The following is a 72,089-nucleotide window of genomic DNA, read 5'->3' as shown; positions in this document are numbered from 1 at the left end:
ACCTGGTAAACCTTTGCTGCAATCCCTTGAGGGCAAGAACATCCGTCTTCAGGAAAAGAGACTAAAACTGCACACATTCTAGGTGTGACCTCACCAAGGCCCTGTATAATTGCAACAACTCATCCCTGCTCCTGTATTCAAAACCACTTGCAATGAAGGCCAACATACCATTTGCCTTCTTTACCACCTGCATCTTACCTTCAATGATTAGTGCACAAGGACACCCAAGTCCTGCTGCACATGCCCCTCTACCAATTTACGGCCATTCAGCTAGTAATCTGCCTTCCTCTTTTTGCTTCCAAGATAAATAACCTCACATTTATCCAAATTATACTGCATTTACCACTGATTTGCCCACTTACCCAACCTATCTAGATCATTCAGAAGGATCTTTGCATCCTCGTCACAGTTCACCGTCCCACCCCCTTGGTATCATTTGTAAGCTTTGAGATGTACATTTTGTTCCCTCATCCAAATTATTAATATATATGGTGAATAGCTGGGGTCCCAGCACCCCACTAGTTACTGCCTGCCAATTGGGAAAAGCACCCATTAATTTCTACTTTGTTTCCTCTCTGCCAACCAGCTTTCTATCCATCTCAATACACTTACCCCAATCCCATGCACTTCAATCTTGCATGATTATCTCCTGACTTTGTCAAACGCTTTCTGAAAGTCCAAATATACCACATCTATTGGTTTCCCCTTGTCAACTCTACTAGTTACATCTTCAAAGAATTCCAACAGATTTGCCAAACGTGATTTCCCCTTCATAAATCCATGCTGACTCTGTCTGATCCTGCCACTGCTTCCTAAATGCTCTGCTTTAAAATCCTTGATAATGGATTTGAGAATTTTCCCCACTACCAATGTTAAACTTACTGGTCAATAATTCCCTGTTTTCTCTCTACTTCCCTTTTTGAATATTGGAGTGACATTAGCTACCCTCCGACCTGCAGGGACTGTACCAGAGTCTATAGCATCCTGGAAAATGACCACCAATGCATCCACTATTTCTAGAGTCACTGCATGAAATACTCTGGAATATAGATTATCAAGCATTGGGGATTAATCCGCCTACAATCCCATCAATTTTCCTAGCACCATTTCTCTATTAACATTGATCTCCCTCAGTTCTTCCCTCTCACTAAATCTTGCATTCTCCAACATTTCTGGCAGCTGATTTGTGTCCTCTTTTGTGAAGACAGAACCAAGTATATATTCAGTTGCTCGGCCATTTCTTTGTCCACTATTATACATTCCTCCATTTTTGTCTGTAGGGGACCTACATTTGTCTTCACCAACATCTTTCTCTTCACGTATCTATAGAAACTCTTTGGGAGCGATTTTACCATTTTGATTCGAAGTACTGAATACTGAATCTGGAAGCAATTCAGATCTGACTTGGAAACCTATTCTCAGGCTCACACTCACATAACCTGAAAAAAAATCGCAAGCCGGAATCGCACTGTAGGCGGGGCTTATTGCATCTGAAATGCTGCTGCTCCAATTGTAGTCTTCAACTGCACATGCGCAGTGAAAAAAATTAAAAACCACCCACAGACCGCAAAACACGGATTAAGCGTCTCAGGAGCGAAAAGCAGGAGCGATGGCCCCCACAGACATCGCCCCATTCCCACAGCATAACTGCTCCCTCTTAGCCATCTACCTCCCCCACTACCCAGACCGATCGCAACTTCCTGCCCCACTTCCCCCCAACTGATCACCCGCAGAGCGGCAGCGGTCCCCCCTGCCCCCAGCCCCCTCACCAGAGATCTATCTAGCCTCCCTCCTCCCCACCAGAGAATGATCGTGCTTCCCTCTTCGCCCCTTCCCCCCCACCACCACCAGAGATACATCTGACCCGCCTCTTCCTCCCCTCTCTTCCCCACCAGAGAATGATCTGGCCCGCTTCCCCCCCCTCCTCCCCCACTGCCGATCTGAGTCAGAAAGCCACTGGAAGCTCTGAACTTACCTCTTCAGAAGCTGGAGCGCCTGAAACAGAACTTTGTCGAGCACGTCTGTTTCGCACTGAATCTGGACGCGTGAACATCATGGTAAATGGGGAAATGCAAGTAAGGTTGGATCCATCTCATTAAGTCAATTTAAATGCATGCAACTGCATTTAAATTGATGTCACGCCCATTTCGGGTGCGGTTCGGATCGTGGCCATTTTCGGGCCTTGATAAAGTGGGCATCTGTGTGGATGCAGGTGCAGATCACGCTAATTGCCTCATGCCCGACTTTACCACGTTTTTCGGGCGCAATACAATGGTAAAATTGGGCCCTTAGTGTCAGTCTTCATGTTCTCTGCAAGCTTACTTTTGTCCTGTATTTTTGCCTTCTTAATCAATCCCTTGGTCCTTCTTTGCTGAATTCTAAACTGCTCCCAATCCTGAAACCCATTATTTTTCTTGGCCAATCTGTATGCTTCTTCCTTAGACTGGATACTCTCTCTAATTTCCTTAGTAAGCCATGGATTGGCCCTCTTACCCATTTTGCTTTTGTGCCAGACAGGAATAAACAGTTGCTGCAGTTCCCCCATGCATTCCTTGAGTGTTTGCCATTGCCTGTCCACTGTCATCCCTTTAAGTAACTCTCCCCAGTCTACCAAAGCCAACTTACGCCTCATATCTTCATAGTTTCCTTTATTAAGATTCAGCACCCTAGTCTCCAAATCAACTACTTCAGCCTCCATCTTGATAAAGAATTCGACCATGTTACAGTTGCTCATCCCCAAGGGGTCTCGTACAGCTAGATTGGCAATGATTCCATTCTCATTACACAGTACCCAGTCTAACATGGCCTACTGTCTAGCTGGTTCCTCCACGTATTGGCCAAGAAAACCTACCTGTATACATTCCAGGAATTCCTCCTCTGAGGTATTGTAGCTAACTTGATTTGCCCAATCTATGTAGGGGCGGCACGGTAGCACGGGGTGGCACGGTAGCACAGTGGTTAGCACTGCTGCTTCACAGCTCCAGGGACCTGGGTTCAATTCCCGGCTCGGGTCACTGTCTGTGTGGAGTTTGCACATTCTCCTTGTATCTGCGTGGGTTTCCTCTGGGTGCTCCAGTTTCCTCCCACTGTCCAAAGATGTGCGGATTAGGTTGATTGGCCATGATGAATTGCCCCTTAGTGTCCTGAGATGTGTAGATTTGAGGGATTAGCGGGTAATAAATATGTACGGATATGGAGGTAGGGCCTGGGTGGGATTGTGGTCGGTGCAGACTCGATGGGCCGAAGGGTCTTTATGTGCACTGTAGGGTTCTATGATTCTAGGTGCAGATTAAAATCAGCTATGATCGCCAATATTTCATTATCACACGCATTTCTAATTTTGTGTTTAATGCCATTCCCAACATCACCACTGCAGTTTGAGGGTCTGTATGTGATACCCACTAATGTTTTTTTGCCCCTTGGTATTTCTGAACTCTCCCCATACAGACTCCACATTGTCAGAGCTAATATCCTTTCTCACTATTGTGTAAATTTCCTCTTTAACCAGGAATGACCTCTCCAGGGGTCACTCTGGTGCCACTCCACCACCTTTTCCCTTATGCCTGTCCATCCTAAATATTGAATATCCTGGGACATTCAGTTTCCACCCCTGGTCACCCTGCAACCATGTCTCCAGAATCCCAATTATATCATACCCATTTATATCTATCTGTGCGATTAGTTCACCCACTTTGTTGCAAATGCTCCTCGCATTAAGGCACAGAGCCTTTAATTTTGTCTTTTTAACATTGGTTGTCTTACTCCCAATATTTTGCTCTATAGTTTGAATTTTGTTCTTGGTTTCTCCATCACTTTTCTTATTCCCTTTTGTTTTTGTCTTTTCCCTCTCCTTCTCTGACTCTTTAAATAGGTTCCCATCCCCCTGGCATATTAGTTTAAACTTTCCCCAGCCACTCCATCAGTCCCAGTCCTGCCCAGGTGTAACACATCCGATTTGTACAGGTTCTACCTCTCTCAGAATCGATCCCAATGCACCAGAAAGCTGAAACCTCCCCCGACACCATCACTTCAGCCATGTATTCATCCAATGTATCCTATCATTACTACTCTGACTAGCACATGGCACCAGTAGTAATCCTGAGATCACTACCTTTGAGATCCGATTTCTTAACTTCATTCCTAGCTCCCTGTATTCTGCTTTTAGGACCTCATCCCTTTTTTTAACCTATGTTGTTTGTACCGATGTGTACTATGACCACTGGCTGTTCACCCTCCTCCTCCAGAATGCCCTGTACCTGGAACATCCTTGACCCTAGCACCAGGGAGGCAACATACCATGCTGGAGTCTCATTTGCAGCCACAGAAATGCCCATCTATTACATTTGAATCCCCTATAACTATTGCACTGGCACACTTTTTACCCCTTCCCTCTGCAGCAGAACCAACAGTGGTGCAACAAGCTTGACCGCTGCTGCTTTCCCTAGAGAGGTCATTCCCCTCAACAGTATCCAAAGTGGTATATCTGTTTCACAGGGGAAGGCCACAGGAGATTCCTGCACTACCTGCCTATCTCGCTTGCTGTGTCTGGTTGTCCCCCATTCCCTTCCTGTCTGCGGAGCCTGAGCTTGCGGTGTGACCACCTCCCTATGCGTGCTATCCACAATACTCTCTGACTCGCGGATGCTCCATATTGTCTCCATCCGCTGCTCCAGCTCTGAAACTTGAGCTTCCAGGAGCTTACTGGAGACACTTCCTGAACACATGCTGATCCAGGGGACTGGAACTTCCTGCCACATGGAGCAAGAGGAGTAAATCACAGCTTGGAGCTCTCCTATCATGTCTTACCCCTTTAAATTAAGCTTTCGAAAGGTGTTTGTTTCAGATTATATCCAATTTTCTAGGGCCCTTCTTTCCTGCTCCTCGTCACTATCGAGTATAACCTTTACAAACTATAAAGTACAGAAATCACAGAAACACTGTTGTAGTGTACAACAACAACAACTACCACAATGCCAAGAGCAAAACGAAAAGGGAAAACTACTTGCCAGTCACCAGCCAATCACTTACCTGCAGCACTGTTTGATTTCCTTCTATCTCTCACTTGCCCTCAAGTCTCCCTCGCGGATCCGCTATTCCCGAAGATGAGCAACTCTTTCCCCTCAAAATTCCCATTCAGCTCCACATTCCCGATGCCCTCACTCTGGCTGAAATCTCACTCCCACTGCGGTCTCTCTCCCACTGGCGTGCGCAGGCTCACATTCCCACACCATCTTCTCGCTTTGGCAAGGACAAGCAGAACTAAGTAGGAAATGGTAAACACCAAATTGCCCTGGGCCATCAGTGCTCTGGAGGCTTTCTAACATGCTCTCCAAAAGGCAGAATCTCTGTATACCCCAATAAAGCAGAGGGTGAGTGGGGCAATTGGCATGAGGTGAGTGAGTGAGAGTCAAGTACAACCTTAAAATCATAGAATCCCTACACTGCAGAAGGAGGCCATTTGGCCCATCAAGTCTGCACCAACTCTGTGATAGACCATCACACCCAGAGCCAACTCCCAGCTCGTCCCTGCAACTTCACACATTTACCCATTAATCCCCCTGACTTATACATCTTGGGACACTAAGAGTCCATTTAGCATGGCCAATCCACCTAACCCGCACACCTTTAGACTGTGGGAGGAAACTGGAACATCCGGAGACTACCCATGCAGACATGGGGAGAACATGCAGATCCATACAGACACCCAATACCGGAATCAAACCCAGGTCGCTGGCATTATGAGACAGCGGTGCTAACCACTGTACCGCCATGTCACCCCACCCCTTTTCTAATCTCCTCTCGCACACTGTTATTCATGCAACAATTCTGTACTGCCCAGGAATTCTGGACTTGGGAATCCAAGTGAATCACTGCAACAAATAATTTGCAGCCTTCAGTTAATGCTTCAGCTAAAAGATAATGCCATTAGCAACTGGCAATCCTCTAGTATTGCACAACAGTACAAACTGTACGCTACTGTCGTCAACTAGGTTTCAATCCCACACCTTCCGACTTAAAGACGAGCTCCTCTGTTACTGCCATCCTTCCTGCTCCAATGTGACATACCTTAAGAGATTAGCAGAAGAGCAAAAAGGAAAATGGCATTCACTTGCTCCTTAGGTTATGCACGAGTTGTCAAATTAGAGATTCTACTCCACTTATTTGTTGAACAGATGTTTTGCTATTTTCCATAAACTAATATCCAGGGATAGATAATGGCTCTGTGTCGATAGTGTCAAATACTCCCTGGGGCAAATGTGGCTTTACGCACATTTTAGATGTCCATGCAAATTCAGTATCTACCGCCCGCAGAATTCCTTCGGAAAAGCACTGTTCAATCCCGACAGCTGCCTTTCATAGGCAATATTTCTGACTTCAAACAAGCGCAGGAGGCAGCAGATTCCCTGGATTATTTTCCCCCTACTAACCTTGATTTATTAGCATGAATGTCATTGAATAATGGACTGAGATTCATACTGAGACAGGAACTAGGAGCTCTGCAAAGCTATTTCCTTCCTGTCTGATCTTTCTATCAGTGTACTGGCATGGACTATCAGAAATGTGAACATGTGATGATGTAGTTCTTGTATTCTGTCAACCGTTACAAGTGCGAGGTTTTATGAATTGGTTATCTTTTAAACTGTCTCTTGGATGGGAAAGGTAGGATTAGGGATCCGTGGATTACTAGAGATATAGAAGACCTGGTTAGGAAGAAACGAGAGGCGTATGTCAGGTCTAAGCAGCTGGGAACAGAGAGAGCGTTGGAGGAATACAGAGAGAGTAGGAGGGATCTCAAACGGGGAGTTAGGAGAGCAAAGAGGGGGCATGAGATGGCTTTGGCAGGTAGGGTTAAGGAGAATCCAAAGGCGTTTTACTCCTATCTTAAGAACAAAAGGGTGGTTAGGGGTAAAATCGGTCCTCTCAGGGACAGATGTGGGGAATTGTGCTTAGAGGCAGAGGGAATGGGGGAGATCCTGAATGAATACTTTGCGTCGGTATTCATGAAGGAGAGGGGCTTGATGTCTAGTACGGTCATTGAGGGAGCGGTAGACCAATTGAAAGATCTATTGATTACGAGGGAAGAGGTGTTAGGGCTTTTAGAGGGCATTAAGACCGATAAATCTCCGGGGCCTGATTGCATTTATCCTAGGCTGCTTAGAGAGGCGAGGGATGAGATTGATGGGCCTCTGACGCAAATCTTTGTCTCTTCTTTGGACACAGGTGAGGTCCCAGAGGACTGGAGGGTAGCGAATGTGGTACCGTTGTTTAAAAAGGGTAGGAGGGATAGCCCGGGTAACTATAGGCTGGTGAGCTTAACGTCAGTGGTAGGTAAGTTGATGGAGAGGATTCTTAGGGATAGGATGTATGCGCACTTGGAGCGTTGCGATCTGATTAAGGATACGCAGCATGGCTTTGTCAAGGGGAAGTCCTGCCTTACGAATCTGATAGAATTCTTTGAGGAGGTGACAAAAACGGTCGACGAAGGACGAGCAGTTGATTTCAGTAAGGCGTTTGACAAAGTCCCTCATGGTAGGTTGGTACAGAAGATTAAAGCTCATGGGATGTGTGGTCAGGTATCTAGATGGGTAGAGAACTGGCTTGCAAAGAGGAGTCAGAGAGTAGTAGTGGAGGGGTCCTTTTCTTGCTGGAGGTCTGTCACTAGTGGTGTGCTGCAGGGCTCAGTACTGGGACCTCTTCTCTTTGTAGTGTATATAAATGATTTGGAAGAGGGAGTAGGTGGTGTGATCAGCAAATTTGCTGGTGACACCAAGATGGCTGGATTGGCGGGCAGTGAGGAGCAGTGTCTGGCAACACAGCGGGATATTGATAGGCTGGTTGATTGGGCAGATAGGTGGCAAATGGAGTTTAATCCAGATAAATGTGAGGTGATGCATTTTGGCCGGAATAATGTAGGGGGGAGTTATATGATAAAGGGTAAGCCCATAAGGAGTATAGAATCGCAGCGAGACCTGGGGGTGCAAGTGCACAAGTCTTTGAAAGTGGCAGTGCAAGTGGAGAGTGTGGTGAAGAAAGCCTATGGTATGTTAGCCTTTATAGGAAGGGGTATAGAATATAAGAGCTGGAGTCTAATGTTGCAGTTGTACAGAACGTTGGTTAGGCCGCATTTGGAGTACTGCATCCAGTTCTGGTCGCCTCACTACCGGAAGGACGTGGAGACTCTGGAGAGAGTGCAGAGGAGGTTTACCAGGATGTTGCCTGGTTTGGAAGGACTGGGGTATGAGGAAAGATTGAAGAAATTGGGGCTCTTTTCCCTTGAAAGACGCCGACTGAGGGGGGATCTAATAGAAGTATATAAGATTATGAAGGGTATAGATAGAGTAAACAGAGGTAAGCTATTTCCTATAATAGAGTCACGTAGGACAAGGGGCCATGGACTTAAGGTGAGGGGGGAGCGGTACAACACAGATATTAGAGGGAGGTTTTTCACACAGAGGGTAGTGAGGGTATGGAATGCTCTGCCAAGTAAGGTGGTGGAGGCAAACACGCTAGAGTCCTTTAAGAGTAACTTAGACAGGCACATGACTGGGTTGGAGATGGGTGGATATAGGAGAACCTTTAAATAAGGGTCATTAGCATTGGGGTGTCCCTAGAAATGTAAATGGGTATAGTATGATAATAATGTTTTTCTCTTTTCATTCACAGGTTTTAAGTCGGTCCACCTCGTGTTCAACGAGGGGCATACACGCGATGGGTCGCACTGGGGCTGCTTTTGGTTGTTCGAGATTGGCCTAGTGCTTCATGTCGTTAGTGTGTGCCTAAACTGGACAAGATACTGGGCAAGACGACAGCTCAGTGACTATCACTGATTGCTGTGCAGACACATGGATTTGGGCCGGTGTCTGTGGGAGTTTGCGCATTCTCCCCGTGCTTGCGTGGGTTTTCTCCGGGTGCTCCGGTTTCCTCCCACACCCCAAAGATGTGCTGTTAGGCTGATTGGCAGGAATAAATTGTCCCTAAATCAGTTTCCCTCAATCTGGATGGCCATAAAACATTAGATAGGGGTCGTGGGTAGAGAAGTGGTGTTGAGATGGCGGCGCGGGCTCGTTGGGCCGAAGGGCCTGTTTCCCAGGCTGATTTTGTTCTTTGTTCTTTGTTCTTTTAATTCAAGGCAAAATGGATCACATGACCTGCTAAGTATTCTGCCTGTAATAAACTGATGTGACCTCTAGAAGGCGGGGGGTTGGGGGGGAGGGGGGGAGGGGGGGGTGGTGTGGTGTCGGGGGTGAGTGCGGTGGGAGGGTGAGGAGGAGTGCAATAGGGGAAATTGGAAGAGGGGAAGGTAGATGCATGTCAGCTCCTGTAGAAACCCAAGTGCCAACTTCCACACCTGAACATAAAAGAAAGCAACTGGATTTATTGTGGGCAGATATTTAGGACAAGATTTTCCGATTGTGTTTTGTGCAACACAACTTGGCATAGTGTGCTCCCCACCCCCCCGCCTCACCCCACCCGCCCACTATGATTCCCATGACAGGTGGGACGGGAACATTCCCCCTTAGACTCTCAGATTCACTCACACAGCGAGCCTGGATAAAATGAGAGAGAGCACGAGAATCCCAGACAGAGGGGGAGGGAAAGGTCAGCTGTTGCAAACAGGAGAGGGAAAGACTGCTCTCTGTTAGCCACCAGGCAGAGCAGCAGTGGGAGTATTTTCTCTGGATGAAGGGATGGGATGTTGAATGATTTGTCCTCATATGGCTGGGAGAAGAAATTGCTGGAATGGGTCGTGTTGCTGGAAGTCAGTTCAGGGATTCTCTGAACACTGAACACAAGAACACAGAAAAAGAGGACGGGAGTAGATCACACAGCCCGTCGAGGCTGCTCCACCATTCAATATGATCATGGGTGAATTTGGGCTTCAACACCATTTTCCCACCTATTCTCCCTTAAATTCCAAAAATGTGTCCAAAAATCTGTCCATCCCAGCCTTAACTACATACAATGATGAATCAACCACATCCCTCAGGCACAGAGAATTCCAAAGATTCACAACCCTTTGCTTCTCCTGAGACTGTGTCTCACCTGTGTTTTAGATGGCCTCTCATCACAGAACATCCCGTTTATCCCAGGAACCACCCTAGTGAACCTTTGCCATACCATCTCCAGTGCAAGTGTGTCCCTTCTTAAATGTGGAGACAAGAACAGCGTGCAGTGTTCCAGATGTCTCCCCAAAACCTTGTAGAATTGCAGCAACACTTCTTTATTCTTGTCGCTCGTCCTCATGTAACAAAGGGGGCTGAAGGAAATGACTTTTGATGGATACTGGATATTACAACTCAGCAAATCGAGGCATAGTGAACCTGCTAGAAATGGCAATAATTTTGCATTGGTTACTGTAAAGACTACAATTCTGTGGAGAGTGGGATGCTACATATTAAAGTGATGTGAAGGTTGTCAGTTGTGTTAGGAAGTTAAGGGCGCTATCTTTTCTGTAATTTAGTGCATTGTTTGCCTACTAAGTAATGTTTAGTCAAAGTTACTTTTAGTGTGATTGTTACAGTAAAAATCTTAAAATGTGTAAACTTATGGGTGTTCCTTTGAATCAGTCATTGAGAATTCAAATTTCGTTTAAAATATTGGTCCCTGTGGAGTTCTCAAACTGTGAATATTGACTAATGGTGCCAGGCCAAATTCATGGTCTGAGATTTCTTGCTCCTGTTTGCATCGGGTATTAAGGCGGGCAGGAATAGAGAAAACTGTGAGAGCATGAAAATGGGTTTATGACATTGTTAAATCAGTTTGAGATTGGGCCACCAAGCCTCCAATGGAGGGGACAACACAATGATCAGGAATGTCTTCTGCCTAACTTTAAATTCACACAGATTTATTAAAGGGGATTCGATAGAATCATCCTCACACACTGGATCAATAGGACACATCAGCGTGCAGTTAGGCTGACATGTTTCACAAATCTATATGAGCAACATGCATCTGCCCACTGGCACTTTACTCGAGACTTCAAGGTTCAGGCACCTGCCTTGCGTCGCACAGCACTTGTGACATCTTAGGTTCAGCGCAAGGACTCACTGCTAACACCACATTGCTTCCAGGAGGAGATTTCTAGGGCTTCACTTCACATTGTTCATCTTGCTAAGGCTCTCCTTATATAACTATGAATTTGTGGCCAAATTCCCTTCCAACTTGATTTTCAAGTTTGCTGATGACACCAAACAATGATTGGACAGAATACAGGGAAGAAATAGAGAATCTGGTGAACTGGTGCTATGACAATAATCTCTCCCTCAATGTCAACAAAATGAAGGAGATCATCATCGACTCTAGGAAGTGTAGTGGAGGGCATGCCCCTGTCTACATCAACGGGGACAAAGTGGAAATGGTGGAGAGCTTCAGGTTTTTATGTGTCCAGGTCACAACAACCAATCCTGATCCCTCCATGCTAACATTATAGTTAAGGAAGCCCATGAACACCTCTATTTTCTCACGAGGCTAAGGAAATTTAGCATGTCCGCTACAACTCTCACTAACTTCTTCAAATGCACCATAGAAAGCATTCTTTCTGATTGTATCACAGCTTGGTATTGTTGCTGCTCCAAAACCACAAGAAAGCACAAAAGGTTGTGAATGTAGCTCAGTCCATCACTCAATCCAGCCTCCCATCCATTGACTCTGTCTACACCTCCTGCTGCCTCAGAAAAGCAGCCAACAGCCAGCATCATCAATGACCCCATAGACCCATAACATTCTCTCTTCCGCCTTCTTCCATCGGGAAAAAGATACAAAAGCCTGAAGTCACGTATCAACCGACTCAAGAACAGCTTCTTCCCTGCTGCCATCAGACTTTGGAATGGTCCTGCCTCACAATAGGTTCATTTTACTCTACACCCTAGCTATGACTGTAAAAATTACATTTTGCAGTCTCTCCTTTCCTTCCCTGTGTGGGGTATGCTTTGGCTGTATAGTGCACAAGAAACAATACTTTTCACTGTATACTAATACATGTGACAATAATAAATCAAATCAAATCAAATTAAATCAAATCTTGTCCCAGCCCAGAAGGTAGAGGGAATGGCAATCTGGTCTCAGCTGTGTCCAGAATGCCATCTGCAGGGTGTGGACATGACACAATGCAGGTAAATCTGGAGGGTTTTCGAGCACGGCTACAAATGGTATGTTCAGTCTGGGGAGGCATCTGCAGCCTATAAATGGGGATAAGCTAGTGCGGGCACATTTGAATGTTTCATGGTGTGAGAGTTTCCAAATCACACTGTGCCAGAGGTAGGACACAGCAAGGCGCCATTGACTGCAAGCATGTGGCTATACGATTTCCCCGTTAGCGACATGTCAACGAGAAAGGCTCCCACTCAGTGAACGTACAGCTGGTGTGCGATTACAGCAAACAAATCCTACACGCGAGGTAACCCAGAAGCATTCATGATTCCTACACTTTGCAGATGTTGGACATTTTTGAGGGACAACACAGTCTTCAAGGTTGGTTTCCTGGGAACAAAGTGTGCTCAAAAAAGATGTGGCTCCTGACGCCTGTCTAGAAGCTACAAACTCAGTCAGAGAAAAGGTGCAGCGGTGCTGATGCTGCTACCCAATGTGGAACACAGGTCAGAGTAGCAAACATCATGGTGGCCACAGCAGCGACAAGCAGGTTGTCTGGAAAAGCATTGCCGAACTTTGGAGCAGTATATGGGAGCTGGGGTCAGTACTGCGGGCAGCGCCAAGGAGCAGTGCAAGGGACAGTGCCAAGGGCAGTATGGGGGTGGGGGGGGGTAACGGTGCTAGGGGGCAGTACAAGGATCAGTGCCAGGAGCAGTACGGGGTTGGGGGGGGAGCGGAGGTTGGTGGGGGGCAGTGCTAGTGGGCAGTACCAAGGCAGTGTCAGGAGCAGTGCTAGGGCAATGTGGGGGCACTGCCCAAGCATGAACTTCTCCCCCCACCCCCCGAGGGCAGCGCTCACCTGAGCTTATATGGAGGTCTGCTTGCCAGCTGCACACCTTGGGAGACCAGTCGTGATTCATTCTGCTCTGCTGTCACACTGATGTGGATGGATTTTCTGACGGGGCTGCTTAGAGGGGGTGGAGGGGATGATTCAGGTGTAGCCTCCTGCTAATTAAATGTTAATAAATTTAAATAATGTTCCCCATGCCAATGTTGAAGTTTGAGAAACATACTCTGCCATTGATAGGGGAGAGGACAATCGCACCGTATGTTTACGCTGATGTAAAACACAGTTTTTCGATACTTTCCACTCCCAGCGCTCAGGTATCTGACAAGATTTTGCTGTGATGGTGTTTAACACTAGCTGGGAGAGACTCTTATTATTGCTGTTGGAGACTCAGGACTGTGATATGTTTGAATTTATCCTCTCAGCTCCTTAAATGATGCTAGTTGGGTTGCACAGTGACACAGTGGTTAGGACTGCCGCCTCACAGCTCCACGGACCAGGGTTCAATTCCCAGCTTGGGTCACTGTCTGCGTGGAGTTTGCATGTTCTCCCCATGTCTGCGTGGGTCTCCTCCAGGTGCTCCGTTTTCTCCCACACTCCAAAGATGTGCAGGTTAGGTGGATTGGCCACGATAAATTGCCCCTTAGTGTCGGGGAGACTAGCTAAGGTAAATGCATGGGATTGTGGGGAGAGGGTCTGTGGTAGGATTGTGGTTGGTGCAGAGTCAATGGGCCGAATGGCCTCCTTCTGCACTGTAGGGATGCTATGATTCTCAGTCGGGGTTCTAAAAGCCGTGGATATCATAAAAATCTACCTCCACTTTCCATAGCACAGTGGTTTTCATGTGGAAGGATTGCTCAGTTAAACAAGTCTGTGATGAGAAACAGCAATTTTGCCCAGTGAATGTGGACAGCTTCTATTCTTGGCATTACAATACCACCTATTCAGGCAAAATGTACCGTCTAAACACAGGCACATGGGCCCACAGTCCATATTTCCCCTCAATCTGAGCCAGTTTTATATACAGCTGTCATTTAAGAAGGTGTTACTGGGCACAGTGGGATTGATTTTTCAGTTTCTGGAGACTTCCTTGTGCTATTTTATATAAATAAAGAATAAAATGGATCCTGTGTGCCAGGCCTGCCTCATACTATCAGTGCCATTCGAGAAACCACAGAAAAGGTGGGGGGCGGGGAAGGAGGGAGGGATGTGCGGGGGTGGAGAGAAAAAGTTCATAAATGAAATTATTTGAGCAGCTTAATAAGAAATTTCTGAGATTTGAAGGACATAAATTGGACCATTCTTCAGGTAAAACGATACATGCAGAGGTGGTTGACACATCCAACACATTCAATGAAACAAAGTATCTACGAATGTGGCTGGCATAAACAGAGTGCGAGCAATACCAGTTAAACCAGCAGAGAGGAACAAAACCAGTTAAACCAGCAGAGAGGAACAACACTAGTTAAACCAGCAGAGAGGGACAATATGAGTTCAGCCAGTAGAATAGGAACCATACTAGTTACCTGTGGGTGGGCAGGATGGTGTCACAGTGGTTAGTACTGCTGCTTCACAGTGCCAGGGACCCAGGTTTGATTCCCAGCTTGGGTCACTGTCTGTGTGGAGTTTGCACATTCTTCCCATGTCTGCATGGGTTTCCTCCGGGTGCCTTGGTTTTCTCCCACAGTCTGAAAGACGTGCTGATTAGATGCATTGACCCGAACAGGCACTGGAATGTGGTGACTAGGGGAACTGCACAGTAACTTACTTCATTGCAGTGTTAATGTAAGTCTTACTTGCGACTAATAAATAAAAACTTTAAACTTTAAACCAGCAAAATAGGAACAATACCAGTTAAGCCAGCAGAGAGGAACAATAACAATAAAATCAGAAGAGCAATCCCAGTAGTTCAATCATATCTAAAAAGGAGCTGGGGAGATAGTAGCTTTCAATTTCAGTGAGAATTACAAGAGCCTTGCATACCTTCTCTCAGCTAAACTCAGGTGCTTGTGTCATGTTGAAGAATAGGAACTGCCATTCAAACTCTGCAATTCCATTCATTTTTCCCAGGTCATATTAAACAGCAGAGAGTGTGCAATTTGAGTAGAAAGAGCATTACTACACTGACCTCAGGTGGCAGTAATTTGCAATTCACACTGACCAAGCAGAATCATACTATATAATAGGATGGCCCAGTGGCGCAGGGGGTAGTACTACTGCCTCACAGGGACCTGGGTTCAATTCCTGGCTTGCATCAAGCCTGTGTAAAGTCTGCACGCTCTCCCTGTGTCTGCGTGGGTTTCCTCTGGGTGTTCCGGTTTCCTCCCACAGTCCGAAAAACGTGCTGGTTAGGTACATTGGCCGTGCTAAATTCTCTCTCAGTGTACCCGAACAGGTGCAGGAGTGTGGCAACTAGGGTATTTTCACAGTAACTTCATTACAGTGTTAATATAAGCCTCCTTGTGACACTAATAGATAAATTTTAAGCTTTTTTTAAAAATAGTGTCTTGCATTTTGTAATAACTGACTGTGACAATTGCCATAGAGATTGATAGCTTCAATAACAGATTTGAATTCCCAGTGACCAACTTTAATGAATTGCATGACAAACTTTCAAGATTTAAGATTCTGACAATAACAAACAAACTGAAAACAACATGAGTTGAACATTACTTAGTTGGGATCTAATACTCTAAGCTACAAAAGTGATAACACATATTAATGTCTTAACATGACCATTAACCCACACGCAGCATTTATATTTTTACAACATACTTTCCACAGAACTCAAGTCTTTATTGGAAATAGTGCAGCCTACAGTTCCAGCCTCCAGTGGGTCCACTTTTCCCTATTTCTTTGAGTTGTAACATCAGATGACCATTGAAAAGTGCTCCGCTCAGTTTTTGGAGAACTCCCAAACCAACTACCACCAGTAAGACCTACTCCAACAATTCCTTCTCCAAGCCAGGCCAAGATAAAACTTCCAGAATCTTTACATCACCTCAAGAGCCTCAATGGGGAGGCAATGGCTTTGCGGCATTATTGACAATTGATCCAGAAGCTCAGCTAATGTTCTTGGGACCCAGGTTCAAATCCTGCCATGGTGGATGGTGGAATTTGAATTCAATAAGAAAATCTGAAATTCAGAATCTGCTGATGACAGTGAAGTCAATGATGTGGAGATGCTGGCATTGGACTGGGGTAAACACAGTAACAAGTCTCCCAACACCAGGTTAAAGTCCAACAGGTTTATTTGGTAACAAAAGCCACTAGATTTTGTTGGTTGGTCTTAAAGGTACAGACAATGTGAGTGGAGAGAGGATTAAGCACGGGTTAAAGAGATCTGTATTGTCTCCAGCCAGGATAGTTAGTGAGATTTTGCAAGCACAGGCAAGTCGTGGAGGTTACAGATAGTGTGACATGAACCCAAGATCCTGGTCGAGGCTGTCCTCATGTATGCAGAATTTGGCTATCAGTCTTTCCTCAGTGACTCTGCATTGTCGTGTATCGTGAAGGCCGCTTTGGAGAACGTTTACTCGAATGTCAGAGTCGAATGCCTGTGACCGCTGAAGTGTTCCCCAACAGGAAGAGAACGCCCTTGCCTGGTGATTGTCGAGCAGTGTTCATTCATCCGTTGTTACCTCAGCACTTCACTGTACCGTAAGCCCACGGATAACCTCACTATGCTCCACTTCTCCAGCTTCCAGCCTAAACACATTAAAGAAACCATCCCCTACGGACAAGCCCTCTGTACACACAGGATCTGTTCAGATGAGGAGGATCATAACAGCCACTTACAGACATTGAAAGATGCCCTCATAAGATCAGGATATGGCGTTTGACTCATCGATCAACAGTTCTGACGTGCCACAACGAAAAACCGCACTAACCTCTTGAGAAGACAAACACAGGACACGGTGGATCATCGACATGTGCCGGATCATTGACACAAATGCCATCATCACACGTGAGAATACCATCCACCAGGTACACGGTAAATAATCTTGCAACTCGGCTAACGTTGTCTACCTGATACGTTGCAGGAAAGGATGTCCCAAGGCATGGTACATTGGGGAGACCACGCAGACGCTATGACAATGGATGAATGAACACCACTCGACAATCACCAGGAAAGAGTGATCTCTTCCTGTGGGGGAACACTTCAGCAGTCACGGGCTTTTGGCCTCAGACCTTCGGGTAAGCGTTCTCCAAAGCGGCCTTCACAACACACGACAATGCAGAGTTGCTGAGCAGAGACTGATAGCCAAGTTCCGCACACATGAGGACGGCCTCAACCGGGATCTTGGGTTCATGTCACACTATCTTTAACCCTCATAATGCTCACGACTTGCCTGGGCTTGCAAAATCTCACTAACTGTCCCAGCTAGAGACAATACACACCTCTTTAACCTGTGCTTAACCCTGTCTTCACTCACATTGTCTGTACCTTGAAGACTTGATTACCTGTAAAGACTCACATTCCAACCATTATTTTGTAAATTAAGTTTGTGTCTTTATATGCCCTGTTTGCGAACAGAACTCCCATTTACCTGATGAAGGAGAAGTGCTCCAAAAGCTAGTGGCTTTTGCTACCAAATAAACCTTTTGGACTTTAACCTGGTGTTGTGAGACTTCTTACTGTGATGACAATGAAGCCATTGTCAATGTCAGAAAAACCCATCTGATTCACTAATGTCCTTTAGGAAAGGAAATCTGCCATCTGACCTACATGTGACTCCAGGGCACAGCAATGTGGTTGATCCTCAATGGCCCTTGGGCAACTAAGGATGGGCAATAAATGCTGGTCAGCCACTAATGCCCATGACCAACAAATGAATAAAAAAAAGTCTTCAATAAGAGACTGTCCATTCTCTCGCATTCTGCCTGGTAACCCACAGAAGAGCAACTGACCATGCCAGCCAAAGCCTTTTGGCTCTGTGATGCTTTTGTCTCTCTTCCACTCTCTCTGTTGGAAAACCCTGAGACCTGAGTTGGAATTCTACTACCCTACCCACAACGGATGCAGAGTAGGTAAGGGGCAGACAATGGAAATATCAGTTAACCTTGGGTGGGAATTTCTGGAGAATTTAGCATAGAAAATTCACCTAACTATCACATCTTTCAGACTGTGGGAGGAAACCGGAGCACCCGGAGGTAACCATGCAACACGGGGAGAACGTGCAAACTCTGCACATACAGTGACCCAAGCTGGGAATCGAACCTGGGTACCTGGCGCTGTGAGGCAGCACTGCTAACCACTGTGTCATCGTGTTGCTCTTACCATCAGGATGAGCAGAAATTTCCTCTAATTCAATATCGGGGAGCCATTACATGTTTTAGGTCCCTTTCCCAAACTCTGTTCTCAGCTACTGATCCCATCCTTCTCCCTGTCAACTATTGAGATTAAGCCAGTCTATTCGCAACCTTGGTGTCACCATTGACTTCTAAGATGGCCATCTGAACTCATATTTGTGCTATCACTAATTCTGCAATTGCCATCCCTGTATCGCCAGGTGTCACCACTTTCTCAACTCATCTGCTGCTGAAACCTTCATCCATTCCCCTGTTACCTCTTGACTTGATTATTCCAAGGCCCTCTTGGTTGCTCTACCATAATCTATTCCCCATACATTCGAGGTCATTCAAAATTCTGCTGCCCATATTTTAACTCGCACCAGGTCCCATTACCTTCTCATCCCTGTTCTCCCCGACTACCACTGATTCCCAGTCCAGCATCTCATCCTTGTTTTCAAATCCTTCCATGCACTTGCCCCTCCCTATTCCTGTAATCTCCTCCAGAACCAAAATCTTCCCGATATAACCCTGCTCTAATTCTGGCTGATTTTAATTACATCACCACTGGCGCTCATGCCTTCAGCTGCCTCGATCCTAAGTTCTGGAATTCCCTCTCTACTCCTCTCTTCCTCTCTGCCTCACTTTCCTCCTTTAGAACCATCCTCTTTGAACAAGCATTTGGTCATCTGATCTTATATCACCTTCAGTGACTCGCTGACATGCTTTGTTTTATAACTCTCCTGTGAAGTACCTTGGGGGGGGGGTAGAGTGTTTGATTATATTAAAGGTGCTATATAAATGTATATTTTTGGTGTTGTTAACGTAGACAGATTTTACAATAATACCTTTCTCTTTCAGGTTATATTCTTGAATTAAACAAACAAGTAAGAAGATACTAAAAATGCATTGTAGGGTTAAGGCGCAATAGGCAATAAGCTCCTAAACCACAACTTAAAATTTATTCTAAATTGCAAAGTTACAATAACACTCAAAGTATCGGCAATGCGTTTTCCTTGAATGCAAAGTAAGTTCCTCCCTCTACGTAGTTTTACAAGGGCTTCCCACACAACTAGTCTCACCCTCTGGCTCATTATCCAACTAGCAGTTTCACTATCTGCTGGTGACCTGATGGGCCTAATGCCTAATTCTGCTCCTATATTGTGTGGTTATGTCATCGACTGGTTTTTGCTTCGCCATAAATTACAATGTTGAAGAAATAATATTTATAGAGTTAAAAAAAAATTCAATCTGGGTATGAACTAATTCCTCTATCATTATTTCCTATGGAGAGCTCAAATTAAAAGATATTTACAATGCAGTGATGTCCAATAAATGCTGAACTCTGAACTGACAATGTATAACTGCCCTCTAGTGGTCTGCACAAAACCTGACAGATTTAATATAAGTTAATTAGTTATTTATAAAGTATAGGAAATAAAGTGGCCTTAGATTTCCTGTACTCCCACTCCACTGAAAGACCAGAAAAGGATGGCCATTCTAATCATAAAACTCCCGTCAGAAACCAATAAAAGGAGCTTGTTCATTCATAGTGCAGTGGTTAAAGGAGTTGAGTTTTAAGTTCATTTATTATTGTTACAAGTGCAATGAAGTTACTGTGAAAATCCCCTAGTCGCCACACTCCAGCGCCTATTCGGGTACACTGAGGGAGGATTTAGCATGGCTAATGCCCCTACCAGCACGTCTTTCAGACTGGGTTTCCTTCGGGTGCTCCGGTTTCTTCCCACATTCTGAAAGACGTGCTGGTTCGGTGCATTGACCCGAACAGGCGCCGGAGTGTGGCGAATTGGGGAATTTCACAGTAGCTTCATTGCAGTGTTAATGTAAGCCTTACTTGTGACTAATAAATAAAATTATAACTGTGGGAGGAAACCAGAGCACCTGGAGGAAACACATGCAGACAGTGTACAGACTCTGCACAGACAAGTGACCCAAGCTGGGAATCAAATCAGGGCCCTGGTGCTGTGAGGCAGCAGTGCCAGCCACTTGCCACTGTACGAATGGAAGATATTGCTATGGACTTATAATTCCGTAGCTAATCCCTCAGCTTCATTCCTCAAAATCTTCCAAAAGATTTTAAACATTGACTAAGAGGTTAGGATTCTAGCTCAGCTACATCAAAATCCTTCAGCATTTGAGACGTATCTTAGTATCTGGCTTCATTACTTCAAGGTATCTTTAATCACTGACCTATATATTTTTACCCCACCCACAAGTGCCCCAATCCACCCCTTTACAAACTGAACAACTCAACTATAGCAATCCTAGGAAATAAGGATCTCAATGCAACTAATCCAATGGGCCTCAACCTCTACAATGGCTGACCAGGCTTTTGTTCATTCATTCATGGAATGTGGGCATAACTTCTTTAAACTTCTCCCATTGGGAAAAAGATATAAAAGTCTGAGGTCACATACCAACTGACTCAAGAACAGTCTCTTCCCTGCTGCCATCAGACTTTTGAATGGACCTACCTCATATTAAGTTGACTTTTCTCTACACCCTAGCTATGACTGTAACACAACATTCTGCACTCTCTCCTTTCCTTCTCTATGAATGGTAAGCTTTGTCTGTATAGCACGCAAAAAGAAATACTTTTCACTACTACATGTGATAATAATAAATCAAATATGGGTTTTTACAACAATCAATAATAGTTTGATAGTCACCAATACTCAGACTAGCTTTCTACCCCAGAATTATTAATTGATTACTATTAAATTCCACCAACTGCTGTGGTGGGTCTTGAACCCATACCCCCAGAGCTATTGCTTGGTCCTCAGGGTTATTGCCCAGTGACATTACCACTGCACCATCTTCTGTATGACACAAAACATATCATGAACACTGGTTGTAATGTCCTAACTATGTTAGGGGTTGTGGGTTTTTTTGAAAAGCATAAGATGTGGTTTGCACACGTGGATTCAAAATAAGAATAAAGATTTATCAAAGGAGTTGATGCCTGTGCAGAGTAGAAAGAAAACTAAACAGGAGCCTGTGACACACTCAAATGACATCACCATCAAATCATAGAGTCATAGAGGTTTACATCATGGAAATGGGCCCTTTGGCCCAACTTGTCCATACTGTCCAATTTTTACCAGAAGCTAGTCCCAATTTCATATATTTGGCCCATATCCCTCTATACCCATCTCACCCATATGACTGGCTCCTAAAGTCACTTAAATATATAACACCGGCACACTCCAAGCACAAAAGAATATGATGAATAAGGAGTTCCAGTCACATATTAAATAATAAGCAAGTTTATAAAAGACAAATATTACATATTGCTGGCTGTTCTGTCAGACACCACAAAATTCCTACTACAATCTATCGTGCAATGTTGCTATGTGAATATTTACTGCTACAATTATTTTTAGTTGAGCCAACATTTTACAATTCTTCCAAAATATTTTGGGACAGATTAATTTGTTCCTAAGAAAAATCAAATATCTCAGATTGAATATGATGACATTTTGGGTCTTAAATGAGAGATACAGAGTTAATTTCCTTCAAAAGATTCTGAAAGTACATCTCAGGAGGTCCAAGGTCTGCTGCATGGCTCCTATACTGAAACAACCCAAGAGATTCAGAATCTCTATAAAGGTTAGTCATGAATCACCAGGTAAAGTTGTAGTCAGAGACCTTGTGGCTAATTTTGACCAGGTGTAGAAATGTAAAGTGGGTACATTTCTGATCATTTTTATCACAGTGGACTTCAGAAAAGATGGAAATATAATAACTTCCTAAAAATAGAAATGGAATTTGCCCCTTTGCCCAAAAGCGTGCTGGGTCTATGATGGATTTAATTTGCATACAGAAACATAGAAGCTAAAAGCAGGAGTAGGCCATTCCGCCCTTCGACCCTGCTCCACCATTTGTTTTGGTCATGGCTGATCATTAAATTCAATATCCTGATTCCCCCTTTCCCCCATATCCCTTGATCCATTTAGCCCCAAGGGCTACATCTAATTTCTTGAAATCAGACAACATTTTGGCCTCAACTATTTTCTCAAACTATGACCCCTAGTTCTGAACTCTGCCACTATTGGGAACATTCTTTCTGAATCTACCCTGTTAGAATTTTATAGTTTCTATGAAATTCCCTCTCACTCTACTAAACTCCAGCAAATATAACATGTCACAAAAGTATGACATCCAAAATTCTTCCCATCTCTTACGGGTGTCTGAGATCGCTATATTTGAGGTGTTTGAACAGCATTCCAAGGTGTTAGGCACAAGCTGAAGTCAGCTGCTAGGATACCGAGGACACATTATGGCCGACAGAGAAACATAATCCTGGTAAGTCAGTTGTGTTACGTGTGGCTTACCCTTAACGTTAAAGACACCCTCAACACTGACCAGGAGATATTCTATTTAAACAAACTGATGTTTCAGTAGCATTCCAAGTGAGAAAATATTCTGAAGAGCACTGAGTATTGTTACATCCATTTCTCCAAAGTTGGCTAACCTGCCTATCATAACTCTGTTTTATGTCCTTGACATAATTGTAAAATTCACATCAAAGAGAAAATGAATCAATCTTACAGCAGGATGGTTATCTGGCATTTGTGCAACATCAATAAAGAGGCTAATAATGTAATCTTATGCTGCTACCTAAATATAATTTACTGGGTTTTGGCAAAAGTTCAGAAATAACTTGCGCTACATGAATCATTGAAGCCCTACACTGCAGAAGGAATCAATTTGGCCCATCGAGTTTGCACCAACAACAATCCCACACAGGCCCTATCCCTGTATTTACCCTGCTAGTCCCCCAGTGCACCTAACCAGCACAAATTTGGACTGTGGGAGGAAACCCATGCAGACATGGGGAGAGTGTGCAAACTCCATACAGTGACGCAAGCTGGGAATCGAGCTCAGGCCCCTGGCACTGTGAGGCAACAGTGCTAACCACTATCCCACCATGCCATCCATGAAGAATGTGTCTATAAGTTCCCTAAAAGTGGCAAAAAAAAGTGGCCAAGGTGATTAAGAAAGCATATGGCATTCTTGTCTTCATCATTGAGTGCAGGAGTTGGGAAATCTATGTTGCAGCCACATAGAACGTTGGCTAGGCCATGTGTGCTGTTCTGGTCACCACATTATCAGAAGGACTTGGAAGCTTTGGAGAGAGTGCAAAGAAGGTTCACCAGGATGTTGTCTGATCTCGAGGGTGTTGGTTATGCGAGGTTGAATAAACTAAGATTATTTACACTGGAAAGATGGTCACTAAGGGGAGACCTGATAGAGTGCTACAAGATTATGAGAGGCATAGACAGATTGGATAGTGAGAAGCTTTTTCCCAGGATGAAAGTGTCAATTACAAGGGGGCACAGGTTCAAATGAGAGGGGGAAAGTTTAAGGGAGATGTGTGGGGGACATTTTTCACGCAGAGAGTAGCAGTTACCTGGAACATGTGCCAGAGGATATGGTGGAAGCAGGCACATTAGTAACATTTAAGAGGCATCTGGATGGGCACTCAAATAGGAAGGGAATTGAGGGATTGGGACCAAGTAAGAACAGAAGGGTTTTTTTTAGTTTAGTTAGGGCATCATGATCAGTATGGGCTTGGAGGGCCGAAGGGCCTATTCCTGTGCTGTACCTCTCTTTGCTCTTGGGTTTGAGCTCTGATTCCAGTAAAGTAGATCTATTCATGAAGGAAAAGGCAATGTTTAAAGGACATGTACGAGACAAGTTTTTTACACAGGGGGTGGTGGGTGCCTGGAACTCGCTGCCGGCGAAGTAGTGGAAGCAAATACAATCGTGACTTTTAAGGGGCGTCTGGGCAAACACATGAATACAATGATAGAATAAATTGATTAGGGATAGTCAACATGGTTTTGTGAAGGGTAGGTCGTGCCTCACAAACCTTATCGAGTTTTTTGAAAAGGTGACCAAAGAGGTGGATAAGGGTAAGGCAGTTGACGTGGTGTATATGGATTTTAGCAAAGCATTTGATAAGGTTCCCCATGGTAGGCTACTGCAGAAAATACAGATGCATGGGATTGAGGGTGATTTAGCAGTTTGCATCAGGCATTGGCTAGCTGATAGAGTATTATCAAATAAATCGGTTGGACTAAAACCTGGTGTTGTCAGACTTTTAGCTGATAGAAGACAGGGAGTGGTGGTTGATGGGAAATATTCAACCTGGAGTTCAGTTACAAGTGGTGTACCTCAGGGATCTGTTTTGGGGCCACTGCTGTTTGTCATTTTTATAAATGACCTAGATGAAGGTGTAGAAGGATGGGTTAGTAAATTTGCTGATGACACCAAAATTGGAGGAGTTGTAGACAGTGAGGATGGATGTTACAATTTGCAGAGGGACATAGATAAGCTGCAGAGCTGGGCTGAGAGGTGGCAAATGGAGTTTAATGTGGAAAAGTGTGAGGTGATTCAGTTTGGTAAGAGTAACAGGAGTACAGAATATAGGGCTAATGGAAGGACTCTTAGTAGTGTCGATGAGCAGAGAGATCTCGCTGTAGATGTGCATAGCTCCCTGAAAGTTGGCACCCAGGTTGATAAGGTTGTTAAGAAGGCATGTGGTGTGTTAGCTTTTATTGGTAGAGAGATTGAATTTCGGAGCCGTGAGGTTGTATCATGACCGTGAGGTTGTAACATGTTACAACTGTACAAAACTCTGGTGTGGCTGCATTTGGAGTATTGCTTACAGTTCTGGTCGCCGCATTATAAGAAGGACGTGGAGGCGTTGGAAAGGGTGCAGAGGAAGTTTACCAGGATGTTTCCTAGTATGGTGGGAAGGTCTTATGAGGAAAGGCTGAGGGACTTGAAGTTGTTTTCGTTAGAAAGAAGAAGGTTGAGAGGTGACCTAATTGAGGCATACAAGATGATCGGAGGGTTAGATAGGGTGGATAGTGAGAGCCTCTTTCCTCGGGTAGTGATGGCTAACACAAGGGGACATAGCTTTAAATTGAGGGGTGATGTCAGAGGTAGGTTCTTTACTCAGAGGGTAGTAAGGGCATGGAATGCCCTGCCTGCAGCAGTTGTGGACTCGCCAACTTTAAGGGCGTTCAAATGGTCAGTGGATAGGCATATGGATAACATTGGAATAGTTTAGGTTAGAGGGTCATTAGCTTGGTTCCACTGGTTGGCGCAACATCGAGGGCCGAAGGGCCTGTACTGCGCTGTAATGTTCTATGTTCTATGTAGAATGGGAATAGAGGGATATGGTGCCCAGGGATTAAGGGTTTTAATTCCAATGGGCAGTATGGTTAGTGCAGGCTCAGAGGGCTGAAGGGTTTGTTCCTGCGCTGTACTTTTCTTTGTTCTTTGAAACTTTAATGGTAAAGATGACCACAATGAAAGGAGATAGAAATTTAAAACCTTTATGTTTCAGTTGGTATTCGTTCAGTAACTACTCACAAATGTTCAGTGGAATTTCATTTATTCCTTTTATATCCATCTACAGCAAGGAACATTGAGAAATTAAGAAGTTTTCTCTTTAATTCTGATTTATTCCATCGTGCCGAATGCTATTTTTACTACCTAGAAACCTATTCAGTGACATATTAAAACCCACTGAAAGGGAGGATATTATTTTCAATAAAACATTCTGTTCTTGTTATGTGAGAAGATTGCATTTTATTTTCCAATCCCTTTACCTCTTTTGAAAACCTTAGGCAATTTATTTTCCCCTTTTGCGCGATGTAAAAGAAACTGATGGTGTTTGGTGTCAGCGCGAGGAAAGGAAAGGTGGAAGAATGAACAATGGAATCCACTGTCTTTGGGAGCTTGAAATAATGGCAAGATGTTTGAATGGAGGGAGGAGAATTTTATTCCTAGAGATGAAAAAGTTGGGACAAATCCCCAGGAATTAATCTGAGGTCTCAGCAACCAACCTGTGTCATCAGTTTTAATAGCCTTGAGGTGCTGGTAAATTATGATGTGATTTTACCACCTTGCTCGATCCAAGACTGGAAAATGCCACCCAAGGTCAACGGACATTTCCTTAGTTTTCCCCTTGTCCATGCTACCCATTGGAACTAAAACCCCTTACCCTCTGGGAACCATAGCCCTCTGTTCCCATCCTATTCATGTGTTTGTACAGATGCCCTTAAAAGTCACAATTGTACCTGCTTCCACTACCTTCCCCGGCAGCGAGTTCCTGGCTTCCACCACCCTCTGTGTAAAAGACTTGCTTCGTACATTTCCTTTAAACATTGCCTTTTCCTTCATGAATAGATCTACTTTAGTGGAATTAGAGCTCAAACCAAAGAGCAAAGAGAGGTACAGCACAGGAACAGGTCCTTCGGCCCTCCAAGCCTATACTGATTATGATGCCCTAACTAAACTAAAAAAAACCCTTCTGCCCTTACTTGGTCCCAATCCTTCGATTCCCTCCCTGTTCATGTGCCCATCCAGATGCCTCTTAAATGTTGCTAACTCCAATTCTGTGATGGGCAGGGCGGTAGAATTCCGGTGTTGGACTCAATGGTCATTTCAGCATGTTTCAGCAGAGATGAACTTGAATGGTATTTTGGATGGAGAACAGCCATAGAGGACTGACTTCATCAAGCCAAACAGACACTTTCCTGCTCCTAAGGCAGTATCAGAAGATTAGCATTCAGTTACCATTAATTTTCAAAAGTCTAAAATCTCAAGAGTCCCTGTTTGGAGTAATGCAACCAACCTTGCTCAGTGTTACTGAAGCAGGATCGGTGTAGTGCAAGTGTGGTTTTGTAAGCACAGGGTTACTTTTGCTCTTCTCCAGTTTTATATGAAGACCCAATTGTTATGCATGCCCCTATGGGCTAAGGGTGTAGGAAGAATCACATGGTAGACTTGGTAACTTGAACACTGGGAGCTCTTTATTTGAGATGTTCTCTGTTCTACAGTCAGATATCAGACTGCCCCATAGGCTGTCACACTGGGAGGAGCTAGTTCCCCAAGGGTCACCTGACCCACACTCTTAAAGGGGCAGTCCGCATGCCAAAATACCAACATACAATGTATACATATATCACACCAATGGGCACAATCCCAACCAGTTCTTGTTCTTTATCTTTAAATGTGCCCTTGAGATCACCATTTTAAATTTAATTATATATACTACAATACCATAAGTGCCACATACACCTTAAAATCGTTCTACACTACTGGATTAGTCATTGGATGCTGATGCTAGCACAAAACAGACATATTAAATTTATATTGCATGAATAGGCAGGGAATAGAGGGATATAGACTGTGTAGAGGCAAGAAAATATTACATTAGAAAGGCATCCATGTCGGCACAGACTTGGTGGGCCGGAGGGTCTGCTCCTGTGCTGTACTGTTCTTTGTTTTTTGTTCTATTTGACAGCAATCCATGAAGAATTGGTCTGTGCTATAAATGAGAACGAGCATTGAGAGGGCACAAGAGCAGACCATCAAACAATGGGCTGGCTGTGTTTGCACAGAACATGAATAAAAGGGTTTAGTCCATTGAAATTTAGTGTGGATGTGGTAGGCAGTGTGGTGCTATGTAGCAATGGCAGCAGCAACTGCTGTTTTCCAGGATGAGTGGAGTGAGGATGAGAACTAATCTAAACAAAAGAACATGATAAAAAACTTAGTGAAAAAAAAATTCACGCAAGTTTACGCTGAGTTCTGGATTAGGTTGTTTTCTTTGAAAGCTTATCGGGGTCAAATGCAAAGCCATCTTTTAACCTACACTCTATTTTACAGTTAGTATCTGGGACAGCAGGGTTGCAGGAAAGTGCCTTGATATTGTATTTTAATGCATTCTTTATTAAAGATTTTTCATATATTTAAATGTTGAGGAGAATTAAAATCATAGGCTGCAACCTTACCACCCTGCCCACCACAGGATTCAGAGCAGGTGAAGGGCGGACAATGGAAAGGCTCGTTGACCTTGGGCAAGATTTTACGGTTTTGGGATGAGTGAGGCCGTAAAACCCAACCTATGAAATCCCTACCATGCAGAAGGAGGCCATTCGGCCCTTTGAGCCTGCATCGACAACAATCCTACCCAGGCTTTATCCCTGTAACTCAATATATTTACCCTAACTAGACCCCTGACGCTAAGGGACAATTTAGCATGGCCAATCAACCTAACCCGCACATCTTTGGAGTGTGGGAGGAAACCAGAACACCTGGAGGAAATCCATGTGAACATGAGGAGAAAGTGCAAACTCCACACAGACAGCAACCCGAGGCCAGAATTGAACCTGGGTCTCTGGCACTGCGAGGCAGCAGTGGCACCCAGATGTGATTAAGATGTATCTCAAGCATTACCTGAATGAATATTACTGTTTCTGCTAGACCAAGGCTGAAATGCCTTGAAGTATATCATCAGATTCTACCGCCCATGCACATTGCCTTAGTTGCCAGTTATTTGTCCCAGCCATAATAACAGTTCTGTGTCATCTCTAAGAAGGAACTTCATGTATAATATTTGCTTGAATAATGAAAATTAGGCCATTAACCCAATTCAGTACTTGCAATTAATAAGTCCTCTGGCATTGTGTTCAGTTTGCCCCCCCTGTGCGAATATCTCTTCTACAGAGTTTGTTCCTATGTTGCTTTGTGGTTTAGTTTCTGACTGTCAGAGACCTTACATTAATTTATAAGACATCCCCCTGACTCTTCTCATGGAGAGGAATGAGAGAGAAATGAAACCACTGTTTCCTTCCTTTGCTTGTCATAATAAGTGTGCTTTTTCTTAAAGGAATATAATTGTGTTTGCTAATATTGCAGTGTGTGGTCAATTTCAATACCCAGCAGCAAGTTTTTGTGGGTTTGAATATAAAGGGCTATGTATTCACATTTTTACCCTGTAAATCTAATCCTTAATCACTCAGCACTCACACTTAAACTTGAGAAATGATCATTAAAGAAGAAAGTTCATTTTTATAACTTACAAAGGAATAGTTCAAAAGTCAAGTGATAGGCTGGTGAAGAAAAGATTCTTTTCCACTTTTGAAGTGTAGCTGGGTGAATGCAATAGCTAAAATAGGAAATCAAAATCTTTTCAGGGTTCCATTGAAAAGGTGAATTTTCAACAAATCACCAGGTGAATTTCTAATAGTTTTATTACCAGTAGGTCACTTCTCTGTGCTGATGGACTTTAACAGTGTTGCTATCCTTGCTGCTGGTTCTTGCTGTGCTATTTCTGGATTGATTGACTTCTTCCTGATACTTAGAGTCAGTAAGATTGGATATCTGAGGGCTGTTTAAATCACAAAAGAACCTGATCAATACATCTATTGTTCACCAAGAATGATTTAAGTTTGAAGCCATTGCTACACAGTGGGTGATCGATGGTGGCCATTCATACCCTACTTATGCTTTAACTGATTTCTCTATGGTACTCTTTATTAAACTTTGGACCTGGAGACAGTGGGTAGAATTCTCCCAACTGGGGACTAAGTCCTGTGGTGGGAGCAGGAACATGGAATGTTTCTCTCTGAGGAAGTGAGTGGGAAAACAAGCCATTCTTTCCTGTTCCAACCTCATAAATGATGTAACCAGGCCTTTACACTGTATCCTGTAGCACACAGCTGTGGTGTTCCACGGTCCAGGGTTGCTGGTGGCCTTCATTATGATTTCTGAAGGCATTGTTTAGTTGAATTCCGACACCTCCATGCCATGTTTTTCCAGGTGTGCTTTCCACCAGTCCCTTTTCCCATTGATGTTGTGGAGAATGAGGTGTGGAAGATTCTGTTTGGGCCTTTATCTGCATCCTGTTAGAAGGACCCAACTCCGTATCATACCGGCCTCCAACAGGTTCCGTGCAACAGCAGAAGATCCCGTGGGAATTTCAAACCAGCATAAAACATTATTTTTTGGGCCTCCCACCAAATTCTCCCCCGCCGCCTGCCATTGAACCCCCCACCACGGGGGGTGGGGCGGGGGTGGGGAGGCATGGGACAATTTTGCCCACTGAGTCCACAAGTCTATAGATTTTGAGTTTGGGATAAGTGCACAAACAACAAAGGGGTGAATTCCACAAATGATTTTGTTTGGATATGCCCATCCCAGGTGGGAGAAGGGGTGTGCATTCACCCACGCTTGTTCCATTAGGAACTTTCTGGAGACTTTTGAGTCTATGCAGAAATTGCAAAAAGTCACTTGATCCCGGGCAGCCGTTTTAGCAACGTTAGCTCATTTATAAAAGGAAATCCAGCTCCAGAAAATTCTCTGCTGTCCACAGTTCATGTTTAACGTTATGAATATGACATGCCTTTGACTGGGCGTGACGGTTACCTCTTGAGATTACCTCTTGACTGGTAATCAAGTGGTAAACTTTCAGCTTAATTTGTAATCGTGCAAAAGATGTAACAATGAAACTTTGGCAATCATCCTACCTAAATTAAATAGCTACTGGATTTCTCCCTCGACCACTGGGAGACATTTTTAATTGAAAATTGAGAGGTGAAATGGTACACTTTACTCTGTATAAATATGGCATAATCCATATAAAATAGCGGTCAGTCACGAGGAAGAAAAAAAATTATTATATTGGAATGAATAGCTTTTATTTCTGCCAAAGGTAACATTTTTCTCTACACTGCATAGACGGTGATTATATTGAAATTCTACTTTCAACAAAGTCTACCAGAGGTTAAAGTAAAGTTGTTTAATTAGTCACAAGTAAGGCTTTCATTAACACCGCAAGGAAGTTACTTGCATTAACACTGCAAGGAAGTTCCTGGGGCAAGGAAATTCCCCTGGTCGCCACACTCCGGCACCTGTTCTGGTCAATGCACCTAACCAGCACGTGGGAGGAAACCGGAGCACCCAGAGGAAACCCACGCAGACATAGTGGGGGGGATGTGCAAACTCCACACAGACAGTGACTCAAGCTGGGAGTTGAATCTGAGTCCCTGGTGCTGTGAGGCAGCAGTGCTAACCACCATGCCACCATGCTGCCCTAAGCATCCATTACAAAGAATGAAACCAATACCAATGAGTTGCGTCCACTCAAGCTTTGCCTTTTTATCATCAGAATGTCGTTATTCCTTTAATTGGAATCAGGCAAGTGGGTGATTAGGTAATTGTTTTAAACAGATGACAGCTTATTTTCTGGGAAGTCTGGTGTAGCCTGTTGTTTTAGAAAGAGTAATAGAGGTTTACAACATGGAAACAGGCCATTCAGCCCAACTTGTCCATGCCACTCTTTTTTTTAAATCCCGAAGCTGGTCCCAATTGTCTGCATTTGGCCCATGTCCCTCTATACCCATCTTACCCATGTAACTATCTAACTGCTTTCTAAAAGACAAAATTGTACCCACCTCTACTACTACCTCTGTCAGCTTGTTCCAGACACTCATCTCCCTCTATGTGAAAAAAATGCCCTTCTGGACATTTTTGTATCTCTCCCCTTTCACCTTAAATCTATGTCCCCTAGTTTTAAACTCCCCTACCTTTGGGAAAATATATTGATTATCTAGCTGATCTATGCCCCTCATTATTTTAAAGATCCCTGTAAGATCTTCAGCCTTCTACGCTCCAAAGAAAAAACTCCCAGTCTATCCAGCCTCTCCTTTTAACTCAAACCATCAAGTCCTGGTAGCATTCTAGTAAACCTTTTCTACACTCTTTCTAGTTTAATAATATCCTTTCTACAATAGGGTGACCAGAACTTGACACAGTATTCCAAGTACGGCCTTACCAATGTCTTGTACAACTTCAACAAGACGTCCCAACTCCTGTATTCAATGTTCTAACCAATGAAAGAAAGCAAGCTGAATGCCTTCCTCACCACTCTGTTCATCTGTGACTCCACTTTCAAGGAGCTATGAACCTACACCCCTAGATCTCCTTATTCTGTAACTCTCCCCAACGCTCTACCTAAGTAAGTCCTGCCCTGGTTCAATTGTATGTTTTTAATTCATTTATGGGATGTGGGCATTATGGCTGGGCCAGCATTTTGTGCCCACCCCTAACTGCCCTCCATTTCAGAGGGCAGTTGAGAGTCAATCGCATTATTGTAGCTTTGGAGTCATATGTAGGCCAGAGTAGATGAAAATGGCAGATTTCCTTCCCTAGAGGACATTAGTGAACCATCGCTGCCAGCAAGAATGGCGAATTTGGTGTTCAGTCATTCATTGCAGCAGGCTTGGAGAATCCTAACCATGGGCGAGGCTGGAGAATTCTGGCCATCATTTTATAGTTCGGGCCAGGCACTTGAGTTATTGATGGATATTTCTTGGAATGTGAGCATCATTGTTTATTTATTGCAAATTCTTAACTTCTCTGAGAAGGTGGATGCTGAGTTTTCTTCTTGCACAATGCCCTTTCAAAGAATTCTTCGATGGGAAGGCAATGATTTCATGGTGTTATCACTGGATTATTAATCCAGAAACTCAGCTAATGTCCTGGGGACCCGGGTTTGAGTCCCACCATAGCATATAGTGGAATTTGAGTTGGATTAAATGAAGTCTGGAATTAGTGCACCACTATAGTATGAGCATTGAGATTGTGCTGTATACATGGTATGCTGTTGACCATTGCAATAGAGGGCTAAGAAAGACTGTTGTGGTCCATCACCCTGGTTCTGGTGTCTGTAAAATATGACCCACCATGCCATTCTGTCAACTTATTGAACTCTTTCTCCTGAATTTGTTGATGCAGCTCCTAAATTCATTCAATCTCACTCCCCAACTTCTTAAGTAATTGAAACATAGAAACTAGAAGCAGAAGTAGGCTATTCGGCCTTTCGAGCCTGCTCCACCATTCATTTTGATCATGGCTGATCATCGAATTCAATATCCTGATCCCCCCTTCCTTCCATATCCCCTGACCCCTTTTGCCCCAAGAACTATATCTAGTTCCTTCTTGAAATCTGACAACTTTCTGGCCTACTTTCAGTAGTAGTGGATTCCACACATTCGCAATTCTCTGGATGAAGAAATTCCTCCTGACTTTCCTTCTGAACCTTCCCTTCTATTGTTGTTGCGGGGAGAGGGGAATGTTTACATAACAAAGGGAAGGCTCAGAAATGAGTTTGTAGATGCTAAAAGATATGGACAAAATAAACATCAGGATGCTCAACATAGACAAGTGACGTAGCCTTAGAAATCTGCCAATATTCAATGCTTCAGCGTTATTTGGACAGGCTGAGTGAGTGGGCATATTCATGGAATATGTGGGTGAATGTGAGGTTTTCCACTTTGGTACAATAATAGGAAGACCGATTACTTGACTGGATATAAATTAAGAGAGGTGGATGCTCAGTGAGACATTGGTGTTCTTGTGCATCAGTCACTGAAAGTAAGCGGCCCGGTACTGCAGGCAGTGAAGAGGGCAAATGGTACATTAACTTTCATAGCGAAAGGATTTGAATGTAAGAATAGGGATGTTTTGCTGCAACTCTATAGAGCATTGGTGAGGCCACACCTAAAGAATTGTGTGTAATTTTGATGTCCTTATATGAGGAAGGATGTCTTTGCTACAGAAGGAGTACAGCAAAGGTTTACCAGGTTGATTCCTAGGATGGCATGTTGTCATATGAGGAAAGACTAAGTTGGCTGGGATTATATTCATGGGAGTTTAGAAGAGTGCGCAGGAAACTCTTAGAAACTTACAAAATTCTAAAAGAGTTAGGCAGGGTAGATTCAGCAAAAATGCTCCCAGTGATGGGGGAGTCCAGAACTAGTGACTATAGTCTGGGGATAAGGGGTAAGTAAATTGAGATGAGGAGAAATTTCTTCACCCAGAGGGTAATGAACTTGTAGAATTCACTACTACAGTTTGATTTCAAGGCGGAATTAGACAGAGCTCTTGGGGTTAAAGGGATCAAGGGATGGGGGGATTAGGATATTGAATTCAATGATCGTTGAAATCCTACAGTGCAGAAGCAGGCCATTCGGCCAATCAAGCCTGCACCGACAACAATCCCACCCCAGGCCCTATCCCACATTCCCACACATTTACCCTGCTAATCCCTCTAACCTACACATCCCCGGATATTAAGGGGGCAACGTAACATGGCCAATCAACCTAACCTGCACATCTTTGGAGTGTGGGAGGAAACTGGAGCACCTGGAGGAAACCCACGCTGACATGGGGAAAATGTGCAAACTCCACATAGACAGTGACACAAGCCAGGAATCGAACCCAGAGCCGTGAGGCAGCAGTGCTAACCACTGTGCCACTGTGCCATCCATGGTCAGCCATGATCAAAAAGAATGGCAGAGCAGGCTCGAATGGCCTGCTCCTGCTGCTATTCTCTATGTTTCTATATTCCAAATGTATGCAGAAAAATACGTGGAACGTACAGGAATATGTAGGAACTTGAAAAGACTATCAGGATTAACAAACCTGTCCTTTTCTATTGCTTTCAATTACATGGAGTAATGCTTTTTCCTAACTCTATCATCAGTTTAAATTGTAGACTGTAGCATACAATTTCTCCCCTGTACTCTGTGCACTGATCCCTAGATAATGCACAATGTGCAGATGACAGTAATACCCAGCCAACAACCAGCTACTGGGTGACAGGCGAGTATTCTAAATCAAGCTGCCACACAATGACTGGTTGGCATTTGTGTTTCAGAACAAGTAGAGTGGAAAAAATATTGCTATTGTACATACTTTTATCCATCTCGACTGACCTTCTCTGCCTTTAGCGTTAGCTTATAAGTGTGAGTAACTGTGCTGTCGACAAAGGATTGTTTCCACAGTTGGCTAGGCCTATATTTTAAAAACAACAGTCTGCTACAGGGAACTGGCTAATTATTACACCGAGGATATTGCAAAGAAAGCAGGTAAGCGGAGATTGCTGCTTTCAGTGCTGTATGACGATTTATATGTGTGTCAGTCAGGCAAAGTTTCTGTCAATGTTGTGTCAAAGTGAAATGGTCAGTCAAAGTTTACATATGACCATAAAATTTTACAGTGGCTTAAATATGGAGTTCTAGTTTCACCAGCATTTTTAAATACGACCAACAGGACAATTGCTTCACTCTTCTGCGGCCATTGCTGTGATCGTGTAGGTATACTTAGCAAGTGATCGCGGAAATAAATCGAAGCGAAAAGTGAGGCAGACCTGAAAACTCTGGGGAAACAAACTATGCTTTGATTTGAAGGTTTTCCTCTGAAGTACAGAAAATGGTTACATATATAATTCAGCCCTCGGTTTGCAGGCTTCATTCAAAAAAAACTTTCACTGTGGAATGTGATCTCCAAAACGCCTGTAAAAATCACAGAACCCAAAATGATAAAAATGGGATTTGACAGGTGTGGAATCTGAACATGGAAGCATTCTCAAGAGAGCAACATACTTTAAGTTGGTGCACGAGCCTAATTTCTCAATGTTTTCCCACTGGTAAAACTGCTCACTGTGTCATTTTATATAGTGACTCCTATTCTGTCACCATTAATCAGCGCACCAAATTCAGGGGAGGCAATGGCCAAGTCGCTAGACTATTAATCCAGAAACTCAAGTAATGTTCTAGCCTAGAATTCTACCACGGCAGATGGTGGAATTTAAATTCAATAAAAAAAACTGCAATTAAAAGTCTGACAATGACCCAGAAACAATTTTCAATTGTCAGAAAAACCCATCTGATTTATTAATGTCCTTTGGGGAAAGTTCATCAATGTCCTTTAGGAAATCTGCCATCCTTACCTGGTCTGGCCTACAAAGACACAGCAATGTGGTTGACTCTCAACTGTTCTCCAAGGGCAACTTGGGCTGGGCAATAAATGCTCACAGCAGGCGACGCCCATGCTCCACATATGAATAAAACAAAAATTGTGTTTGGCATTGGGATGGAATCTACAAAAGCATTGGCAAAATTCCCAAGTCCCAAGTAATAGAGAGTGGCTTATTTGATCTTAACCTTGAATATCACTGGGGTGAAATCGGAAAGCTCCCACACTCAGACATGGTGATTGTGATGTGCAATTATTCTGTGCAAATGATGCAGGCAGCACACTATGTTCATGCAGCCCAGGCACTGAAACCTGCTGCTGAGTAGCTGCATGCCACAGCAGGAAAGCCAAGTTGGTGCAATGCTAGCACCATTTAAAGCTATGCTGCACCGCTTACAATCAGGCTGTACCACATGAAGTGAGTGACATTCTGACTGCAGCATGGGCTGAAGCTCCTTGAGCAACATTTGAAGGTCTTCAAGAATGACACAAAATGGCAAGACAAGCAAGAGAATATGTCCCCAGGCTTTCTGAATGCTGAATTCACTGCTACGTAGTGTTTCCTTCCTTTGGGTGCCAGGAGGTCATCAAGACACAAGCACTGACAATGAGAGCAGATGACAGTGGATGTCAATGTTACCAGTCTGATTAAAGGACATGGATTCAGTGCCTCAAGGAGTTTAATGGTCTCACAGAGTGATTAAGTTCGATGAATGCTTCCTTACATTGCATAGGCCACAAATTGCTCCAATAACTTCACTCACTGCTCCAATCAGTAAGCGATACCAACCACAAATCAAGCTTATCTGCTTCGCCTCAGCCTCACACATATGACACGGCTGGAAGGTCTCACAGCTTCCACAGATTGTCAGCTATTCCACTATGGCGGGCACATCTACCAAATACATTGCATTACACTCACTGACACTTTTCCCTCTCAGTTGCACAAAAGGATGCTCCATTCTAGACAGCATCAGGAAAACAGCAAGAAGCAGGCGAGGCTGCATTCCCTGGGTTCCTTGAAGGAGATGGTGGGACTGATTGGAGTGACAACCACTAGAGTCCTGGCCAGTGTTGTCACTGAAGCCGTCAAGGTGCCTAACGCACCTTCTCCAATCCAACTCACCATCCTGACTTGGAAATATATCATTCCTCCGCTGTGATAGAATCACTACAGTGCAGATAAAGGCCATCCGGCCCATTGAGTCTGCACCAAGTCTCCAACAGTGCATCTTACTCAGGCCCTATTCCAGTAACCTCATATATTTACCCCGCTAATCCACCGAACCAACACATCTTTGGACATTAAGGGGCAATTTAGCATAGCCAGTCAACCTAACCCACATATCTTTGGAGTGTAGGAAAAACTGGAGCACCTCAAGGAAACCCGTGCAGGCATTGTGGGAACGTGCAAACTCCACACTGTCACCCAAGGCTGGAATTGAACCTGATGTTGTGAGGCAGCAGTTGCTGGTTCAAAGTCCTGCTATGCCTTCCTTAACAGCACTGTTAGTGCATCTACTCTACATGGCCTGGCGTGATTCAAGACAGCAGCTTGCTACCACCTTCCCAAGGATAATTATGGATGGGCAATAAACTCTGGCCCAGCCAGTGAAGCTCACATCCTTTGAATAAATATAAAGAGAATCCCACTGTAGCCTCATCCCACAATCTGATGTGAAGTACAAGTGGTGGATGGTGTCTCCATGCACTTCTTGCTTATTTCCCAGCCCCAGACACTCACCCTAATCCTGCCCTATGGCCAAATGCTTTCACCAACTCCAACATCTCCCACCCAGTCAGCGAGTGATGTCTGGAACTGAAGGCCTAGAGCTCTGGGAAGAAGCACCATCACTTGAGCTGATGCCAGCAGCACGGTAGCACAGTGGTTAGTACTGCTGCCTCACAGCTCCAGGCACCCGGGTTCGATTCCCGGCTTGGGTCACTGCCTGTGTGGAGTTTGCACATTCTCCCTGAGTCCATGTGGGTTTTCTCTGGGTGCTCCGGTTTCCTCCCACAGTCCAAATATATGCGGGTTAGGCTGATTGATCATGGTAAATTGCCCCTTAGTGCCAGGGGGACTAGCAGGGTAAATGCATGGGGCTGAGGGGATGGCACCTGGGTGGGATTGTGGTCGGTGCAAGCTCAATGGGCCAAATGGTCTCTTTCTGCACTCTCCATGCTATGATCATTGGTACTGCGTGTTCCTTAAAGGATAGTACAGTATTTCATCATAACCAAAGATACCAGTTCTCAGAGGCTTTCAGGATCTCACATGAGTCCGGCTACTTGTCCTAGGGCAAATTACTTGAATTGCTGAGGTACCAACACCAGGGAGTGACAATGGTTCTGAGGAATGCAAACCTGCTGCCCTTTAACAGGATTGAAGTGTTCATTCTTGCAGTAGGGAAATGTGCGGGGGATGTTTTTCACTCAGAGGGTGGTGGGTATTTGGAATATGCTGCTAGACGAAATGGGAAACAGACACATTAGCAACGTTTAAGAGGCATCTGGATGGGTACATGAAAAAAAACCAAAGAAAAAATACAGCACAGGAACAGGCCCTTCAGCCAGCCACAGACGGCTATGGAGGCCAGATCATGGAGTGTCTTTAAGACAGAGATAGCTGGGTTCTTAATTAATCAGGGGATCAGGGGTTAAAGCAGGAGAATAGGGATGAGAAAAATATCAGCCATGATTGAATGGCGGAGCAGACTCGATGGGCAGAGTGGCCTAATTCTGCTTCTGTGTCTCATGGTCTTATGTTCTTTTGGGCCTTTACACCTGCAGTGACCATGCTGCCCACCTGAACTAAAACCCCCTCGCCTTCCAGGGACCATATCCCACTATTCCCATCCTATTGATGTATTTGTCCAGACGCCCCTTAGAATAGGCAAGGAATGGAGCGTAAGGGCCAAAGGTTTTATTTTTGTGTAGTTAGGGCATTATGATTGGCTTGAACTTGGAGGGCCTGTGCTGTACTTTTCTTTGTTTTTTCTTTGTTCTTTGTTAGTACAACACTCTGCCAATGTCTTTGTTGCTGCTGTCACACAGCCTAGACTGTTGTCCAAACATGTGTGGAGGTGGAGCAGTCTGAAACCAGGCCTTCATGGTCCACAGTTGTAAGCCGATCACAATTCAGTTTCCTTCCACCAGCTGTGCTGCATCTATCACATTAATACTGTATAGGAACACTCGGGTAGTCAAAGACACTAGCAAGGCAAGCTCTAAGGGAATGCACAAGAGTGATTACTTGACTTGTTTTTTCTTTCTTGGGCAGTGGCCATCACTGGCGAGGCCAGGATTTATTGGCCATAGCTAATTACCCAATCCTCATTGCCATAGCGGCGAGCCAACTTCTTAAACTGCTGTAGTCCATCTGGTGTAGGTTCACCCATAGTGCTGTTAGGTAGGGAGTTCCAGATTTTGATCCAGTGATAGTGAATGAATGGTGACACAGCTCCAAGTCAGGGCGATGTGTGACTTGGTGAGGAATTTGCTGGTGGTGATGTTCCCATAGCCAAAAAAGAAAATGCTGGAAAATCTCAGCAGGTCTGGCAACATCTATAAGAAGAGAAAAGAACTGACATTTCAAATCCAGATGACCCTTTGTCAACACTGTTCCCATTTATCTGCTGCCCTTGTCCTTCTAGATGGTAGAGATCATGGGTTTGGAATGTGCATCTTGTATATGACAGCCACTTCTGTCACTGTGTGTTGGTGGTGGAGGGAGTGAATGTTTATGATGATGAATGGTGAGCTGATTATGTGAGTCGCTTTGCTCTAGACAGTGTTAAGCTTCTTGAGCGTTATTGGAGCTGCACTCATCCATGTAAACGGAGAGTATTCCAATTGATTCCTGACTTGTGCTTTGTAAGTGGTGGACAAATTTTGGGAGTCAGGAGATGAGTTACTCACCACAGAAAGTCTGGCCTTAGATCTGCTCTGATAGCCACAGTATTGCTATGACGGGGCTAGTTCAGTTTCAGTTCAATGGTAAGATCTCCGGATGTTGATAGGGGTGGAGATTCAGCAATGGTGAATGCCAAGGGGTGATGGTTAGATTCTTTCTTATTGGAAATGGTTATCACCTGACACTTGCATGACATGACTGTCACTTGTCACTTTTCAGTCTAAGCTGGAATATTGCCTAGGTCTTGCTGCACATGAAAATGGATTACTTCATGTACAGTTTCTGAAGATCATGAATGATGCTGAACATTGTACAAACATCCAGACTTCTGCTGGGAGGGAGTTCTCCTGTCCTGCCTGCCAGGGCACAAACCACGCAAAGGTCCACTGACCTCAGGCGGAATTCTCTGGTTTTGGGGTGAACGCAGCCGGAGATTCCCACCCCTAATTTTATGGTAGAAGGAATGTCACTGATGAAGCAGTTGAAGATGATTGAGCCTAGGATGCTACCCTGAAGAACTCTTGCAGTGATGTCCTGGGGCTGAGACGATTGACCTACAACAATCATAACCAAATTTCTGTGTATTAATATGACATGACTGGAGAGATTTCCCCCTGATTCCAATTGATTTCAATTTGAATTCAGACCCTTGATCAAATGCTGCTTTGAGTCAGGGGCAATCACTCTCAACTTCACCTCTTGAAATCAAACCTTTTGTCCATATCTGGACCCAAGGCAGTATGAGGTCAGAAGGCAGTTTATTGTTGTGCCGCTTGGCATCACTGTCGATGGTACGTTTCACCACTTTGCTGCTGAATGAGAGGCAGAATGAGATGGGACATTAATTGGCCGGGTTGGATTTATCCTGCTTCTTGTGTGCAGAATGTAGTAGGGTAATTTTCCAGGCTAGACTCCAGTGATGTAGCTTCACTGGAACAGCTTGGCTAGGAGCACATTAAGTTCGGGAGCACAAGTCTTCAGTACTATTGCTGATATATTGTCGGGTTCCGTAGCTGCTGCAGTATCTATGCTTCTAGCCATTTCCTGATATCATGTGGAGTGAATCGAACTGGCTGAATACTGACACCTGTGATGGGGCTTCAGGAGGAAGCAGAGGTAGATCATCCACTTGACACTTCTGGCTGAAGATTGTTGCCCTGGTAAGATTCCAGCGCATGTATTTAGATCATTAACACCCAGGCCTCTGGATTATTAGTCCCATAACAAAAGTAGATGTTAGCACACTGTACTGTACAATACCTGTATAACCACGTGACAGTTTTCATTTCTCCAATTGATCTACCTGACAGACAATTAAACAGATCAAAGCTTGACATTGTATCCCAGTGTTTACCAGGAGCTCTAAATTGCATTCCAGTGTTTGCCAGGAATTCTACATTTCATTCCGGTGTTTGCCGGGGGTACATATTGCAAAATTCCACATTCCCAGTGTGTGTTTACGAAGTTTATTTATTTATGCCACAAGTCAGCTTACATTCGCATTGTAATGAAGTTGTAGTGAAAATTCCCCAGTCGCCACACTCTGGCGCCTGTTTGGGTACACTGAGTGAGAATTTAGCGTGGCCAATGCACCTAACCAGCACATGTTTGGACTGTGGGAGGAAACCAAAACACCTGGAGGAAACTCACGCAGACACAGGGAGAACATGCAAACTCCACACAGACAGTGACCCAAGCTAAGAATTGAACCTAGGCCCCTGGTGCTGAAAGGCAAGTGTGTGAACCACTGTGCCACCATGCTGCCCCGATCTTTCATTTTTTAAGTTTAATGATTTGAAAATCACAGGCAGTATTGATATTCCTGGGGCACATTCAGGAGGATTTTTTACCCAGATTAGGTTCAAATTTGATCTCTGGGCTTACTTGAAACTGGGTTGAGGTGTGGACCTTTACTGAGCTGCCAGTCTATTGTCACATAGAACCCTTGACAATAGAAAACAACAGAGATTCACATCACATCAGGGTGTGCTGGGTGAACTTCATTCTTTACAAAACAATGGACGGGATTTTCTCCCCTTCTCGCCTGCAGGATCTTCCGGTCCAGGCAAAGGTGACCTCCTGTGACCGGTTCCCCAGCTGCAGGACTGGTGAGCCATGCAAAGTGCCATGGACATCGGTGTGACTGGAAGACCCCACCAACGGCAAACCGCCTTCGTTGCCAGAAAGCATGCTGCAGGGGTCTGAAAAATCCTATCACCTAAAGAGCTGTTGAATCAAGGCAAGGGAAGCATGGGACAAAATCTGTGTCCAAAACACGTTGGAGAGTAAAACTTTATCATAGGTGATTACAGTCATGTTGTCACATTAAACAACAGATTTATTATACTCCTACCTGAGAGAAAATGATTTGTGTATTCTATATAATTAGTTGATTCACATTACTAATGCTTACAAATGTTATTCAAAGAATAAGACAGCGAGCTTCTTAATGAAGTCTCTCTGTTGTCCACACTTTAACAGCTGTTAGTTACTAAGCATTAAGCTATGATTCTACTTGTGAATAAAGAGAGAGTTCCTGCTGTCAACTGCACATGTTTGCCTCAGACGGAACATCATGTTCTGATTTAGCATCAATTGTACTTGATAGCTTATTCCAATACATTGACTTTTCACTTAGAATGTGGAGTAAGGCAGTCATCTTGATGACCAGGTACTAGCAACTGTGGGGGGGTCAGAGGCTTTCATAAGGAACTTTTTATAATGACCGTTGTGTGAAATTCTATAGTGTATTGTCTTCTCCATTGAGTATCACTTTAATAACTTATCCCCTTAGGTCGTGTTGCTGCTTTTTTGCTATTAATGGACTTTTCCTTCTCTTGTCTTAGCTTCCCATTTATTTCCAGGAAATTCCTAGGCTTTTCCTCCCACCTGGGTTTGGAGGTTTTCTGTGGAAATCAATGACCCAAAACTCAAAACATTGCCTGAGACAACTTGCACCTTATTATTTGATTTCTGTTACAGGAGTTCATTAATACTTAACACCAGTGATTACTGACCTGTGTTTTAGTTGCTTGGATTCACTGAGGAACTGAGAGGGCCAGCTGGTCGATCTGTCCTTTTCCGCTCTCTGTTCAGGTAGCTGGCCAGGATATTCCCCTTCCTTATCTGGCTGCAATGATGGCATCAAGTTTCACAAACACCAGATTAAACAGGTCTCTGCTTCTCACTCTATCATGTATATACTTTATGATTGGCTCTTTGCCTGATAGCAACAGTCCATGACTTTTTTTCATTCATTTGTGGGACATGGGCTTTTCTGGCTGGCCACATTTATTACCCATCCCTAGTTGCCCTGGTTCAGAGGATTGTTGAGAGTCAACCACATTGCTGTGGTGCTGGAATCACATGTAGGCCAGACCAGGTAAGGACGGCAGATTTCCTTAGTGAAGCAGATGAGTTTTTCTGACAATCAATGATGGTTTCATGGTCGTCATTAGACTTTTATTCCAGATATTTTTCATTGAATTCAAATTCCACCGTCTGCTGTGGCTGTATTGGAACCTGGGTCCCCAGAACATTAGTTGAGTTTCTGGATTAATAGGCTAGTGATAATACCATTAGGCCATCTCCTTTTCATCCCCAGCAACTCTCCCATGATCGGGAGGGTCCCAGCAGCAAGTTTGGCCAGTGTCCCCCTAGATCTTTTTGGTTCAGCGATGGCTATCTGCTTCAGTGCACATACAGTTTTGCGCTATGGCTGGGGCCTACTTCCCTTATCTGTCCTTGGTTCCACCAAGCAACCATTTTGTAGGTAAGTTTACAAACTGCTGAATTTCTGCTAATTCAATGATATTCTAAAGAAACAGAAATCTATCTCCAAGGTCATGGTTCCTAACAGACTGTCTCCAGTAATTCCTTCTGCTTGATCAGGTTGATTCCTGGGACGGCAGGACTGATGTATGAGGAAAGATTGAATCAGTTAGGATTGTAGTTCAGGGGAATGAGGGAGAGTCTTATAGAACCCTATAAAGTTCTAACAGGAATAGACAGGGTAGATGCAAGGAGAATGATCCTGATGGTGGGGGTGTCCAGAACTAGGGGTCATAGTCTGAGGGTACTGGGTAAAACATGTAAGACAGGGGTGAGGAGAAATGTCTTCACCGAGAGAGAATTCGCTACCACAAAAAGCAGTTGAGGCCAAAACATTGAATGTTTTCAAGAAGCAATTAGATATAGCACTTGAGGAGAAGGGGATCAAAGGATGTGGGAGAAGGGGGGATCAGAATATTGAGTTGAATGATCAGCCATGATCATAATGAATGGTGGAGCAAGTTCAAAGGGCCAAATGGCCATCCCCTGCTCCTATTCTCCATGGTTCTAAGTTTAAATGGGTAACTAAAGTGAAATATTAAAATTTCCATTTCCCATCATGTGTTGAAAACCTGGTACCAGGGTAGTAAATATCAGAAATGCACAGCAAACCAAAAAAAAATCAGATAGGTCCTGTCATCGGAAACAGCCAGTTCTGGCATTTCTATTATCTTTTTTTCAGTTTTGAATGAAAATGCAAAGCCAGAAAATGTAATTACTGATTGCTAGAAGCATTAGTAAGTGACAAAAACTCAGGACTAATCAGGCAAAACATCAGGAGTATAGAAATCAATTGAGACTATGACCCTCTGAGCGCTGGTTTTAAATTGCTCAGAAATCTTTAAATAGCACATGTAGTGTCATCTAAAAATAAATTGCAACGAGCAATAACACACATTAAGCAGCTCCTAGGCTCAATAACACAGCTAAGCTCAGTTCTTATGGGGTAATATGCTGTGAAAAAGGTATGTTTTTTACACACTTTCGCTCTTCGCTTTGATCTGTAACTAAACTTAAATTACAACTTTGTTATGATTCTGAAACGCAGTGTCTAGACATTCCCCTGGCAGACAGGAAGTTGTGCTGGCCCAGGCTAACACTAATACTAAACCCCCTGTTAACTTGCTGCAATGTCTGCACAGTGCCCTCATCAGCCTTTCTAGGTAGGGCAGAGTCTAGGACATGGAGACAGAACCTTCAAATCACAACCAGAAGAGGAGTTAGAAAACACTTATGGTAGATGTGCAAAACTCCCTCTGACAAAATTACGGAGACATGGTCAAAGGGGGGACAGGACTGGCAGCTCAACATTCCGGGATATCATTGTTTTAGACACAGAAACATAGAAATATAGAAGATAGGAGCAGGAGGAAGCCATTTGGCCCTTCAAGCCTGCTCCGCCATTCATTACAATGGTCGATTGTCCAACTCAATAGTCTAATCCTGCTTTCTCCCCATAACCTTTGACCCCATTTGCCCCAAATGCTGTATCCAGCTGTCTCTTGAAGACGGGACAGAAGGAGAAACAGAAGAGGTGGGGGAGTTGCATTGCTGATGAGAGAGTAGATCATACCTGTGTTGAGGATAAGTTGATGGGATCTTGTAGTGAGGCATTATGGGTGACACTCAGGAATAAGAGGGTGAAATCTCAATGTTGGGAGTGTACTATAGAAGTGATAAAGAAAATTGATGAGGGAAGGGCCGTGGATATAGTTTATACAGACTTTAAGCCTTTTGACAAGGTCCCACATGACAGACTGATACAAAAACTAAAATCACATGGGATTTGATGTGGCCTGGCTAGATGGATACAGAACTGGCTTGGTTATAGGGGACAGAGAGTAACGGTGGAAGGATGTTTTTCAGAATGGAGATCTGTAGTTAGTGGTGTTCCTCAGGGATCAGTGTTGGACCTCTGTTGTTTGTAGTATATATAAATGATCTGGAGGGAAATGTGTGTGGTCTGATTAGTAAGTTTGTAGATGGCATGAAGATTGGTGGAGTTGTTGATCATGGCGAGGATTGTCAGAGGATACAACAAAATAGAGATAGACTGGAGACTTGGGCACAGAAAAGACAGATGGAGATTAATCCAGATAAATACAAGGTGATGCACTTTGGACCAAATTTATACTATAAATGGCAGAACCCTTAGGAACATTAACATCTAGAGAGATCTGGGTGTGCAGGTTCACAGTTCCCAAAAGTGGCAACACATGTGTCCATGGTGATTAAGAAGGCATACGGCATGCTTACCTTCATCAGCCCAGGCATTAAATACAAGAGTTAGAAAATCACAAGAGTTGGAAAGCCATATAAAACCTTGGTTAGGCCGCATTTGGAGTATTGCATGCTGGTCCAGTCATCTCTTTATCAGAAAGATGTGGAAGCTTTGGAGATAGTGCAAAGAAGGTTCACCAGGATGTTGCCTGATCTCATGTGTGTTGGCTATGAAGAAAGGTTGAATAAACTAGGGTTGTTTTCACTGGAAAGATGGAGACTGAGGGAAGACCTGATAGAGGCCTACATAATTATGAGAGGCATAGACAGAGTGGATAGTCAGAGGCTTTTTCCCAGGGTGGAAGTGTCAATTACAAGGGGGCACAGTTTCAAGGTGAGAGGGGGAAAGTTTAAGGGAGATGAGCAGGACAGGTTTTTCACGGAGATTGTGGTGGGTCTGGAACGCGAGAGGATGTGGTGGAGGCAGGGACATTAACAACATTTAAGAGGCATATGGATGGGTGCATGGATAGGGAGGAAATAGAGGGATATGGACCGAGTAAGGGCAGAAGGTTTTTTTGCTAGTTAGGGTATCATGATTGGCACAGTCTTGGAGGCTCGAAGGGCCTGTGCTGTACTTTGCTTTGTTCTTTGTTCTAAAAAGCTGAACTGATCATTTTAGATCTGAGATCATTAGTTCATTGAGTACAGGAGTGGGTAAATCATGATGCAGCTACATACAACCTCGGTTAGGCTGCATTTGGGATACTGCGTACAGTTCCTCTGACTTTTCTTTATTCAGTCATGGGACATTGATGTTGCTGGCTGGCCAGTACTTATCGCCCCTCTCTGGTTGCCTGAGGGCGGTTGAGAAACAACCACATTGTTGTGGCTCTGGATCACATGTAGGCCAGACCAGGTAAGGATGGCAGATTTCTTTTCCAAAGGAACATTAGTGAATCAGATGGGTTTTTCCAACAATTGACAATGGTTCTACAGTCATCAATAGATTCTTAATTCCAGGTTAAGATTTTTTTAAGTGAATTCACCAACTGCTGCGGTGGCATTCGAACCCAGGCCCCCAGAGCATCAGCTGAGTTTCTAGATTAATAGCCTAATGATAATTCTATTAAACTATCACCTCCCCTATAAAAGGAATGGAGCCATGGCCACAATCTCATTGAATTTCAGAGCAAGTTGAGGGCTGAATTGCCGATGCCTCTATTTATTTACCTCTATTCATTGGTTTACTGCCACTGTGGGCAAACAGAGTGCAATTCTAGTCAAGACTTTAAAAATTCTCCTGAGTTTGCTGCTAATTAAAAGGCAGTACATGCCTTTCTCAGTCGGATGGAAGGAGTAGCAGCAGGGGATACTAATTTTACGGTCCGGCCTTGAAAAGATGTTGCTGATAGAAGTGACTCCCACTATGCCGAGACCCACAGTTCTGTGCAGAGTGAGGTTCAATGGTCTCACAAGGGTGGCTAAATGAAACCAAGGTAAACTATACCACCAACCACTTTGGCGCAGTGGCACAATGGTTAACATTCCCTGCTTGGTCACTATCTGTGTGGAGCTCTCCCTGTGTCTGTGTGGACTTCCTCTGGATGCTCCAGTTTCCTCCCACAGTCCAAAAGACATGTTGGTTAGGTGTGTTGGCTGTGCTATATTCCCCGTCATTGTACCCGAACAGGCACCGGAGCGTGGCGAGGGAATAAAACCAGGGCCACAAACGGACAACTGAGAATGGACTATGGACACTGAAAATTGAAAGGGACAGTGGGGGTGGGGGGGTGGTGGTGGGCAGAAGAAGTTCTCTCCCTCTGTAGCATGTTTGGTGGTGACAGGAGGCAATGTGCCGCTCACTGATGGTGGGATCTTATGGTGCCCCCATTGTCAATGGGGTTTCCTATTGAACACACCCTTCATTGCTGGGAAACTCACGGCAGGGAGTGTGTCATCACTGGGACCATAACATCCCACCACCATGAACGGCAGCAAGATTTCAGTGCTTGAATCTGGAGGACGAGGTGATGTAACATTTAACAGGGAGACAGCTAGCTGTTGGAAAGGGTTAGGTTGGAGGCAAGCTGGCAAAAGAAGATTCGTGGAGACTGGACAAGGCTCATTACATATAGTTTCCACTTCTTGTCTTTTCTTAAAGCATTGAATGCCTTGACACTCACTTGCTTAATTCTTCAAGGATAAATATTAACGTGCATACAGCTAAACAAAGTCTTTTGTCTTTTGTATCATACAGATTGACTTGAAGGAAGAGGTGAAGCACTCCAATGATTAAACAGGCGCTTCTAGATCGACAATTGGTACCATGTTGTCACAAGTACCAATATAAAGTGATCCCATGCAAAGAATTAGCTGGGCAATCAGGAAGGTTGTTGCTGGGTAAGCCATTCACTTACTAATAAAAATGAAAGCCTGGGAAGAGAAAGAGAGTGATCTTCCTCCTTAGAGGGCTGGTGGGATGTGGGGAAACTCAAAACTCAGGGGCCTAATGAACACTAGATCGCAGGACAGCTACTGGAGTTAGTATTCATAGGATCTGGACAGTGCAGAACGAGGCCACTTGGCCCATCAAGTATGCAGACTCTCTGGCAGAACAACCCACCAAGGCCCTATTCCCGTAACTCCATACATTTACCTGCTAATCCCCCTAACACATCTTGGGACATTCGGGGCAATTTAGCATGACCAATCCACCTAACCTGCACATCTTCCAGACTGTGGGAGGAAACAGGAGCACCTGGAGGAAACCAACGTGGACTCGGGGAGAAAGTGCGAATTCTACATACACATTGACCCAAGGCTGGAATTGAACCCAAGTATCTGGCGCTGTGAGGCTGCAGTACTAACCACCATGCCACCCAGGTGGTTGAGATGGTAGATAAGTGAAAGAGATCTACTACCAACATCTGCAATAGATGGTTGCAGTCACCAACTGTGACAGGATATTGCCACAACCTCAGGACACCAGGAAAATTATTTAATGATTTTGGTGGTTTCTGGAGTGGCAACCACCAATGATTTGATAGATATTTTGATCAGAACATTTTCACAAGGCATCCGAGGTTTCACAAAGACTCCAGCCTGCATTGCCACCAAAGTTTTGAACCTGGGAGTTGCATGAATAGCTTGCAAGCTGGGGTGCTGTCTGCATGTGAGTAAGGAAAGATACTTGCCCATTCCCCACTCCAACCCCTTCCCTCTCTCCCTCTACCCACCCACCCACCACCCCCCCCCCTCCCCCACCCCCCCAGGTCACTCCCACCCACCTTACTATTTTAGGATGTTAGTGTCAGTGTAGGGGAAAGCACCTTTGTTTCATGGGTTGGCTCAAGTCTCCTTCTCCAGTCAATGAAAAGCAGTGGGACATTTCAGTAATACAAATACAGAGTTGAATTTCAGTTTATAGGGAACAATTTAAGATTTAGGAAAGGCTTCCTATAGTTCTTCATAAAATCACATGAGAAGCGTGTTCTCCTATTTGATTCAGCAACAATAAAAAAACGATGGGAAGAAATTTGTCATAAGTGTAAAACAGGTAGAATCCAGTTGGCTGCCCAATCAATGCCGTGCCAGATATCCAGTTCCATCACATCCTGGCCTTACTGGGGCATTTGTCCAATGAGATTAGAGACTTTAGCCAAGCCTCATTATATATCTTTGACTGAATTCCCAAATGGATGGATGGCACGTGGGCGGCACAGTGGCACAGTGGTTAGTACTGTTGTCTCATAGTACCCTGGGAATCTTGGTTTGATTCCCAGCTTGGGTCCTTGTCTGTCTGGAGCATGCACATTCTCCCTGTCCCTGCATGGGTTTCCTCTGGATACTCCAGTTTCCCTCCACAGTCCAAAAGATGTGCTATTTAGGTGCATTGGCCATGCTAAATTCTTCCTCACAGTATACCTGAGCAGGCACTGGAGGATGACAACTAGGGGATTTTCACAATAACTTCATTGTGGTGTTAATGTAAGGCTACTTGTGACATTAATAAATTAATTTAAAAAATATCCATTACTCTGTTTAAACCACTTCACCCCAGGGAATACATTATTTGATTGACAATTCTTTCTCTGTAATCTATTATGTCAATTACATAATGCTTATTTACACAAGAGTTTCAAGTGCTTGCAGTTTGAGCTATAAATATTTAGGTTCTGGTTGATTGGCACTTTTATAAGGCTATAGTGAAAGGCATCTTTTTAAAGAAAGTAGACGCACATGAAATAATTACAAGTTTTTAAAATCATTTTCACACATACTGTATGATTATAGAGCTTATTGTTCTATACAGAGAGTTTAGTGAGTTGGGGCATAGAATGGGCATGTAGGTACCATAACTTGGCATGGAGGGTGTGGAGGGTGAGTTAGATGAAGGTGTAAGGGGGAAGGAGTTGGCATGGTTGAGGCATAGGGAACTATGTGGGGAAAGCAGGGGTGTGAGCGGGCGAGAGTTAGAGAGTTGTTTTTAGTGTTGCCATGACAATTACAAAGTTCCAGTGCGTTGAGGTGGGCTTTTTAACAAGCCCATCTCAGAAATTGGCCACCCTTGTGGCTGCCTCTGAACTCTTTCTGGGAACCCCAGACCTGACTCCTGTTACTACCTGCCAACCTGAAATGTCTTTGCTGGACAAGTCAGGTTCCTGAGAATGGGCAGGGACTTCCTCCTGCTCTTCATCTTCCTCAGCACATTCTTCCTCAAGTGTTGTTGCTCTGGACATCACTTCCATAGTAGTTCTCAACCCCCTCCACCTCTCCACTGTGTGGTTTTGTGCAGTAAGCAGTCCAGCATTACTACTGGGAACACTGTAAGCCCCACCTCAGTGGTCAAAGCTCAAGGAGTGCATTTTGAGAATTGAACATTCTGCTCTGTAATACTCTGGGTCATCACTGATCTGTGCAGGTTGGTGGAAAATCTGAGGCAACTGGGGACACCTCAGTATGGTGAGTATGGTGGCACTGTGGTTAGCGCTGCTGCTTCACAGCGTCAGAGACCCAGGTTTGATTCCTGGTTTGGGCCACTGTCTGCATGTTCTCCCTGTGTCTGCATGGGTTTCCTCTGGTTGCTCTGGTTTCTTCCCACAGTCTGAAAGATATGCTGGTTAGATGCATATTCTCCTTCAGTGTACCAGAACTGGTGCAAGAGTGTGGCAAATGGGGGATTTTCACAGTAACTTGCAGTGTTAATGTAAGTGTACTTGTGACACGCATGGTGGCACAGTGGCTAGCACTGCTGCCTCACAGTGCAAGGGACCCTGGTTCAATGTCTGCATGAAGTGTGCAAGTTCTCCCCGTGTCTGCGTGGGTTTCCTCCTGGTGTTTCAGTTTCTTCCCACAGTCCAAAGATATGCAGATTAGGTGGATTGACCATGATAAATTGACCATTAGTGTCAGGGGGATTAGCATGGTACATACATGGGATTATGGAGACCAGGCGGGATGGTTGTTGATGCAGGTTCAGTGGACTGGATGGTTTCCTTCTGCGCTGTAGGGATTCCATTCTATGATTGTGGCAACCTCACATAGATTTGCAGGAAAGCCTCGCTGAGTTCACAACTACCTGAATATTTCGGGAGCGGAATGACTTTCCGCTCACCCAGATGCCCAATTAATGAGTTGGAAACCTTATAATGATGTGGGTGCAGTCGATAGCACCCTGCACCTGAAGGAGGCCTGCCAGAAGTGCAAACCCCGTAACCGTCTGGGCAGAATTCTCCGGTTGTGCTGGTCTAAAAGCCGGAAATTCCTGCCCGACCGTCGATGATGCTCAACATTCTCCGCAACCCACCAGCTAAAATTCCAGTGGTAGCAGGGAGGGAAGAATTCCAGCTTCTGTGTCGGAGACACCACACCCACTGTGAAGTGAATGTCCTTCCCCATGTGAGCGGACAAGTGATCAGTAACTGCTCTGATGAAAGTGTGTGTAGCTGACAGTGACATTCCACATGGGCCTTCTGCTGAGCTCTGGAAAGAGTTTGATGCATAAAAACTTTCAGGGTCACTGGTGGGACATGAGGATCGAAAGACTGTGGTTCAAAATGTGTTAATAACATTCCACGTATAGGGGGTGCGATGACCCAGTCATATTATAGCTAGGCTATGAATCCAGAAACTCAGCTAATGCTCTGGGGACCTGGGTTCGAATCCCACCACGGCAGATGATGGAATTTGAATTCAATTAAGAAAAATATCTGGAATTAAGAATCTACTGATGACAATTGTCAAAAAAAACCCATCTGTTTCAATAATGTACCCTAGGGAAGAAAATCTGCTATCTTTACCCAGTTGGGCTGACGCATGACTCAACTGCCTTCATGGATGGGCAATAAATGCTGATGTGGAGATGCCGGCGTTGGACTGGAGTAAACACAGTAAGACGTCTCACAACACCAGGTTAAAATCCAGCAGGTTTTAAACGCCAATAGCTTTCAGAGCGCTGCTCCTTCATTAGGTGACGAATAAATGCTGGCCAGCCAGCGACTCCCGTGTCTCACAAATGAATAAAAAAAATGCCCACCTCCACTTCTGAGTTTAGTCTCATCTGTCGGCCACATTGTTTTTCCGTCATACTGAGGTATGATCTCCAAGGTTGGTACACCCTTACCTCAGGGTAAAACCTCCTCCTTCCCAGTGTGCTCCATGCTGCATCTAACTCTTAACCTGGTGCCCTACCTCTGCCTTCATTGTGGTTATGTTCAGTAGCCAGATGGCACCAATGTTTGAAGCTCCCATCCTCATTTTGTATCTTCTCTGAAACACTCCTTCATGCCAGCCAAGTGCCTGAGCCAGCTGGGGCAAAAAATGTTGCCCTTCCAGATCCAGCAGCTCCTCCCTTGGGTTAAAGCCAGGAACCAACCCGCAATTTTTGTTTTGCCACATCTGTGGCAGTTGCAACAATTTTCAGCGTTATCCAAAGGAGTCCCTCGATCTACCTAACAGAGTAACCGCTCTCTCCAGGGAGTTTGCAAACTTTAAATTTTCTTCTGATAGGTGAAGGCAGCTGCAGTTTTACATGTCCAGTGATTTGATTTGATTTGATTTGATCTTTTATTGTCACATGTATTAGCATACAGCGAAAAGTATTGTTTCTTGAACGCTATACAGACAAAGCATACTGTTCATAAAGAAGGAAACGAGACAGTGCAGAATGTAGTGTTACAATCATAGCTAGGGTATAGAGAAAGACCAACTTAATGCAAGGTAGATCCATTCAAAAGTCTGATGGCAGCAGGGAAGAAGCTGTTCTTGAGTTGGTTGGGACGTGTCCTCAGACTTTTGTATCTTTTTCCTGACGGAAGAAGTGGAAGAGAGAATGTCCAGGGTCCGTGGGGGCCTTAATTATGCTGGCTGTTTCTCTAAGGCAGCAGGAAATGAAGACAGAGTCAAAGGGTGGGAGGCTGGTTTGAGGGATGGTCTGGGCTACATTCACAACCTGTAGTTTCTTGTGGTCTTGGACAGAGCAGGAGTCATACCAAACTGTGATACCACCAGAAAAGGTGCTTTCTATGGTGCATCTGTGCGAAAATGGAGGGGGCTGGGTTCGGCAGGGTGGAGCACTGAGTTCGGGTGGTGTGACTTCTATATTTGTGCCTTCGATGCCATTTTGGATAAGCCGGGGACTCGCTCCATCATGGCACATTTTCATGCTTAAGTCTGGTTTCAGGTGCAATGTTATCTTGCTATCCAAATTAGTCAGAAGAAAGTCCTGAGCAAGAGCACTAATTATTAAGCAGTTCAGAAAGTATGTTTTTGCATCAATCCTTACTAGCTGCTTTTGGTAACTTTTATCATTCCACTATTGCTAATAGGTTTCACATACAACAGAAACAGTACATTCACAGGAAAGCTGGTGTTTCCGCTGAACCCAGTAACTGCAGCCAAGAAATAAGACATTGAGGGAAAATGGTTCACATGGGAATTCAGATAATTGGCTTTTCTCTTGGCCTCCTCGGTTTGTTTGGAACTTTGGTCACCACTGTCTTACCATACTGGCGCAGGACAGCACATGTGGGTGCCGATATCATCACAGCCATGGTGTTCATGAAAGGACTTTGGATGGAATGCGCCTGGCAAAGTACTGGCATCTACCAGTGTCAAGTCCATCGTTCTCAGCTGGCATTGCCTCCAGACCTCCAGGCAGCTCGTGCTATGATGGTAATTTCCTGCTTGCTTTCGACACTGGCCACTTGCATTTCCATCATGGGCATGAAGTGCACGGTGTGCCTGGAGGAATCTCCACTGAAGAATAACATTGCCATCTCAGGGGGAATCTGTTACATCCTCGCTGCCATCATGTGCCTCATTCCAGTATCGTGGTCAACGAATGATTTAATACGAGACTTCTACAACCCAATGATTCCGCCGGGAACCAAATATGAAATTGGAGAGGCTTTGTACATTGGTTTTGTGTCGACGAGCCTGATGCTGATTGGAGGGACTCTCCTTTGCCTGTCCTGTCCTCAGCAGAGACCTGGCCGCCTCTATCAGCCACGGGCTTCATCTTCTCCTCAGGGTAGACTACCAACTGTGTGTAACGGCAACCCGAATTTGCAACCATCAGCCTCACAAAGCAGCTACCGTTTACATGACTATGTGTGAGCACAGCAAAGAGAGACTTGAATTCAGACCCTCCCTTCTTTTCGTAAAACCAGATGTGGAATTATAAATACTTCATGTCAAAGCTCCAGGACATTGCTCTGTATTGTGTGAAGGAACAAAATATAAAAAGGAGGGTCCCAGTTCTACAGAAGATCCAAGTCACTTAATTTAGCAGTAGGTTTTGTGAGGATAGCATGTTTTCATTGATCTTATTTTGTGTTAAAAATAATTACATTTCAGTATAGCTGTGTCTACACTGTAAACTGCAAATGATCAGCATTGAGCTCAATGTGGATATTTAGACCTTTGCATTGAAGTGTTCACAGTGGACCCTGAGTTACAGGCAATTAAGTCATATTTGTGCCAAAATATTGGGAAACAAGCTGTTTTGCTATACATATTGCTTAAAAACTTAACAAAGTGGTAAAATGTATTTAACTATTCACTTAAAAGCCTTCATTATTTTTTATTAACTTAAAAATATGTATTCTGTGTAAAAGCTGGGCAAAGGTCTTCAATAGAAAATGTTTTGTTATAAGCGCTCCTTTTGGTGCTAAGTTAACAAATCAAATCTGAACAGTAAAATTTGTAATCCAAATTTGTTTGAAACTGGAATGGCGTCAAAAGGAATATATTGCCTTCGGGTGTTAATTTTGTTTGTGCACATTCCAGTTCCTTAGCTTGCTTTTCTGTTTGAGCGAATCACTTAGAATTTGAGACTAACTCATTTTTTGCTAAAATTCCAGTTAATAGTTGATGAGAAAACTTTGTGAACAAACAAATATTTACATTTCACTTCTCTATACAACAACCAAAAACCAAGTTAGCTACAACTTTTCAAGTTAAGAGTCAAGTTGGCTGATATAAGGAGAAAAAGCAATGAAATAAACGTGCAAGAACTGATCTGGGGCAGGGAGTTTTCCTGTCCTGCCTGCCACAGGAATTGGGGAAGGACCATGCAAAGGTCCATTGACCTCAGGTGGGATTTTCTGACCTTGGGGTAAGCGTGGCTGGAAAATCCCGTCCACGCTTTCTATCTTGTTTTGTGTGGCTAAGCAACAACCATAAATTATACATGAAGGTGGTCAAGTCAGGACATTACGTCTGATGTGATGGTTTGTACCACTGTAATACCTCCTTTGTATTTATAAGCTGGGCATTGAGTTGTTATGCATTCTGTGATCTGTTCTGAGTGACCGCACAAAGAAATCGTTGCCGTCAAGGCCACTGAATAGACATGAGGGAGGCCCTTCAGCCCATCAGCTTATCCATCTAGAAATGTCCCAGAGCCTTAGGGCAGCATCCAGCTATTTATTCAATGATTCCAGAGATTTTCCATACTATATTTTACATGGAACACCACATCATGGCTTTTTGTATGAAAAACTTCCTGAAGACCCTCAGTTTGTGTTTAAGAACTTAACAAGTTAAGTTCTCGATCAGGTGACCTGATCGAGGTGTACAAGGTTATGAGAAACATGGACAGAATGGATAAGGACTAGCTGTTTCCCTTATTTGAAGGGTAAGTCAGAGGGGACAGAGGCTCAACATTCAGAGTAAAGGGCCAAGTGCTGGCAGATGGGAGTAGTTGGGAGGTCAGGTGTTTTTTATGTGTCAGTGCAGACTTGATGGGCCGAAGGGGCTCTCCTGCTCTGTATGATTCTAAACTTATGAACACAATTGTGTAAGGGCTTTGTGGGATTGGCACCTTGATTCCAGATGGGAAATGGCTGCAGTTCTCCATTTGTCACTCACTCATTATTTGAGTGTCACTGTAACACACAAAGAGAAGTCTTCGGTGGGTTTGGAGCTGGGACGGTGGGTGCAGGGAAAAGAAGAAAGGAAACATCAGGTTGGTAACCCAACATCTTTCCATTTCCCTCCAACTTTCCCAGAGGTGGGTTCTGGTGAGGTTGAGAACTCCATGAGTGAAATGTGGAGCAATTAGGGCAATTAATTAGCTAATAAAAAGCCATAATTTGCACGCAATGACTCTTTCTCAAAGGCACACAGGTTGCACATTAAGTGGCAAGTTAAGGAAGATGAGTGCATCATAGGCAGTTATTGAAGGTTCAACCCACCATCATTTCAGCACTGTACAGGGAGAGAGTAATATTCCATGGGCCAACCATTGTTTTAAGCTAGCACTGATGGGAGCAACTCCTTAACATACGCACTTGGACAGTTTGCAGCAGCAGACCTGGATTTTAATCCTCAGGGCAGGGCAAGAAGGCAGATTACTGTCTGAATGGCTGTAAATTGGTAGAGAGGAGTGTGCAGCAGGACCTAGGTGTCCTTCTGCATCAGAATGTAGGGTTACAATCATCGCTAGGGAGTAGAGAAAGATCAACTTAATGCAATGTAGGTCCATTGAAGAGTCTGACGGCAGCAAGGAAGAGGCTGATCTGAGAACATGGATTTGGAAAGTGCTGTTAGGAATGGGTTAACTGCAACCTTCCACTTTAGACCTAATTTGGGATCCATAAAGGGATTGCAGGTGGCACTGAGGGTTGAGTGTGTGTATGTGGAGTTGTAAAAGAGAATAAAGTGAGTTTGTGAAGAAGTTGGACTTGCATCATCTTTTATGACTGGACTGCAACTGAGTGGATTAACAGGTGCTGTTGATATAGCCTTGAAAAATTGTTGCATTGCATCTTGTGGATTGTGCACAGGCAGACACGGTGCGGCATGGGTGGAGGAGTGAATTTTATAGATACTTGTGTTAAACTCAAATACTTCCCCAGATTTTAAATTGGCAGTCAGAGGTCAGGAACTCTGGTCTAATCAAATATTTGCAGAGTTTTCTCTGGAAAAAAGTGCTGTGGGATTAGTGGTTTCAAACGCTGAAGTTAAAGCACAATTTTGAGTATGAGGAAAGTCATGATTATGAAAACATTCTGAACGAATATTCCATTAAGTAACCATTAAGGCTTTATAGAGGAAAGTCAAGAAGCAAAGATCCTTGTCGTAGCAGTTTTGACAGATACCTCTAACATCTCACATAGAAACATAGAAAATATGAGTAGGAGGAGGCCATTTGGACCTTCGAGCCTGCTGTGCCATCCATCATGATCATGGTTGACCATCCAACTCAATAGCCTAATCCTGTTTTCTCCCCGTATCCTTTAATCCCATTTGCCCCTAAGTGTTATATCCAGTTGTCTCTTGAATACATTCAATGTTTTGGCATCAACTACTTCCTGTGGCAATGAATTCCACAGGCTTACCACTCTTTGGGTGAAGAAATGTCTCATCTCCATCCTAAATAGTCTACCCCAAATCCTCAGACTGTGACCCCTGGTTCTGGACTTCCCCACCATCGGAAACATCCTCCTTGCATCTTTTGTTAGAATTTTGAAAGTCTATGAGATCTGCCCTCATTCGTCTGAACTCCAGCAAAAGCAATCCTAACCTAGTCAACCTCTCCTCGTACATCAGTCCTGCCATCCCCAGAATCAGCCTGGTAAACATTCACTGAGAGCAAGAACATCCTTCCTCAGAAAAGGAGACCTGATTACACACAATACTCGAGGTGTGGCCTCATATATAATTGCAACAACACATCCCTGTTCCTGTACTCAACCTTTCGTGATGAAGACCAACATCCCATTTGCCTTCTTTACCACCTGCATGCTTAACTTCAGTGACTGATGCATGAGGACACCCAGGTCCCACTGCACACTCCCCTCTACTAATTTACAGCCATTCAGACAGTAATCTGCCTTCTTGTTTTTGCTCCCAAGAGGAATAGCCTCACACTTACCCAAATTATACTGCATCTACCATTGATTTGCCATCTTACCCACCTGTCCAGATCATTCTGAAAGATCTCTGCATCCTCATCACAGTTCAGCCTGCCACCCAACTTGGTATCACCTGCAAACTTTGAGATGTTACATTTTGTTCCCTCATCCAAATTATTGATATATATTGTGAATAGCTGGGGTCCCAGCATCGGTAAAATGAATTCATATAAAGTTGGAATGACTGACTAGCCACCAGCGTGAAGACAAATGTCTTAGACACATGCACATATTAAAAAGAATAACTTTACACACAGTGCAACAGAGTGCATTTAACATACAAATGTACTGAAGGAATATCTATTAACTCAGTATTTCTTCTGTTAGGATTACTCCGACCAGTCAATTTGATCATGGCGACTTTTCTGACAATGCTGTTGATGTTTCCATGATGCTGAAGTTTACCTTTGTCACATGTGTTACATGACATTTGATTGTAAGCAGCAACCAGAGTGGTGAAGCACGTACAACAATCCAAAAACCATTCTGCATTTCACTGTGCCATTTACCAACAAACTCATAAAAATATCAATGTACGCAGGGTTACAATGCAGACAGATTTGGGGATCATATACCTCAATAAAAGTGCTTTTTCCTCCTATTTTATTCATGAATCAACAATGTGATTGCCCACATTGATTTACAATCAGTTTCATGTGACTGTACATTGGACCACATTAATGGCAGGACGTGAACCAGGACATTTGAAAACAGCAAAATGCTGCAAGGTTGTGAGCAAATCATTTGCCTTGCAATGTTGTTGATATGTAAATATTGACTATTAGGATGCCAAGGCAATTAACACTCAAACTTTTCTTTCAAATGTGTTATGAGATTTGTTTTATGTCTGTTGAGGTAGTGAAGCCTTTGGTTCTCAACTAATCTAAAAGACAGAGCCTCAAACAGCTCAGTACCTCATGAGTAACACACTTGGTGAGGCCAGGAGCAGAAACCCTTGACTAATTACTCATGTGCCAATTAAACATTCTTCTCTGAGGCTAAGAAAATCAATCTCATCTCACAAACTTTTCACCAGAACAGAAATCCTGTTTTTTTGTTTCTCCTGGGCAGCCAACAGGGGTCCGTTCAGGACTTTTGTGTTGGCTACTCTCTGCCTGACTCAAATGGGAGGAGTTTTCACCTTGTGCATTCCACCTCAAAAATTGCAATTGGTAACCGGTGGGAGTGTCATCTTTTCCACAGCAAAGCTGCTTTAGGCTTAAAACAGGCAGTCAATGTGCTGCATGTCTATTTACAGTCACACTTTAGGTCTCCATGTGCAACCAAGAAGCCCATCCCACCTTTGCCCAGAGGTGGCCATTTTGGTGAAAAAGGGGCAGACAGCAGTTGAAAGTTGACCCTTAATATAATTGAATCAATCCGACAGGAGCCCAAGAAGTGAGACTTGCTACAATGACCAGAGCTTAGTAGCTGTCTGTTCAAGTCCCACACATTCTCCAAGAGGTTTTTGATGCTTTTCTCAGAATACAGACCCAACCTCCTTTTCAAATAGTGCCACACACAATGGACAGTTGGCTCAATATACTCTGGACTCCAATCCATTGTTTCCATCTACATTTCCCGCTACCTCGGAAAAACAGCCGGCATTACCATTGACACAGCACACCCTGGACATACACTCTTCCATCTTCTGTCAGAATAAAGATACAAAAATCTAAGAACACTTACCAACCAACTCAAGGACAGCTTCTTTCCTGCTGCCATCAGACTTCTGAATGGACCTACCATTTTTAAGCTGATCTCTCTCTACACCCTAGCTATGACTAACATATTCTGCACCCTCTTCCAAGATCCGCAAAGAAAGACTGTCCTTGTAGGTCCATTGTTTCAGCATGCTCCTGCGCCACTGAGCTTATTTTCTCTTATCTTGACTCCATCCTCACTCCTCTGGTCCATTCCCTCCCCACCTACATCTTGGACTGTTCTGATGCCCTGCATCATATTGACAGCTTCCAGTTTGCAGGCCCTAACTGCCTCCTATTCACCATGGATGTGCAATCTCTCTACACCTCCATCCCACACTAGGATGCCTGAGAGTGCTTTGCTTCATTATTGAAAAGAGGCATCAACAATTTCCATCCACCATCACTCTTCTCCACCTGGCTGAATCATTTTGTCAAAGGCTTCTCCTTTAACTCACCACTTTCTCCAAATTAAAGGTGTAGCAATGGGTACCCACATGGGTCCTAGCTACGTGTGCCTTTTTATGGGGTATGTGGAACATTCCTTGTTCCAGGCCTACCTGGATCCCCTCCCACAACTCCTCCACCGGTACATCAATGACTATTTTGGTGCCGCTTCATGCTGTCACCCAGACCTGGAAAAATTCATCATCTTCGCTTCCAGTTCCCACCCTCCCATCACCTTCACCTTGTCCATTTCAGACCCTTCCCTGACCTTTGTCCCATTTTTGGCAATAGACTATCAACCAATATCCATTGGAAGCTCACTGACTGTTACAGCTATCTGGACTAAAGCTCTTTGCACCCTAGATCCTTTAAGGATTCCATCTCTTTCACTCAGCTCCTTCGCCTCCATTGTTTGTTCCAATGATGCCACTTTCCAAAGTGATGCTTCTAATATGTGCTCCTTTTTCCTCAACCGCCTTTCCCACCTTCAGTTGTTGAAAGGGCTCTGAACAGCATGCAGTCCATCTCCTGCGCCACGACCCTCACCCCCTCCCTCCCAGAACAAGGATAGAGTCCGCCTTGATCTCACATTTCACCCCACCAGCCTCCACATGCAAAGCATAATCCTCTGTCATTTTCGCCAACTCCAGTGTGATGCCACCACCAAACATTTTCCTTTCACTCCTTGTGTCAGCATTCCACAGAGACTGTTTTCTCTGGAATAACCTAGCCCACTCCTCTGCTATACCCAACACCTCTCCCATCACTCATGGCACCTTTCCATGCAATTGTAGACGGTGTAATACCTGTCCCTTTACCTTTATGCTCACCATCCAAGGCCCAAAACACTCATTCCAGGTTAAGCAGCATTTCACTTGTACCTCTTTCAATTTGGTGTACTGCATTTGCTGCTCCCAATGTGGTCTCCTTTATAAGGGAGAGACAAAGTATAGTCTGGGTGATCACCTTGCTGAGCACCTCCAGTCTGTGTGCAATCGGGACCCTGACTCTGAACTTCTGGTTAACGCACAATGCTGCTCCCATACCCACATATCTGTCCTTAGCCTGCTGTAATGTCCCAGTGAAGCTGGAGAAACAGCATCTCATCTTCCAGCAAGGCACTTTATAACCTTCTGGTCTCAACATTGAATTCAACAACTTCAGATGATTAGCTCTACCCACCATGACTCCTTTGTTTTCATTTTATTTCATTTTTAATTGTTCCTTACCTTTTATTTCTTTGTCTTTTTTTTCTTTCCCCCTCCCTTTCTTTCCCCTTATTTTATACTCCCTTTCCTTACCATTTCGCCCCCTTTTTTTCAATTTTACCTCTCTGCCATCCATCTCCCCCTTCCCCCCATATCTTAATCTGTCACAGTTTACCCTCTGATTTCAGCTTCTCTGCGGTTCGGCCATTCACACACTTTACTCTCTATGGGCTGCCATTAGCAGCCTTTCCCCTGGTTTTTGTGGCTATGACTCATCTTTCATTCCCTCACCTTGCAGTATAAATATCTCCCACTTTCCATGCCTTTTAGCTTTGATAAAGGGTCATCTGGACTTGGAACGTCAGCTCTTTTCTCTCATTACAGATGCTGCCAGACCTGCTGAGATTTTCCAGCATTTTCTCTTTTGGTTTCAGATTCCGGCATTGGCAGTATTTGCTTTTATTCTGCACCCTCTCCTTTCCTTGTCCCTTGTGTACACTGAACGGTGTGCTTTGTCTGTATAGTGCACAAGAAACAATATTTTTCACTAATCCAAAACATTGACAATAATAAATCAAATAACTCTCAGCCAAAAGAGTTGAAATTCTCAAAGAAAGTTTCTTTTTACATCAACAAAGACAACAGACTGGATAGAAAATAGGACAATATAGAGTATTGGATTACATAGATTCCTTACAGTACAGAAGGAGGCCATTTGGTCCATCAAATCTGACAACTGACCAATCCCACCTGTGTCCTATCCCTATAACCCCACATATTTACCCACTAATCCAACTAACCTACACATCCTGGGATACTAAGGGTCAATTTAGCATAGCCAATACACCTAACCCGCACATATTTGGACTGCGGGAGGAATCTGGAGCACCTGGAGGAAACCCATGCAGACACAAGGAGAATGTGCAAACTCCAGACAATGACCCTAGCCAGGAATCAAACCCAGGTCCCTGGAGCTGTGAGGCAACAGTGCTAACCGTTATGCCATCATGCCATCCATGATACCGGATTAGCCTTGGATGGAAGAGTAGGCTGACGTATAAATAGAAGAGGATAATGGTAAGTAGCACTGCATAGAAGATTAGATTGGCATATAGTATTCGGTAGATTAGACTGGTGCTATATTTAGCACTGGATGGAAGAGTGGACAGATAATTAATACTGGACAGGAGTAGACCAGTAAATAATAACGGTCATTGGTATCTGGTAGTGTGCTGTGAACTTTATATCACTTCACTACTCTAAAAGAGATTAGTGAAATTGATTACAAAGTGCTCCAGATTAATCGAGCTGCGGATTAGAAGCTAATGGATTGCACTTCAAAATTAAGATGCACTTCAGTTAAAAGAGGAACGGCAATACTGTTAGCAGCCATGAATCAATAACACCACTTAACTACAATTAAAGCAAAAACAAATTGACTGCAATTCTTCCATCAATTGCACATAGCTTGCAAAAAATTGTCAATAAGTGAAGCTGACCAAAAATGCATAACAGGCCTAATTGCCACCCTTGCAGTTATGAATAGGTTCGTTTCAGATAATAATTTGTTGGTTATCTTGGTATCCCTGCACACTCCTTCTCCAAAGATTTGAGTATGCTGGTGGTTTAGCATAGTGTACCAGACACATGTTACAATCCAGAGTCCCGCAAGCTGTTTCTTGCCAGGACTAGATGGGAAGATTGAGCACTGGAGTTTGCAAAGCACCATGTTCCCCAACCCTTGACTGAAAGGTTGGCAGGGAGCCCGCAGCCAGTTTACTCTGGAAGCGGCGTCATTTGTCTCAGGTAGAAACTTCCACCTCTCTGGGCAGTTAGTCCTGCCTTGGAGAGCTGCTGACAAAGATTGGCTGGCAGCTCTGTAGTCCCGGCAGCACTATGCTGGGGCGTGGCCATTGTTGGGACTGCAGGCAATTGCCAAACAAGAGGGGCGATAATCCCAAAAAAATTCTAAGCATTGAAGTTACGTAAAAACTGGAATAAATCACATTGTTTTTTTCAGTGGGAGTTTCAAAATGAATCTCCCACACTCCGTGCACTGCAGAGTGCACCAGTGTGAATCCCATTGAAAATCACTGGGTGGGGCCTATTCCCACTGGAAAGGCCGGCAGCATTGCGCTGAGTGGGCCATTGCGCATGTGCCAGTCTGTCAGTGCTGAGATCAGCCCCCTACTGCCAACCTCCCGATTGCAGGCCAGCTCAATTGCTGTCCAGCCCTGTGACCCCTGCATCGCTGGCCATGCGACCATCACCCCTCACACAGCTCAATAGCTGACCACCCCCCACCCGGATATATCTGGGCCAGCCCCGATCCCCTGTCCACCGGGCCATCTCAATCTCCAGCTGCCACACCCCCACCGCCCCCACCCCCACCCCCAGCATTGCTGCAGCCCCAACCCCTGGAATAAACTGCCCCGATCCCGATGGTCAGCCCCAATCACTGGCCTCCCTCCCTCTGTCACAGATCCCAATGCAGAGTGACAGTAGGGCATCCTCACTCCCATAGATTAGCCCAGAGGCCCTACTCTCATCAGGACCTTGGCACTGCCTCCTGCCCAGTGGGCAGTGGTGCTCCCTGGGCATTGGCACTTTGCCCATTGGGCAGTTCCAGGGAGCCTAGGCTGGCACTGCCAAGGTGGCGATACCAGGGGGCAACACGCAGCACTTGTCCCTCGGGGGGGGGGTCTTGATTGCCCCCCTTCACTCCGGGCTGCCAGCAAGTGGGAAAGTATACTAAACCCTGCTGGAGTAAAATACTCCTGATGGGGAAGAGGGAGAGGCAAGTGGGCCTTCAGAGACTTCGGTCCTGGGCCCACTTATGAGACTTAAAATGAGCTGCTGAATATATTAAGCAGTTTCACCCCGATTTCTGGAGCTAGAAATCCGGTGCTGGAGATGTGTGGAAGGCTGGATGCCCAGCGGGTAGCCCATGAAATGGCTTCTGCTAGAGTCTCCCGATCCACTGTGCTAAAAAAGCAGTGCAGTGGGATGGGAGAATTGCCCTTGTCAGTTCCACACAGACTCAATCTAACAACAACAGATTTATCCTGGGAGTTGTTGCCTATACCAAGTAGTTCATGAAACTAAGTAGTGTCTTAAACACCCCAATGACATCATCAAATCATGTGACCAGGTGTTAAAGCAATCATGCAATCACTTAAATATATAACAGGAACCCTACAGGAGATTCACTCTGTTACCCGAAACCACTTGAGACAATAAAAGGTGCTGGGCTACACATCCGATATTCAGGAAGTTCAGGACAAGAGTATATACTAGAAATATGATTTTATGTTCTCTGTTTCCAAAACCTGAAAGATTGCTAGCTAAAAAAATCATTATGCTCATTTTCAGGCAAGGTGATTGTGAGGTACGGCTTGTCATCACTGAGCCATGCAAACTAGTACTGCCTCCTCATTTACGTGACTGCAGTGTTGATTTGAGTGGGGTCCTCGCTCCTGGCTGCCTGAACACTACGGTGAAGGCCAATCTTAACTGGTGCAGCCTACCCTTCTTAAAGGGGAACTGGACTCATTAGGAAGAGGATTCTCCTGACAACATGTACTGTCACCAGCTGAAAATAAGGGCTGCACACATGGGACTTCAGGAAGGACATGGCTCCTAGGTTCACAAATTAGTTAAAAAGTTTATTTATTAGTATCACAAATAAGCTTACATTAACACTGCAATGAAGTTACTACAAAAATCCCCTAGTTGCCATACTCCGGCATCTGTTCGGGTACACCGAGGGAGAAATTAGCATGAGCAATACACCTAACCAGCATGTCTTTCAGACTGTGCAAGGAAACTGGAGCACCCGGAGGAAACCCACATAGACATGGGTAGAATGTGCAAACTCCACACAGACAGTGACCCAAGCTGGGAATGGAATGCAGGTCCCTTGTGCTGTGAGGCAGCAATGCTAACCACTGTGCCACCATGCCATCCCAGCTACAATACAGGCAGAAGGAGGGATTAGGTTTCTGTATTGGGTGCCAGGATACTCAATGCCCAATGCCAAAGTGAATTGGAGCAGGTGGCCAGAGGTCAATACCAGGAATCTGATCCAGGGAATCTAGCTACTATGCCACAAGATATCTACTGTCTATGGTCAAGATGAGTGAATGCATATTCAAAGGACCTCCTATCCCTGTACTACTAACCTCTTACACAGCTTAATACAACACATCTCCTCATTCACTCAGCCGTCAATTCAGGCACTCAGGACTCAAATCTAACACCCAGAGGCTCCACCACAGCTGTAGAACAGGTGACCATGTGGTGATACAGTCACAGAGTGTCACGTGGTGGGAGCATGCCAGATTTCCCCATGACCGGGGGATAGCATAATGGCCCGATTTTAGCTCTGAGCAGCGATTGGGGGAGGTTGTGCCTGCTTTCAGGCACAAAAACTTGATAAAGTCAGGCACGAAGGTCATTTAAATGAATTTGAATGCATTTAAATTGCATGAATGGGCTACATGCCCAATTTTACCAGCGCTTCCCCCTTTACCACTGCATTCACCAATCTAGAATCGGCATGAAACAGACATGCTCCATAAAAGTCTGATTCGGGTGCTCCATCAGTGACAGTTAGTGAGGAGATAAGTGCCTCACTTCCAACAGCTCTCTGCTGCTTAAGGGTGTCCTTTCGTTGCAGCCATTTTATTTCTTGGGTTGATGGGGTCTCTGAGAGTGTGGGGGGTTTAGGGGGCTGTTGCTCAGCAGGGTCTCCGATGTCCGATTTGCAGCACGGACCCAGGTCTCAGCACTGACCTCGGGTTTTGCAGTGCTGCTGGGTCCTAGTGCACTCAGCATTCTTCCAGCTGAAGGATGTGCACAAAGCCCTTCCAAATTACATTGCTGCAGCCTCTCAACTTTGCAAGGAGCTGTGATTGTGGGGAGCATGTGGCTGTGGGAATTGGGGGGGCTGTGATTGTGGGGAGCATGTGGCTGTGGGAATTGGGGGGGCTGTGATGGTGGGGAGTGTGTGGCTGGGGGAATTGGGGGGCTGTGATTGTGGGGAGCATGTGGCTGGGGGAATTGGGGGGGCTGTGATTGTGGGGAGCATGTGGCTGGGGGAATTGGGGGGGCTGTGATTGTGGGGAGCATGTGGCTGGGGGAATTGGGGGGGCTGTGATTGTGGGGAGCATGTGGCTGGGGGAATTGGGGGGGCTGTGATTGTGGGGAGAATGTGGCTGGGGGAATTGGGGGGGCTGTGATTGTGGGGAGCATGTGGCTGGGGGAATTGGGGGGAGGCTGTGATTGTTGGTGTGGTTGGGGCAAGCAGCATTCTTTAAATTCTAAGTATGTTCCTCTCCATCTCTCCCCACTCCCTTCCGAGTGATGAGATGGCTTTTGTGATGCAACCAACGGATCTTGCTGTTCTTTTGGTTGCTGCTGGAGCTGAGAAGGAGTGGGAGAAAGAACTGTGGGCACAGGAGGCCCAGGCCTTACCACTTGCTGGACCAGAGGGAGACGACCACCAGAGACAGGAGGTGGCCACCACTCACCCATGGAGGGGTGGGGGGGTGGGACGCAGGAAAAGGAGGGAGTGGAGACCCCGGCAGTTCTGTGCATGTGTCATTTGAACAGATATCAGACACCGTGTGTCACTGGTGCCTCCCCTTCTGAAAGGAGACAGTGCAACACCTGCACCACTTGTTGCAAGACCTGGCATCCAGAATTGGGGGGTTGGGGGCCCAATCTCAGTGGCTGAGAAATTGACAGCCACTCAACTTTTATGTGACTGACTCCTTCCAGACCCCTAACGACGATGTATGTGGCATTTTCCAAACAACCGTGCACACCTATGTTAAGCAGGTCACGGAAGCCCTGTGTGCCCAGGCTGGGCAGTACATCAAATTTAACCTGGACCAGGCCCAGCAGGAAGCCCAGGCTGCAGGGTTCACAGCCATTGCGGGGTTACCTAATGTACAGGGGGCCATCGACTGCACACACATCGCCCTCAAGGCCCCCCCTACAGCATACACAAAGGTTCATCAACAGGAAGATGTTTCACTCCCTGAATGTTCAACTAGTGTGTGACCACAAAATGAACATTATGTATATCTGTGCGAGACACCCAGGGAGTGTGCACAACAGCTTCATTATCTGGAGTTTGGACATCCCGGAGGTATTTGGGGAGGAGCCCAGGCTGGGGAGGTGCCTCCTAGGTGATGTGGGTTACCCGCTTTGGACATGGCTGATGATGCCTGTGCAGAGGCCTGTGACTGAGGCGGAGACCCACTATAATGAGGCCCATGTAGCCACCCACACGATAGGGTAGAGGTACATTGGGCTCCTCAAAATGTGATTCCAGTGCTTGGGCTGCTCTGGCAGCGCCCTACAATACAGCCCAGTGATCTGTTCCCGTATCGTGGTGGTGTGCTGTGCCTTGCAGAACCTGGCTCTACAGAGAGATGACCTATTGGAGGACATGGAGGCTGACCAGCTGGGCGTCACTGGGGTGAATGATCAGCAGGAGGAGGAAGAGGAAGATGAGAAAGAGCATGCCTTGGAACACCACCCAGGCACTGGAGGGCTGGCAGCCCAAAAGAGGCATGAGAGTGGCAAGGGAGGCCCTGATCACCAGGCAGTTCACTCGCTAGGGGTTTGTGTCTGTGGGTTCCATTCCTCCTCCCTCTCCCCCAAAATTCCTTCTATCTCCTGCAATATTGTCACACCAGAGTGGTGGGCCTGGGCACTCTGTGTTAGCGAGTTTTTTGTCAGGCAGGAAGGTGATGGTGACTTGCTAAGCACCATTATGATGATGCCCTGGTGCAAACTAACCTGACTCCCACCCGAGCTCTGCATTCACGCTGGCACTGGGCCCACGTCCGTGTAGTGGGTAAGGGATCTGAAACCCCCATATAGGACCCTGGCACAGGTGGGGTAGGGGATGGGGGGGAATCACTCGTGGGGTCTGGGGAACCAATGGCTTTATTTTCTCAGTGACACAGCATTGAGGGGCCTCCCCAACTGACATCAACATGGAGCATCCCTCCGGCAATCATAAATAAAAGATGATTCCTATTTGAGACAAATTAGTCACAGGTGGGTGGTGAAAAAACATTTAATTTCAGTAAAGGTATTTAAATAAGACATACTTATATAGAAACTTGTGAACAGAAAATGCCCTTCACCTGTGCCATCTCATGCTACTACAACTTCCTAACCTTAGGTGGCCATCACTACGTCTCAGTCATTCTCCAGGATGCACATAAGAGGTAGAGGGAGCCAGCTCCGACCATACCCCATGTCCTGCGATACGCGTGGCAGGCATCCTCTGGAGGCCCTGGACCTTGAGGGCCTGGCCAGCTTCCAGGTGTCTGGGATGTTTCCATAACACTCTCTTCATCCCACTGCCCTTGAGATGTGCCAATGTCAGGAAGGGGGCATTAGAAGGCATAACCACAGCCACAGTCTCCTGGCTGGAAGGCCCCAGCATGGGCTCAAGTCCTTTCTCCTCCCTTGGGGTTCCTGTGGGCCCCTGGGTCACTCCATGGGATGGCAATGCTTCTGTAGTGAGCTCCGGCATCACCTGACACTGCCAGCCCTGTAGATGCCTGTTGCATCCTACCCATGGCAGTCATTTGAGTCAGGGGCCATCTATCAATGGCTGCAGCAAGTACCTTCTGAGGCTGGGCTGTACTCTGCAGCCCCTCAGCCATGACCCTCTGTGACTGGGACATGTTCTCAAGGGCTGCTGTCTTGGCCAGTGAGTCTCAGTGCTGTCTCGCTGGGTCTCCAGCAAGTTCGAGGTTCTACAGCCATGGGCTGTAAAACATCAAGAATCCTGTTCAGTCCCTCAGCTGTGGCTGAGCCATTGTTGGAGCCTGCCACTCACAGTTGAGTTGGGGGTAAGGTGTTAGCGTGGATAGAGGATTGGTTGTCTAATAGGAAGCGAGGAGTTGGTAGCAATGGGTGCTATTCTGATTGGCAGTTGGTGACAAGTGGAGTGCCACAGGGATCGGTGCTGGGGCCTCAGCTATTTACCATTTATATAGATGATCTGGAGGATGGGGCGGAGTGTAGGGTAATGAAATTTGCTGATGACACGAAGATGAGTGGAAAAGCAAATTGTGTGGAGGGTGTGGAAAGTCTGCAGAGGGATCTGGATAGGCTGAACGAGTGGGCAAGAACCTGGCAGATGGCGTATAATGTTAGCAAGTGTGAGGCTATCCACTTTGGCAGAAATAATAGTAGGAGGGATTATTATTTAAAAGGCAAAAAGCTGCAGCATGCTACGGTGCAGAGGGACCTGGGGGTCCTTGTGCATGAGTCACATAAACACACTCTGCAGGTGCAGCAGGTGATCAAGAAGGCGAATGGGATGTTGGCCTTTATAGCGAGGGGGATAGAATATAAAAACAGGGAGGTCTTGCTGCAACTGTACAGGGTACTGGTGAGGCCGCAGCTGGAGTACTGTGTGCAGTTTTGGTCACCGCACTTGCGGAAGGATATATTGGCCTTGGAGGGAGTGCAGAGGAGGTTCACTAGGCATATACTGGAGATGAGGGGGTTGGACTATGAAGAGAGACTAAATAGACTAGGTCTGTACCCGTTGGAGTTTAGAAGGATGAGGGAGGATCTTATAGAGACGTATAAGATAATGGAGGGGATGGATAGGGTAGAGGTAGAGAGATTCTTCCCACTTAGAAAGGATAGCAGAGGGCACAGCCTCAAGATAAGGGGGGTGCAGTTTAGATCAGAGTTGAGGAGGAACTTCTTCACTCAAAGGGTGGTGAATCTCTGGAATTCTCTGCCCGCTGAACTGGTGGAGGCTACCTCGCTAAATATACTTAAGTCACGGGTAGATAGGTTTTTGACAGGCAAGGAAATTAAGGGTTATGGGGAGAAAGCAGGAAAGTGGAACTGATCCACTTCAGATCAGCCATGATCTTATTGAATGGCGGGGCAGGCTTGAAGGACTAGATGGCCTACTCCTGTTTGGGTCACTGTCTGTGTGAAGTTTGTATGTCCTCTCCATGTCTGTGTGGGTTTCCTCCAGGTCCTCTCACAGTCTGAAAGACATGCTGGTTAGATGCATTTGACATACGTAAATTCTCCCTCTGAAAAACATGCTGGTTAGTTGCATTGGCCGTGCTAAATTCTCCCTCAATGTACCCGAACAGTTGCCAGAGTGTGGTAACTCAGGGATTTTCACAGTAACTTCATTGCAGTGTTAATGTAAGCCTACTTGTGACACTAATAAATAACCTTGAACAGAGGTTCCCTCTCGGTGGATCAGACAGATGAGTTATTAAGTTTTTTTTAAAGTTTATTAGTATCATAAATATTCGGATAGTCTGATAGGCTTCAGAAATGAAAGGCAGGGTCAGCCATCTTTCAGTGGTAGAAGCAATGAAGGTGATATCCCTGATGCTCCCTAGAAAGAGGTATCAGTAGCATCAGTCATTCTGCAAGACGTCCAATGATAATGCATTCTCTACAAACTCACCTTTAGAGTCACCCACCTTAGGGGCAGTAGTCCCACAAAAGAAGTGTTGGGGCATCACCTGGAAATGTGGATGGTACAGTGGCTAAAGCACCACCAGCAGCAAGCATTTAACAAATGTTGGTATAAGATGCCTTCTCCTACATATCTCCCACTTCAAATCCTGGCGACATCTTTTCCTTGGCCAGGTGCCACCTTCTCAACCCGGAAGGTTGCACATTCTTTTGCTGGGCACCATGGAATAGAAATTTAACCATGAGGGGATAATGTGAGGTGGTCAACAGTTCACAGATACAACATTCAGATCTCCGTGAGAATGGACATCAGGTGCCCTTGCTTTAGATGGCTACAATTCACACCTGCCATCGCATTCAAGTCCTGGTCACTTTCTGTTGCAGGGTACGTGACTAGCAATGAACCCCGGAATGTTGTAGATGTGATGACGTTGTGAGCATTCACGAGGGATGCAAGATCTTCATCACGTCTCCCTCACTGAGCATCAGGTCCCACTGGCAGTGCCACCCACCTTAAGTGGATTGCAAACTTCCAATGCCATGCTTGCTAATTGCACATTTGTAGGTAGTGGATCCTTCCATGTCATTCATCATGTCTTTAAAGGACTTGGGGGGAACGGAGCCGGAGTTCTAAAGACTGGAGCAAACTTTCTTGCTTTTTTTTGGGCCCTGGGTTCAAGATTCTTACCCTCATCAGTCATTGGTAGATGTAGTTCTGAAAATCTTCCTTCCTGCTCCTTTTGGTCACCTGCCACTGGCAGCTCTGCTATATGCTCCACACACAATCACATCACCCAGAGTGGATAGCTTTGTCTGCAACCCACCTGGGTGACAGCATGAGTGCAAGTGTGAGGTTCCAGATGTCTGCGCTAAACTAAACCCCAGCTCTGATTCTTTCTCAAGAGTCATCCGTGCAAGACAGTCTCCCAGCTAAACAGCACACTTATATGAATTGCATAGAAGAATTCAGGTAAGTTG

At 44.9% G+C, this 72,089-nt stretch overlaps 1 protein-coding gene across 2 annotated transcripts; it reads left to right on the top strand.

Annotated features, from left to right (window-relative positions):
- Window positions 1-44,510: 44,510 nt before the first annotated feature.
- LOC145352942 (claudin-14-like) lies at window positions 44,511-56,686 on the top strand. Of its 2 annotated transcripts, XM_080203248.1 has the most exons (3): window positions 44,511-44,584; window positions 48,100-48,242; window positions 53,669-56,686. In XM_080203248.1, exon 3 carries the CDS (start codon window positions 53,763-53,765, stop codon window positions 54,456-54,458), a length of 696 nt encoding a protein of 231 aa, XP_080059374.1. In that variant the 5' UTR covers window positions 44,511-44,584; window positions 48,100-48,242; window positions 53,669-53,762; the 3' UTR covers window positions 54,459-56,686. The 2 variants fall into 2 exon arrangements, with proteins under 2 accessions (XP_080059374.1, XP_080059376.1); XM_080203250.1 differs by lacking the exons at window positions 44,511-44,584; window positions 48,100-48,242 and adding an exon at window positions 52,390-52,448.
- The last annotated feature ends 15,403 nt before the right edge of the window (window positions 56,687-72,089 follow it).

This window comes from Carcharhinus amblyrhynchos, chromosome 15 (genome assembly GCF_965287045.1).
Source record: "Carcharhinus amblyrhynchos chromosome 15, sCarAmb.v2.hapA, whole genome shotgun sequence".
Lineage (NCBI taxonomy): Eukaryota > Metazoa > Chordata > Chondrichthyes > Carcharhiniformes > Carcharhinidae > Carcharhinus > Carcharhinus amblyrhynchos.
This window is presented reverse-complemented; position numbering and strand designations above follow the sequence as displayed.

Coding starts and splice junctions, on each gene's coding strand:
- LOC145352942 (XM_080203248.1), top strand. CDS start 53,763: ATGGTTCACATGGGAATTCAGATAATTGGCTTTTCTCTTGGCCTCCTC.